The sequence below is a fragment of the Camarhynchus parvulus genome, chromosome 14 (assembly GCF_901933205.1).
Source record: "Camarhynchus parvulus chromosome 14, STF_HiC, whole genome shotgun sequence".
In the NCBI taxonomy this organism is placed as follows: domain Eukaryota; kingdom Metazoa; phylum Chordata; class Aves; order Passeriformes; family Thraupidae; genus Camarhynchus; species Camarhynchus parvulus.
The window spans coordinates 2,387,274-2,448,221 of NC_044584.1; the positions used below are offsets into that span (position 1 = coordinate 2,387,274).

A 60,948-nucleotide genomic window follows, 5' to 3' on the forward strand; every position below is an offset into this window, starting at 1 on the left:
ACCTGCTGTTCCCTAAGGCTGAAGAGATCAGGGATGAAGGCACCCAGCAGCTCTCATGTGACCTGTGAGCCAGGACCTGGACACCTGCGGGGACCTCATGTGGCACCAGAGTGCAGCACAGAATGTCCCCAAGTGCCCAAGCTCCCACTCCAGCTACTGCTCATAGCTGGTGACAGATCTGACTGGAAACACCCACCATGGTGGAGCCAGAGGATTCTTTTAAGCTCAAATTCTCCCTTTCCCCAGCGGATCCTGATTTTGCCCTACAATGGGCAAGGCAGCCCCTGGCCATGGCAGGATTCCTGCAGGGCCAGCAGTTGGACTTGATGATCCTGGTAGGTCCCTTCCAGCTTGGGATATCCCACGATCCTGTGATTTTGGGAATACTTGCTCTGTGCTTTCCTCAGACACTGCTGGAGCACCAAGCCCCCAATTTCCCCAGACCAGGAATCCCATCTGTGAGTGAGGACAGCATGGGGCTGCTCCTCCCCTGGCCCACCCCAAAGGACAGCAGCAGAACTGTCTGCACCCTCTAGAAAAGATGTCTGCAAATAAATGTGTTGATATGACTGGCAGTCACATTTTACAGAGGGATGAAGGGAAGCCCAAGCTCTTCATCAGCTTTTGGTCCCTGCATTGTGTTACAGAAGGTCTCATGAACATTTGCCATTTCAGAACCCCGTAGAGAAAGCCTGGGGCGCCCTTTGGGGACGGTCCAACAGCCTGAAGAGAACATTCTCCTCCCTCTTTAGCAACTGTTATGTTCCACTTAGCAGCCACTAATCGCCCTCCAAGACTGGTGGCTTAAATGATGCTGCTTTTGCTGGAACAACGACCACCGACTTGCCATCAGGGTGTGCCGGACCAGCTGGGCTGGGTCCCATCTGGGACCCCCTCCCGTTTTCCCTCGTGGCTCCGGGAGGGAGCAGCCCAGCACGGAGAGTCGAACTGCTTCCATCTCTCATCTCTGTGGGTGCGAGGGTGTGAAGGTGCTTCTTAACCCGGCGAGTCTGGCCTTGGTTTGGCTCGGGACGTGGGTCAGGACTCCGAGGCCGGGTGGGTGCAGGCCCCGGCCCGGCCCCGCTCCCCCGTCCCACGCCGAGCTGCGGCTGCACATCGCCCGCAGCGCCGAGCAGATCCCTGCCGGCCCCACCTTCGCTTCATGTGCCGCCAGGTCATTAAAGCTGTAATTACGAGCGGCTTCTGACCAGGTTGGCTCAGCCGCGGGCTCTGATCCGCACAGGGAACGCCCGGATCCTCCATCCCCTCACGGCAGCGCCTTCCAGGGGAGCGCCGGGGACGCTCAGGGGCGCACGGAGCCTCCGTGTGAGGGCTCAGGGCCACGCACCCGCCTTTCCCAAGCCGCAGCCCCGGACGAACGGAGCCACGGGATCCCCGGAGTACGGACCCTCCGAGACCCTCAGCCCGGGCAGATCCCACCGCCCCCGAGGCCAGCGCCGCCTGCGCTGCGACCCCCGGCCGGGGGTCGGCGCTCTCCCACGGGCCGCAAGGCACGCTGGGAGTCGTAGTCCTCGCCCACCGCACAGCGCCCGCCGCCCCGCACCGGCCGCTGCGGCCCGCGCCCTCCGCGCGCCCGGAGCTCGCCGGTCCCTCGGGCCCGAACCACCGCCGCTGCCCGGGGCTCCGCCGGGCCTGTCCCGGCCCCGAACCGCCGCTCCCGGTGCCCCGCTCGGCCGCCGCTTTCCGCTTCCTGCGCGCGGCGCCCCTCGGGGCTCGTAGTCCCGCCGCGCTATTCACGACGGTCCCTGCGCTGTCTCCGCGCCGCACGCCCGCGGCCGGGACGGGGCGCTGCGCCACGGCGGCGGCGTAGGGCGGGCGCGGGGCTCGGGCGGGCGGGAGGAAGGGCCGGCGGGGCGGCCGGAGCGGGTGCGAGCTGCTCCGCCCGGGGAACGCGCGGGGCCGGGGGGACGGAGCGGCAGCGCGGCGCCTCCACCCCCAGGTGAGCGGCGACGGGGGCGCGGGGGAAGGGAGCGGGGACGGGCCGGCCGCCCGGGGCCTCCCGCCGCAGCCCCGCGGGCCGCGGCTCCCGCCCGCGCCGGGGGTGGCCCGGGGCTCTCCCGGCCGGAGGCGCCGGCTGGGCCCCGCCGCCCCCGGGCCGCCCCGCACCACCTGTTGCCGGTGGACCCGCGCGGGGGCTGGAGGCCGGGGCGGCCCGGGGGGCGGGCGGTGCCGGGGTCCCGGCTCGGGGCTGTGCGGCGGCCGGGGCGCCTTGCCCGCGGCTTTGGAGACACCCGGGGGCTGCGGGGGCCCCGCTCGCGCCCCGGCCCCGCCGCACGGCCGGAGGGGTTTTAACGGGCTTGAGGGTCGGGCAGCAGCCGTGGGGGACGGAGCGGCTCCGTGACTGCCCGCCTTAGGCGGCGGTGCCTGCCCTGCCTTCGCCCCGCGCCCGGCGCGGCGGGATCGCAGCTCCAGGTCCTGCCCCGGGCAGGGCAGCCCCGCCTGGGGCACCGCCGAGCGCCGGCCCCGGGCTGGAGCACGGCAGAGCCCCCAGCGCCCCGGGCTGCCTGTCCTGCAGTTCTTCACTCTCACCTCCAGCTCAGACGCCCGTGCTGGGGATGAGCAGGGTTTTATGCAGAGTTTCTCAAGCCTCTACGAGTTTGCCCTTTAGAATCAGTTGACTGGCTATTATCCTTGGGTCTTGAACATCCTAAGGCTGTTGGGTCCCAGTGTCTCATCAAGACCCCTGGTTTTTGCTGCATGTCAGCTCAGCTTCAGTTGAAGCATCTCAGCCTCCAGGTCCTGGATGCAGGAGCCTTAGAGGATGGAAAATGCTTTGTACTTGCTAGCCACTCCATTTACTGAGCTCTCTCCTCTCCCTGCTCCTGGGGTGCATCCCCCCAAGCACCAGGAAACAACTGTTCAGGGTGATCATCCGTGGGCCTGTTAGAGGAGATGGATAATGTGAACGTTGTGTTTGAAATGTCATACTGTTTCCTCCAAGCTGGGAATCTCAATGGAGCTTTGCTGTCCGCAGGCCCGGGATGCGGCTGGGTGGGTTCCATGGTCGGACAGAAGGTTGTGTGGGAATTGCTCGCTGCCCGTGGCCTGGGGCACTGGTGCAGGACAGTGCTGCACTGCTGTGGGTGGGTCAAGAGCTGATGGAGACTGGGAGACGTGTTTGGAGGGAGCCAAGGTGGAGGTGAGGGGTGCATATCCCAGACTGTGGCTCTGAATGCAGAGATCTTGCCACGCTTTGCACGTTGTCACCTGGGACTTGTGCTCCGGGCTCTGCTCTTCCCTAAACTGGAGCACACCTGCAGTGACAGACTGGCTGCCTGTGACTCTGAGAGTCTGCTGATGGCTTTTGTCTGGCCATTTTTTGAGATCCTGCTGAACAGTCTGGCTCGTGCCCCTGAGTGCCCCAGAGCAGGGCTGAGCTGTCTGAGCATAACCTGTCCAAGGCATGATTGAAATTACCCTGATTTTATGTGTGTGGGGATATTAACTCATTTCGAGTTGCATCAGCTTCTGTTTGTATCCAAGGCTTTAAGAGTTGAAGGCAGAAGGCAAGACCAAGCATTGCTCCCTTCCCGGGAGGGGTGGGATGGCTGGAGAGCCCTTTGAAGGTCTGATGAGAGTGGCTGGCTTTGCTAAGCCCGGTTGCTTTGGCAGGAGGGAGAGCAGCCTCCTCCAGCCTGATGACTTGGTGCATAAGGGAACTGGAGGCGTGGGCCAGGCACGGTGTCTCCTGAATCGGAATAAATCTTGGAAAACAACCCAAAAGTGCTAAAGTTGCACGTAAAAAAGGTCAGGCGTCGTGCCCAGACTCGGAGCTGTCTCGTGGTGGCGGAAGGGCTGGGGGACCCCACACAGGAGCCTGGATGTCCTCAGCAGATGCACTGATTACCCCTCACTCTCCTGCTTGCTCCCCCCTTATCTTTGCTCTGGGCACCCTTTATCTTTGCTCGGAATTCTGCTGGCTTTGCAGAGGGAAGTGGCCACGGCCCTGGTGTTCCCTCAGCCAGCTGACAGCAGTTGGCTTTAACTGCTGGAAAACACGCTGCTCTCTTCTGTCCCAGAGGTTTTGTGGGAGCTTTCCAGGTTTGTGCTGGTTGCACGTGAGATCCAGAGAGAGACTCAGCCTGTGTCATGTGCCCATGGTCGTGTTGATCCCTGCTGCTGGAAACATCATCTGCTCCCAGGTGGAGAAATGCTGTTTTCCTCCCATCTTCCCACTTCTTCTGAATCCAGGCTTGGTTTTTTCTGGCTTTGTTCAGACTCTTCCTGTGAACAGAGGGGTCTGGGAAGGACCAGGCCCTGTGGCATTTCTCCAAGTGAGGATTTTTATGAAGCAGAGGGAAGCCGGAGTGAGGGACTGTGGCTGCCTGCGGTCAGAGGAGGCAGATTTGGACAGCGTGTGTCAGCCCAGTGTCCTGCCACCATGGCTCTCTCCAGTGCCCAGAGCTGGGGAGAACCTTGTGAGCCCCCTGTTTGCTGGAACTTGGGGCTCTGATCAAGGTCACACTCAGTGCAGCCTTGGGTGGGAAAGCTGCTTATGCGGGTGGGACAGGTGAGTCAGTGGCTTCCTCCTCATTTTCCGTCATAATCCCACTCTGGAGCGAAGCGAGCTGCCTCCCTGCTCCTCTGCATCTGCCTGTGTTCACCTCAGCCTTGCTGCTTGCTGTTGGAGCCTTCCTGAGAGGCTCCCTGCTCTCCAGGCCACAGTCACCAGGCTGGGCAGGGAGGCTGCTCCGAATTTCTGTCACATTTGCTGTTTGGAGTGTTGACACTTGCCTTGCGTTTAGCAATGGCAGCTGAGGAAGCCAAGAGAGGCAGAAGAGCTGCTGCCGGCTCACAAGAAACATGTAACTCTTGCCCTCACAGCTCCCTTCCCCGTGTGCTGGCAGCTCTCAGGTTGGCTGAGAGGAAATGCTGGTGGTGTTCCCAAAATTTGCTAGTGTTCAGTTGCTCAAAGGATGAGGAGGGTTTTTGTGTGCCATTTCCTCTTGCTCTGGAAGAAAAGAACGCTGGTGCCCTGGTGCCTGGGCAGAAGGGAGAAGGGGGAGCCCTGGCAAGGAAATAGGATCCAGAGAAATGTGTCACCCGCAGAAAGAGCAATTGTTTTCCTGCATTTCCATGGCAGAGCCTTGTCCTGTTCAGGCAGCCCGTGTTTGACAGCCAAGATAATACATTTATATTGATGTAATTAGCGGGACGTGGAGTTTGCTGAATGGCTCGGGGGCAGCCTGCTTTTCAGACTAACTCCAGCAAATAGATCAGGGAGGATTGGAAAGCTGCCGTGGGTTGCTGGAATTGGCCCGTTGGGTTTCTGGAGGTTGAATACATAACTGCTGATATTTCCTATTGTGCTGTACCATGCCTATTTGAAAAGAAAATAACTCAAGGGAACATGGGGCTATTTTTGCCAGCTTGAGATGATCAAGTTTGATTTCTAAAAACTGAAGCCGAGTCTTTAGGCTTGCACATTAAAACCAGTGTTGGAACCATATCTCTGTTCCTCCACAAATGCGTGCCTCCACACTTTGCCAACGGTGTAAACTCTAATGAGCGTTCATAAAAAAAGAAAGAGCTTTTCTGTTCCTGCAGTGCAGCCCCTTTTGTAGGAAATGCTGTGGGCCTGAGCAGGCTCAGCACCAGGGGGGGTGGCAGTGACACAGTGTCAGGGGACTGAGCTGGTGTCCTGCCCCAGCCCTGGCGTGAGCAGCCCTGATAACCTCAGGGTTATCAGTGCATTCTCAATTTGGTGAAATAGAGACCAAGACTTTACAAAAAGCTGTTGTCCTCCTCCAGTGATGGTGCCCCAACTCCATTTCTAATGTGATGCTTCCAGTGGCACCAAAATTTCCCCTTCACCATCTTGTTCCCAGTCCCAGCCCAGGTGATTTCAGTTTACTGAAGATATCACAGGCAGCTTCCCAACTTGTGTCCTTCTGCTCCTGTAACAAAAAGAGAAAGTTACTCATGGACAGCTTTGCTGGCAGGAAATCCTCTGTGTTTGTGCTGGTCTGTGGAAGTGGGAGCCCAGCACCAGGGTCTTTGTGTGCTGAGCTCTGTGCTCTGCTGTGGCCATGGACAATCCACAGAGGCTGCAGCACTGATGTGGTCAAGGTCTTGCTCTCCAGCTTGCCCCTTGTCAGTCTGCTTCCTGCAGACTCCAGCCAGCAGGCAGAGCTCGGGATGTCCTTGGAATTCCAGCCCTGGAATTCCAGCAGGTCTGTGCTGAGCTGCTGGGCGCTGAGTGCTTTCCCTTCCTATACCCTGCAATGGGCAAGGATACTGATGTGATGTGGCACTTGGGGGGTGCTCATTAGCTCTCTTGAATCTCCTGCCTTTCAGTGCAGTGAAGTGCCTTGGAGGGGCTGTGGGCCGGGAATTCCCTGTGTAGCTGCACAGACCCTTGGGCTAAAAGGATCAGGGTGGTCCTTTTGAGCCTGAAGGGTTCCTGAATCAGTCCCTTATTTACTCATTACTGATCCTGAGTGGTGTTCCTGGCCACACCCTCCCTCTGCTGCCCTGGTTCTGTTAGCAGCACCTGTCCAGGTGTTCACCACAGGGCACCTTCTCCCCACTGCCTGGAATTGTCAGTGCTGGGGAGTGCTGGAAGAGAAAAGCTCTTTGTGAGTTCACCATCACCTTCCCCAGGGGTATCACACTGCATCTGATGGTGTGGCTGTGGAGATGGTGAGCAAGGTGAGGGGGCAGAATGGGGTCCCTTGCTCTGCCATGCTGCTAAAGAGGCTCACTGATCACATGGTGCCAGCTGAATCCTTATTTCTGTCCTCCCTCCCCAACCTAAAATAGAGGAAGTGAGAGTGTGCTGGAGAGCCAGACACTTATGGACAAGGGTTCTTGTTGCCACCATCTGCTAAAAGCCCGTCCCAAAGGAGACAGCACTTTCCCAAAGCAGGAATTTCACTAAACAGGTTGTTTTGAGACACAGAGTATGAAGGAGGAAGGGGAGATATCTCAGAGGAGGGAGGTTTGCCGAGGCAACTACTCAAACGTCATGGCTGCTGGGGGTGGGATGGGCATGTTTGCCATAATCAGAGGAATTTGTACTTCAGAATCTCCAGGAGATGTAGCTGGTAATGATGTCCTGGCTATGCAGAGTAATTAACATCTGTTTCTGTATTTGAACATTCAGGCAGCGTGCCCGGCCAGACATCGCTGCGTTCCCATCCGGCCCCTCGGGAGATCCTGCCCTGTTGCTAATTGTCGAGAGCTGTCCAGAGTCCTCCTCCATGTGATCCTGCTGTGCCCCATCCTGCTGTGCTCCTGAGGTGTGCCATTCCCTGCTCTGATGACAGCTCCCACCAGGATGCTGAGCAGCAGCCACCGGCAGGGAGGGAGGCCAGTGGTGGGCACGGAACTGTAAAGTCACAGCCAAAAGTTCTGAGAGCACGAGTGAAGAGTCTGAGCTGACCCAAAAGCTGTCTCCAAGCTCCAGCTGGATGTCGTGGGAAGCTCTGCAAGCTGGAGTTCAAGGGGATGCTGATTGAGGGACCAAAAATGTGAGGTTGGTTGTCTCTGCTGGTGCCATGCTGATGGGCCTGGTGTCTCAGCAGTCATCTATTCTTATGTGCCTTCTTTCACTCTGTCCAGCAGCTTGGGACAGCAGCTGCTCCTTCCAGGCTTGGAGTGCTCCCAGTGCTCGGTGCAGGGACCTTCTAGCATGCTCCTTCAGCCAGGCCACTCAGTGGGTGCCAGCAGCAAGACACCAGGCTGACCCTACAGCGACTGGCACTGCCCCTGCCAAGCAGGAATCGTGTTGGGTGAGAGGCTTTTCTGACTCAGCTGGCACTGGGCTGGGCTGGGAGGGGCTGGAAGGAAGGAAGGAGACCTTCTCTCCTCTGGTTTGTGAGCACAGTTACCCTGCTTCGTGTCTCTCATGCCTCTTGTTCTTGTCTTTCTTCCTTGTTTGAATTCCTCCTTTGAGTGTTTCTGTGCTGGCTGTGTGAAGGCTATGTGCTTAAATGGGTGAGGATACCAATGTCCTCTGGTTTCCTCATGGTGAAGAAGGAACTGTGAAAGTGGAAGAGAAATTGTGGGGTCTTCCAGCACCTCGCAATCTTAATCTCACATGTCTGTCCCAGGCTGTGTTTGAGGCAGTGCAAGGACAGGGCAATAAATGAAGAAACTCTGCATGGGTTTGCCTGCAGTAACCACAGAGCGGTGGCAGTTCCCAGCCCACTGGGACAGAGAGGTGACTGTTGAGCCTTGTGTGGCTGGAAATTCAGAGCCTGGAGGCAGGACAAGGTGCTGGGAAGCCAGTCTGAGCTTGGACCATCAGGATACATTTGCAGCGTGTGATGGTGTTTCCTTGGATTCAGATGACATGGCCTCATCCACGTTGGGGCTTTGGATTAATCAGATGGACGCTGGTGCTTGTTGTGTGGTGGCCCATCTGGCCTGGCTGGTTGTTATGGACTAGCTGGAATCTTTTTGTGTAGTTGGTGCCCAGCCACAGCAGAAGGTCTGCAGGAACCTCTCATGGCTTTGGTCAGTGAAGCTGGGCCATGAGCACTCTGGTGTTTGGGTGGTGACTGTCACCAGGCAAGTGTTGGTCAGATCTCCACCATGGCTCCTTGTCTTGGCTGAGAGGGATGAGGTGGCATTCCTGCTCTTGGATCTGTTTTGATGCAGCCTTGGAATGTCTTCCCAAAGCTCCTGCCCTTGTTCCTGTTGCCTGACCTTGCCATGTCTTAGCAAGCAGAGCCTGCTGGAGGGAGCCTGGGGGTCTGCAGCACCACACAAGGCTCAGGCCTGTGGATGTGTCTTGCAAGGCATGTGGGAGTGGCTCCAGTAACATGATCTCCTCTCCATCTGCCCTTTTGGTTCAGGATGCAGCCAGCAGCCCTTGGTTAAAGCCCTTGGTTAAAGCTCAGCTCCCTCCTCATGCTGGAGGTACCTCTCGTGGCTGGCTGGCTTTGCTCCACCATTACTCAAACCATCTGCATTGTGTTTCAGCCCTCTCTGAGTACAGCCTTTTCCTCATGTGACCATTGTGTTTGTTCAAATGACTGTTCCCAGAAAATATTGTTTAAGGTGTGTGTAACTGAACACATCCTACAGTTCCAGCTGTACCGGTGTAGCTGAAGAGGAGCTACTTGTGATGGAGACAGTGAGCCAGTAAAACTACTCTGGTGAGGAGAGGGGAGGGTTGTGGTGGTCTCAGGCACTGTTTTGTTTGTATCACTTCCTTGTGCCAGGTGTTATTCCACACCTGCAATTTCAATACAACGTGATCTCCTAACAGAAGCAATGGCATGGCAGCCACGTCAATGTGCAGAAGGATTGATGTGTTTTTCAGGTGTCATCTGGAGGTGAAGAGGTGGTGAGCAGTAATGTGGTGCTTTCTTATTAAATGGTTGTGCTGAGCTGTGCTTCCCTGGTGCTCAGAGAAGCTGTGGCTGCTCCATTCCTGGAAGTGTTCAAGGCCAGGTTGGATGGAACTTGAAGCAGCCAGGGATAATGGAAGGTGGCAGGGGGTGGTAGGAGGTGGGATTTAAGGTTCCCTCCAACCCAAACCATTGTTTGATTCTGATTGTAGATGAGGAACTTCCTCTCTGCCCCCGAGTCTGTTCCACCTCCCTGTTCTCTCCCAGTTCCCTGTGCTCCTGGGGAGGGCAGGGGCCTCTTGTGCAGCTCTCAGCAATTATTGTGCTTTTATCTCTTGGTTGTTTGTGATGGAAATGCCAAATGGCACCATTGTCTGACAGGCTTCTTCCACCTCTGCGCTTGCCTGAGGCACAGCTAGAGATGTGTTGGCTTAAATCTAGGCCAGTTGGTTGGAAATTGGGACGTGGTGCCTGATGAAAGCCAGGGAAGGCCAAATTGCACTAAAATGGCAGAAGGAGACAGGCAGGTGCTGCTGCCTGTGTGGCTTGGGCAGGGCACTGCAGTGTGGACTGGAGCTATCTCTAGGGAGGGATGCAACTGGATGGGTCTTGGGCAAATGATGTATTTACTGTCTGTCTAATCTGTGTCAGAATTAAAGCTGTGACTGGACTGTCTGGGGACAGTGTGCTCAGGGGACATCTCCACCTCTCAAGCTTTGCTTTCCAAGTCTGTGTCCTGAGTTTTCACTGGCTCTGAGACTGTTTCTTGCTGCAGTTCTCTTCCCCTCCCTTCTGCACTGGCCAGCCCTTCATCTGCTTATCTGTCAACTTAGCATGATCTGAAGATACAATCCCTGCTGTCCTTTGGGAATGACCTTGTGTCTGTGCTATGTCTGGGCCTCTATGAATTTGGGTTGCTCAGTGATGGGGGGAAGGAACTTCATGGGTCATCAAGTCCAGTTCCATGCTGCTGAAGATGGGCAGTCATCTCATGCAGGTCATGAACTTGTCCAGGAACTAATTATTGGAACTCATGCTGTGCTTTTTTCCCCAGTGCTTCTGGAGCAGCTGGTCCAGAGGTCTGCTCTTGGAAAGGTTAGAAGCCCTCCTCAACTTCCAGTGTCCACTTTTCCGGGGTTGGTTTGCTGTGCCTGTGTCATTGCCGAGTGTTAGCTTGCAGATGAGATGATGACTTGCACATTTTTTTCCTTCTCTGGTTCTCTGTAACCTTTATGTCCTGCAGCAGTTGTGACTCTGGTTGGAGATCTGTCCTGAGAAATGTGCTGAAGGCTGTTTTGTTTTCCCATTTGGGCAGCTTGGGTTGGCTGGGCCCATTTGTTTCCTTGTTGTGCTTTTGAGTGTTTCAAGTGCAGGTGGAGCTGTGAGCTGCACAGTTTGTGAATGTTAGCGAGTACAGAAGAGCACTTTATGTGCTGCTGTCATTTCTGTCTTCTTTTTTAATGTTTGTCCTTGCTACTTGTGCCACCTTGCCCCTTCAGGAGGGAGAGATGTCAGAAACATTTGAATCAAGGTGAAGCTGATAAAGCAGTGTATTGAAGAACCAGTGCCTGGCTCTTACTCGTGGCTCTTATTCATGTTTATCTCTAGCTGTGAATGTGCAATAACAACAGTTCTGTTCAGCACAGGCTGGCACAGCCTCAGACAGGAAGATCTGCTGTTTACCAAGCAACACTCTGCTATAAGTGAGAAAGAGGGGAAAAAAGTGGTTTATTGCTGCTGGGTAGCTCAGAGTGTAGTTAAACCTTTCAGAAAAAAGAGGAAACTAAGAGCACATGTGTTACTCGAGATGCATTTTTCCTGGCAAGAGTCCCATGTGTGTGCTCTTCTTGCAGAGCATCCCTGCTTATGCTCCTTCCCATTCAATCCACAGCATATTGGGAGCAGGCAGGCAAGAGCTTCCTGTTTTTATAATGCAACTGGTCTCAGCAGGCAGTCGGTCGAGGTGATTTTTCAGCCTGACATCTTTTGTAGCTGGGGCAGCCTGTGAGCTGAGTAGGATGGCAGAACTCTGCTGCAAGGATTATAAACACGGGGAGGAAAAGATCTGGAAATGAGATCTGCTGGTAAAGCTTCCCGGGATTGGATGCTGTGGCTTGTGCTGTTTTGTTCCTTCCCCTGTGAGTGTCCCTGTGGCTTTTCCTCGCTGCTGGTGCTGGGAGGGCCCTGCCAGGCCACCCACGCTGTGCTGAGCTCCGGAGTCCCCACAATTGGCCGCGAATTGCGGGACACACGCGGCTCGCTGCACTTCAATGGAGCAGTGTTAATTGACTTAATAGAGCCCTGGGCTTGGAGGGATTTCGTTGTGTGGGTTTTCTTAAACGTGTGTGCACTCAGACCCTTCTGCAGCAGTGCCCTTGTTGCTATTTTCACGCTCTTCAGAAACTGCTTTGCAGTTGTCAGTGGTGATGAGGTTTGAAGTTAACCCTTATTTTGAAAAACCCTTCCTGCTTCTCCTCTTTTTCTCCCTCCAGCTTGTGATTAAGATGCTGATTGCCCTTTCAGATCTGTGTAATCCCCTCTCTCAAAGTGACTGGGATAGATTTCCAGGAGCTCCCTGGATTATCTGTCACTGGTTTACAGTGTCCAGTGCAAGGGAGGAGAGGAAACTTTGTTCAGACTTGGATGGTAGTTGCTGTGTGGCCAAGCCGGCTCTGCAATACATCTCCTTTTCCTATCAGTCTTTCACTTCACACTTCAGACACCTCTTCCTCTGCCTGCACACTTACAAAGAGTCAGTGCTGTGCATTAAATGCAGCTTAGCCCAATTCAGCTGCTATGTATGAGTTTCTTCTAGGCTAAAGTTGGGCCAGAACCAGTTTCAAAGCAGTTGAAAGAAGGTAAAGACCCTCAAGCTTACCTTTGCACGTTGGTGTCTGTGGCCAGAGACCTGTGCTGCTGTTCTGCACTTTGTAGCATGGAGTGTGAGATCCTGTTCTGTGCTAGTCTGGGACTCCAGGTTCAATTATCTTGTTACTTCATTAATAGCCCATCTGGAAATCTGCTTCCAGACAGTTCACTTTAGTTAGGTATATCTCTGCAAGTGGTGTACTGGTCTTATTTCTCACCAAGACCTGGAAAACAGCTCACTTAAAGCTTCCTGTTCCCTCAGTTTCCTGCAAGGCCAGAATATCTGACTCTCTTCCCTCAGCCCTCTGCCCCAGAACAAACATTTGGGTGGGTGAGTTTCAACCTTCTCTCCCTTTTCTATGTCCTCCCATTTGCAGTGCTTGCACACTGCTGTCATCCTCGTGCCTTGCACACCTCAAGACTCCTTGGCCCTGGCAGGTAAGGCAGAGCTTTCTGAGTCACAGAGCCCTGGGGAGCTCTGTGTGGAGCACAAGGGCTGGAAAAGCCTCCCCATCCCAGCTGAATGTGCCAACCACTGTCCCGTCCATCCAGTTGTACCCCTGCCTCAGTCTGTCCTTGGAGGTGCCTTCCCAGCCCTCCCTGTTAGAAGCTTTGCAAGGAATTGGAACTTGCTGACACCTTCATTTCCTGCCAAGACTGCAGCACTTGGGCTGGCTTGGCAGCTGAGGGCAGGGAGAAAGAACAGCAAAACTTTGTCTTGTCCCCAGCTGTGTGCAGGACACCTGCTCAGCACAGAGTGTTCCAGCTCGCCTGCTCCTGCTGCACTTGAGCCGTGGAGCTCTCGTTGGGTTGGTGTTTGCAGCTTGGGTTTCAGTGCTGTGTCTGCCTGAGGTGGGTGTCTTGTTGCTTGTTCTGCTCTTCCCCTGCTGCCTTGTGGAAAAAGAGAGGATTTTTCACTTCCTCTCCCGGGGTTGCTTCTTTTCTCAGGGTCATCTCAGCCTGGTGAATTCCAGCCATGCTCTTTTTGCTGCTGGTGCCTGGTTTTGCACATCCTCAGATCCTGCCACCCTGCCTGGAGCTGGGGGCTGGCTAGATTACACAAATGCTTGAGCTCCGTTCCCTTCCTTGGCTAGCATAACACCATCAGACACTCCCCTCTGCATTCTTAGCTATCCCAACCTGCTCTGGCACTTTATAACCTCCTTAGGCTGCCACATCTTTGCTATGCACCTTCCAGCCCTGCACACCATTCCCTGCTTGCCCTGGCCTCCCTGGGCATGTGCCTCCTTCAGGGGAGATCTGTGCATGGAGGCAGCATTGGTGGGAGGCCAAGGCTTGGCCATTCCTCCAGGATGTCTGAAGTGCTCTCCTCCAGCTCAGTGCCCCCATGCAGCCCCAGCTCCTCCAGCTGTCCTTGGTGTTGAAGGGTGTGAGTCACATCCTGCAGTCCCCAGGGAGGAGGCTGCTCCTCCAGGGCTGTGTGTGGGCACTGGACAGTGAGAGCTCTTGAGGAGCCCTGGCTTCTCCCTGCCAGCAGCAGCTGACATGGGGCTGAAGGCAGAGAGCTCCTCCTTTGCTGGTGATGGTGGTACCAGGTCCCAGCACATCTGAATCCCCTGGGAATGGTCATGGCCCCGAGGCTGCCAGAGCTCCAGGAGTGTTTGGACAATGCTCTCAGGCACGGGCTGGGATTGTTGAGAAGTCCTGGTGCAGGGCCAGGAGTTGGGCTTATGATCCTTATGGGTCCCTTCCAACTCAGGACATTCTGTGGATCTTAGTCAGCCCCCAGGCAGAGGAGCTCACACAGCAGAGGGAGGAGAAGGGCTGGTACTTCAGCTTCAGTCTTAGAAGAAAGTCTCCTGCAGCTTCCTCTGGGCACAGCTTTGAGGGATGTGTTTCCCTCAGGTACATGGTGAGCCTTCTCCTGGGCCAGCTGCTGGCCCTCACCTCAGACCAGAGCTGTCTGGAGCTCAGTACGTCTGATGGTATTTTCATTCCTGGATCTTCCCTGGAGCAAGGGAGTAGCTCAGAATTGACTTGATTTATAGACTGGGGGAGTGGAGGAATTAATGAAGTGGCAAAGTCTTATCCCTGAGTTTCCAAGGCTGAGAAGCAAGGGCGGCTGGAAAATTCAAGCAGGAGCAAAGCTCGCTCGTGCCTCGTGGATAAATAAATTACTAGGAAAAGGAGTGTGGGGGTATCCCATCACAAAGAGGGGCTGCTGCACGTGGGACCAGCTGGGGGGAGTCTGCCTCCCTGGTTTCCTCAGTGGCGGCAGCAGCTCCAGGGACCTCTGTCTGTTCTTCCTGCTGCGTGCCAAGGGGAAGAGCTTGGGGCTGATGCTAGGAAAAGTTGATCCTGCAACTTCCTAGATGCATTGAAACACATGGGCTAGTTCCCCCTTTTTTTTTTTTCCTCTCTTCAGAGCCAAAACTTACTTTGAAACTGGAGGGAAGGAAAGGGAGTTGGGTAGATCCCCACCCTTCCTGCCTGCTCCGCTGTGACACGAGAGCTGGGGGCCCAAGGGTCAGCAGTGCTCTCTGGTGAGGAGGAATAAGGTTATGTGGAAGCATCCAGGCAGCTGCTTTGCTGTCCTGGCAGCAGGAGGAGCTCCATGGGACAGCTTTGCTGTCCTGCACACTCTGTGCATGCCTGCTGCCCAGGGTCTGGTGGAGAATTTGAGGGAGGGTCTGCATCATGTAGCACAGATCAGGGTAAGCAGCTGGGAGTGGCTTGGGGCTGGCGAGATCAAACCTGGTTTCATTTTGGTAGCGATACTTTGGGAGCCGTTACCCAGCATCAGTTCAAACCGGGTAATTATTGCAGCTGTGAGGGGCAGAAAACCAAAATCCAGACTCAGCATCTTGCTAAGGTGCTTAACTGTTAATTTCCATGAATGAGATCCACCCTTCTCAAGACACTTCAATCTGTTCACATTGTTGCTTCCTCTCCAGATTAGATAGGTGGAAGCAGTGCTTTGTTAATTAGGGGAAAAATCCTGCTCCCTCCTGCCAGGACAGAGGAACTCTTGGCAGTTTGCTCCCTTTTAGTGACTGAAGTCTCCCCTGTTCAGCCACGTGCCTGCAGGTCATCTCCTGGGGCAGCTCCGTGCCCAGTGGCAGAAATTCCTCAAAAATAAGGCTGAGTGCTTCCAGAGTGGTTTTCTTCTTCTTTAATGACTCCTTCCCTTTCTGGGGTGCAGTTTCCATTCTCACCTTGACTTCTTGGAGGCTCCTCATTTGCTTAGTGTTGGCCAAAGGCGTTTCAGGGCTCGGCATGGTGAGCACGTACGTGCTTTGCATTGGGCTGGAACCTGCTGCCACTCCTGTTCTCAGACTGGTTCGCCCTCTCCCCACCTTTGGGCAACGCTCCCCCTTCAATATCACTCATTGGCTGCTCTCACCTGGCATGAGGATGACCCTGAGGAGAAGGATTTACTGCTTTGCCTGGAGAAATCCGATTTCACGCAGCACTCACAGCCAAGCAGCCCAGTTAGACCAGACAGTCTCGGAGATCACTCCGACTTAGCCAGGTTATCCTCCACCTATTTATAGCTCCCTTCCTCTCCCAGCTCCACCCAGCGTGGGGCTTTACTGCAGGTTCTAAAGCAGGGCTCCCAGCCTTTCCCCTCCCTGCAGAGCACAGCTGCCTCTTCTGGCTCCTGGAGATGGGCTGGGACAGCGGCACCACGGTGGGAGCCGGCAGCGATGCAGGCAGCAGGCGTGTCTGCCTCCTCTTGGGATGAGCTAAAACTGGCATTTCCATGGGCAGCAGGAGGAAGCCAAGGGCTCTGCTTTACCAGCTTGAGGAAGTGATCTTGAACCAGGCTGTGGAATTGCTTTATGTGGCAGTTTAACCCAACTCAAGGGGGAAGAGGCTACTGACGTCTGGGCATCCTTCCTCTGTTTGGCTCAGCCTGCATTGAGGGGCTGTTCTACCATCTTGCCTTTACTTACCTATTTTATCATGATAGAACCTGAGGTTTTGAGGTAAGAGACAGTTTGTTCTTCTAGTAGGTGTCAGAGTTGCATCCCCTGTGCCTTTGCTCCTGGGATGGGGTGGAAGAGCCAGAGACACCACAGGTGTGGGATGACTGATGTCTCCAGATAGACTGAGCTGATGGTATTTGCAAGTGCTCTTCCCCTCACATAGTCTGGCTTTCATTTAGCCAGAAAATCAGATTTGTTACAAATTAACTGCTTGAATAGCAGGAAATGAGAGGGGATGTGCCAGGGATCCTCTTAGGGTGGATGTGCAGAAATCAGTGAAACCTTGCTGTTGGGTAGTGGGGATGGAGGGGCTGATACACAGCAGGGAGGCAGCCCAATTAAAACAAGGAGGAGGTAGGGAAAACTGTGTTCTTGGACTTTTTTGAGATTTGTTTGGTTCATCCAGGCTTTGCAGGCTACAGAGACCATGACAGAGCAGTTAACATTCTCCAGTTAATGACCTTACGCAGGCACATTCTGGTATTGAGCTTGTAACAAAATTGCACCTGTTCCTTGAGCTGCTCCTTTTGGGAGTCTATTATCTATCAAGGCCTTTCTTGATCCCTTAGATCAATCCTGGGATTGAAAAGCTGTATTTTAGGACTCCTCATCTCAGCCTTTATATGGCAAAAGTAGTTTCTTTGCAAAGGTCTTTCTGTGGTTCATTCATCTCCTTAAATCCTGGTGGGTAATTGAATAAGCTCAGCTGTGCTAATTTTTCCATCTTCCTTGTTTCTTCTTTTTTGCTCTGTTAAATGTTACCTTGATCCATTGCTCCTGACATGCATCCAGATTGTCCTGCCTTTTCACTTGAAGGAGAGACGTGTGTGTGTTTAAACTTCTTTTAATACAGAGGACATGAAATGTTTCTGGAGTTTAATTGTGAGGGTGCTTGAAGAATAAATTCTGAAAAGTAGGAAATAGAGAGGGAGAAAAGGAGGAGCAAAGCCCCAGACCCGCTTCTGTGGGTAGGGGTGTGCTCAGGATCAGCTAAAACTTGCCTTGGGCTGAAAGTAAATAGTCGCAGAAAATACTTGTGCAGACCCCCAGTCTGTCCAGTTCCAGTCCTACTGGGGTGTTAGTGGGAAACAGGAAAACAGGAATATTTTATTTTACACATAAGCACACAAACCATCCACTTGTAGCTGAGTAACTAGAACTGGTGTGCCAGTCAGAGCCCAGACTAACCTGGTGTGTGTGGTCCCCAAGAGCTGCTGGTTTGGCTCCAGGTGGGCCTGGCTTGTCCCATTTTCTGCTTCTTTCCTATGTGTGAAGGGCTTTGTGCTGGGTTCTGCTGTGCTTCCCTCCATCAGTCGGTGCTTCCCTGTGCCTGGGAGCTCCTGGTGCTTAGCTTGGGGGGAGCCTTTTCTAGAGCCCCCACACTCCCCATCTCCAGCAGCAAAAGCTGGATTCAGTGACACAGCCCTTCCCTTCCCAGTGAGCTCTGGGACGGGGACCCTGATCAGAGCATGCATTGATAGGCTTTAAAACTGGAGGGTTATTTCTGAAATCGTACCTTATCTTTCTCTCTTTTTCTTTCCTTTTTTTCCCCTTTCTCTGTGTTTGTTTGTTGTTTTTTTTTTTTCCAACTCTGATCAGAACCGACCTTCCTTTGTCCAGCGTGCTGGGATCTGTGCAGCAGCCCATGCCGCAGCGCCTCGCCCGTTCCACCCGAGCTGCCCATGCCACTGGCTCCGACCTAACCTAGGCTCAATCTCAGCGTGGCCTGGGCAGGGGGGAGCCATGGGGAGCTCTGCCTCATCGCTGGCCGCAGAGACGGAGTCGGACCATGGCTTCAGTAGCTCGCCCTACCCGGGGCACCCGGCCGTGGGCTGGTATAGGAGCAGCCCCGGCGGCCCCGTGTGGGAAAGTGCCCTTATAACGCGGCAGCAGCAGCACTTCCAGCACCGGCTGCGCAGGTAAGGACGAGGGGAGGAGCCTGCTCACCTCTCACTGCTCACTGCTCACCTCTCAGCTTCAGCCCCGCCGCTGCCTTTGCCACACCGGTTGCTTTGCATCCTACTGGGTGTTGGGTCCCTGCATTCAGAGGCTCAGTTCAGTTCCTCGGGAAGCCAGAGCCAAATTCCTACTGATTTGAGTGATGCCAGACCCTGGCTTTACACGGTGGGCTGATGTCTCCTGCAGAATGGACTGCAGGACTCATCCCAGCTCTTCCTCCCTCACCTAAATTGTCAAGGTGGCTGCCTGGGAATGGCATCTCAGTTCCTTGTTTGCCATGTTCTCGTGGCTCCTTTTCTTTCTGCCTTCCCAACCACACTGTAGTGTCACAGGTGGAGGATTGTGTCTCCAGGTTGGGTGGCACTAAGTTGCAAGCGTTTCTGAACTTAGAAGAGCCAGAAGAGCTGTGCAAAGGCAGTGAAATGCTTTTGAGTAACAGATCCAGAGGAATGAAACACACCAAAAAAGAGTTACTCTTAAAAACAGATTCGTGTTTCCAGCCCTCAATTCCTATCCCACCTCGATGAAATCAGCATCTCAGATGTGTCTCTGAGCTGTTGCCTCTGCCCCTTCTGCATAAGCCCCTTGCAGTGAGGAGTTTCTCTTGTTTTGGGAGGCTGGTGTCCTGCATTCAGTCTCTGACAGGTTGAGAGATTTATCAAAAAGCATCCACCACCCCTCTGCCCAGGGGCTTGGCTACAGAGGCTGCCGTGTTTTGTGCTGGTAACGTTTGAGCCTTTGCCTAATGCCTGCTTTGTGTGGACTCCAGCCTGGATGGGTGTCCACACCTGCCTGAGCCTGTTTGGAGCTGCTGGTCATTGAGGAATAGCTGCTTGCTGAGTGTCCCTGAGCTGTCCTGGCTTTCCCCTGGAGGTGTTTGCTGTGATGTTGGTGCAGTATCTGTGGTCCAGTCCTTGTTTTCCTGCCTTCTGCTGCTTCAAGGCTCAGGATGTGCTTCCTGGGCTCTGGTGCATGACTCTAGAGCCTCCCAGCAATGTCAGGCTTTGCTCCTTTCTGGTCCTCTCTTGGGTCTTCTTGTTGAGCTGGGAACAGTGTGAAACCAATAAGTTGTTGTCTTTACTCTCTAGCATAGACCTGAATACCTTCAAAAAAGATATTTGTGCAGTTCTCAAATTCTGTTGCTGTGTATGCCAACCTGCGTGGCTGGTCCACAGCTCTGCTCAGTGCTCTGTGCTGTGTGGGTTTGTCCCATCTGGTTTAGAGGGATTCTGCAAACTGAGCTGGGTCCTTCCTGCAGGATTTTCCCTTCTGGACTGCTGGTTATCCCTCTGTTGCCTTGAGGAGCTGGGAAGGTGTCTCAGCTCACAGATAACTCCCTGGTTTGGCTGTGCACAGCCACAGCTGGAATTTAGGAGCTTCCAGTGTACACCTAGCCCTGGGCACTAAAAAAGGCAGTGTCTCTGCAGCCTCGTGTGTGGTAGCTGAGGCTGCTCATGACTCCACGTCTGTAGTTTGAGGAACTAAGTGATATCTTGACATGTGGAAATAAATTTCCTGAAGAACCAGCCGTGGTGGTGGAGCGGATGTTGGGGCAAGAACAGGAACTGCCGGTCTTGGCGCAGATAATGCCGGTGTCCTGTGGGGACAGGAGTGGCTTTTGTGATAATTCCTTATTCCCCTGCTAAAGGGAGAACAGAGCTCATCCCCACTCAGTGTGGCGTGGTTCCTGGAGACAGGAAGAGCAGGGGCTGTGATTCACTGAGCAGTGAGTTGCGTGGGAAGAACTCGCTGCAGGCACTGGTGATGGAAGTGGGTTCAAAAGCCCTGCTGAGATCAGCCAGGCTGCCAGGCATCAAAGGGCCGCCCTCCCCGGGAGCCCCAGGGCCCAGCAGCAACGGGGGATTGGTTTCCAGAGAGGAACAGATAAATATATTCCTTTAAAAAATTAAGTAAATCAATAGAACAAGTCAGGGTAGGTATCCTGCCTGTGCATGTCCTCGTCCCCGAGTCATGTCGTGTCGGAAGGAAGTGGAGTACTGGGGAGTCAATTTGACGCTGGGCAGGAGTTCTGGGATAGACTTTGCTTTTCCTGCTGATTTTCTGTCCCTGCCTGCAGCCACCTTCAGAGCTGATAATGCTTTGGCTGCTGTGGAGCAGCACAGAGCCAAGCTGCTCTGAGCTGTCTCAGGGATGAACACAAACCTTCCTTGGCAGAAAAACAGGGACACAAATAGTGAGTGACTTTGGTCTGTACTTGATGGGGGAGTTGGGGGAGTCATCCCTTATGGTGGGATGGGAATAAGGGGAGAAATCAGTGCTGTTTGGCTTTCAAGATTTTAGAAGCTGGGAGGAGGCTTCACTGTCTCCTGTTGCCTGGGTGAGGCTGATGGCATGGAATTCCAGCTGAAGAGAGGGAGACAAGAGGGAGTAGAAAAAGGGCCTTAGTGGTAGAAGCAGCAGACTTGTGACAACCAGATTGGAGTCCCTGGTCTTTTCTGGACAGGGCTGCACAGTCTCTTTCTGTGTGTCAGCATTTAAACAGAAGGCTGTCCCTTTCCCAGCATGCCAGGAGGACAAGTTATTGAAAGACTGGAGGTACCAGGTATTGGGTGCATGTTGGAGGGATCTGATTGCAGAAATCTCTGCTTAGGGCAAAGATGTTGGGTTTAAATTCACCCCTGGTAGCTGTGTGCAGCCAGACAAATTCTGGCTCAGCTGCAAGTCCCCTTGGGCTCTGTCTTGCTCATGTGCTTGAGGGTGCTTGGCCTGGGCTGTTGTTGGGTGGGAAGGTTCAGCTGAGCCCGGGGATCCATCCTGGCCAAGCTCCCAACGTGCCAGACCCTTCCTGGAGCTGGGAGCAGGAAGGAGCAGTGCCACAGGCTTGGTGCTGGCAGCAGGACATGGCTCCATTGCTGTGGCTGCCCCTGTGGGATGGTTTGGGAGCTGTGGGATCATAGGGTTCCAGGGGTGGTGGCACCTCTCCAAGGTGCATCCTTCCACATTGTAAGGGGTTAGGAGGGAATTTGGCCTCTGAGCTGTTTCCTGATGAGATTTAAGGGAATGTTCCTGTTCACCTCTTCCTCACTCCCAGGATTCATGAAGAGGGCCCTGTTGAGTACTGAGAACTTCTGGATTTTGCTCTTAGGAGAGGCTTTTTGGGAAAGGGTTGCAAGGTCTGTGCAGCTGACCTGAGTGTCTCTGCCCAGTACTCGCTTTGGCTGAAGCTCTCTGAACTCCTTCCTCTTCCAGAGGATATTCATTTCCTGGGCTTTCCTGCAGCGTTCTGCAGAGGATTTTTATTTTTCTATAAAAGCCTTTGCAGAATGAAATACCTCTGGGTCTCAATGACTGTGGAGGGAGGAACACACTCTTTTATTATTCTTTTATTTTATTATTATGATATGCTAAAAATATGTAAATCTCCCTGCTTTAGAGGGAAGTGAGGGGACCTGCTTTCATTGTTGGCAGCTGGTGGGAGGGCACTTGCTGTGCCACCCCCTGCTCCCCAGAAGCCCCTCTCACTTCTGGGGAGAATCTCTGGGCAAGCCTGAGTGTCCTGTTTGGGAGCCCTTGGCTTAAATACATGAACAGCAGCAAGTCAGAACTGCTGGGCAGCATCACAGAGACCTTTTCTGCGGGCTCTGAGTTGTTTTGAGGCTGGTGGAGATTTTAATAACTGAACTCTGGCTTATGGAAGTGTGGCAGGGAGCTGTGTGGAGGAATGTGGCTCTGTGCTGCTCCTTCAGCCTCCTCCTGTGGCGCTTCAGCTCTGAGTGCAGCACAAGCAGAAGTGTCTGGAGGACACCAGGACAGTGCTTAGTCTGGAGAAAAGGAGGCTCAGGGAGGATCTTCTGGCTCTCCACAGCTCCCTGACAGCACGAGGGTGTAGCTAGGTGAGGCTCTGCTCCCAGGAAACAGGGACAGGACAAGAGGAAACAGCCTCAAGTTGTGCCAGGGGAGGGTCAGGTTGCATGCTGGGGGAAAAATTCTTCACAGAAAAGGTGGTCAGGCATTGGAACAGGCTGCCCAGGGCAGTGGTGGAGTCACCATCACTGGAAGTGTTCAGAAAGCATGTGGCACTTGGGGACATCTTGGGGAAAGCATGTGGCACTTGGGGATCACTGGTGGTCTTGGCAGTGCTGGGGCAGTGGTTGGGCTCGATGTACTCAGAGGGCTTTTCCCAACTAGGTGAATCTATGTGTTTCTTGTTGGGGAACCAGAGCACAGAGAAATGAGATTCTTGGAAAAAGAGCTGCTGGTAAAGCTTCAGGTGACTGCAGGGAATCACCTGGTGACCACCTGCTTCTGTTTTCTGTCATCAGATCTCAGGCCGGACATCAGCCCTGGCAGGTCCGGCAGCCTCAGCAGGACAGGAACCCCAACAGAGCTGGGGTGGGGCAGGCACAGATCCCTGGGCTTGATCAGCAACTTGTGTGGATTTGGGTGTGCTCAGAGAGTTTATTTTGCACTTTTCAAGAATCACTGACTGCTTGAGGTTGGAAGGGATCTCTGGGGTCCAGCTGGTCCATCTCCCTTCCTAAGCCCCCTTGCAAAGAGCAGATGTGGCTGTGGAGCAGATGGGGATCACCAACACGTGCTCTGAGTGTGTGTCCACAGAAAAAGGAGCCACTCATCCAAACCAGAGGGCACTGCCAGCAGCTCTCCTATTCAGGACATGCCTGCTCAGCACAGGAGGGAAGCCTGTGCTCCCCAGGTGCTGCAGGGAGGTGGATCCATCCCTGTGTGGGCTGTGCTCCCTCTGGAAGTTGCTGTGGAGTTCAGCTGGGATTTGGTGGAGTAAAGATGCTGCAGGTTGTTGTGGATACCTCTTTGATGGGAATGTTTGGCTTGTAACTGTTTGCTGACCAGTTCTCACCAGAGCCTGTGGTATCTGGAGCAGTGTCTTGCTCCAGGAGGTGTTGCAGTGCCAAGGAGTTGGCAGCATGGAGTCTGTTTCATCTGCCTGAGGCTCCCAGCCCTGCCCATCCACTGCCTGCTCCAGGGTCACAAAGCCTATTAGTTGTTTAAATTAGGGCTATTTATAGCTCTGGAGCCACAAATATCTCAGAGGGCGGTGCAGAGCAGTGGAGACCAGAGTTCTCAATAGATCCCCAAGCCCTCCCTTTGCTCCCTGTGTGCCCTCCAACCTTCCTCATTTCCATGTCCCACAAGAGCCATCCTGCCTCAGAGGAGGTCAGATCCAGGGCAGAGGCAGCTGGAGCATGTCCTCATCTTACATGGCAGGCTTGGCCAAAGCTGAGCAGAAATGCCTGCCCCTCCTGCCTGGGTGTTGCTGTCACAGCATGGAGGGCACAGCAGAGCTGTCCCTTTGACAGAGCCAGCCTGGAGAAGGGAAAAGCCAGCACCTTTACCTGGTTTGGGGATGCTCCTGTCTGCAGGAGCTGAGCACTTTTGCTCCAGGACCAGGGGTTCAGGTCCTTCTCCAAGTGCAGGTGTTGGGGAGTTTTGCTTTGGGTGTTGAGGGTGGGGAGGGGGAGGAATTGGTAGCTTGTGATTTTTTTGGGTTTTAAAAAAAATTTTAAGAGTAAGAGGAGCCAGAGCAAGGATTTTTTTTTTCCAGAGTAACCCTCCTGCATTGCTTCTTTGACTGCATAGAGAGGAACGTGGTCTCATGTCTCATGGCAAATCCCTGAGAGGTGTCACACGCATGGCCTGGAGTTGTGGAATGGCCTCAGTCCTCTGGCAGGAGCTGGTGGATGGATTTGATGACAGTGGGAAGCTCAGGAGCCTGGCTGAGCTGCTGCAGGGAAGGAGGAACTGTAGGAAGGTGTGTGTTTGGAGGGTTATTTCTTCTGGTGGGATCAGGATGGAAACTGAAACACCTCCTGCTGACAGTGTGCAGCATCTGTCCTGGAGGGACATGGGCCTGCAGTGACCTCGTGGTGTGGGCCTGTGAGAGGAGGGGTGAAGGCAGCAATATCCTCCTGCCCTCTGGGTGGGCAGGGAGATCCCTTCCCTCTCTGCACCCAGCACTCCCTGGGATCACTCCAAGCCCATTGCTCCCCTCTCAGATTACCAGGTGCACGTGCTGGATTTCTCCAACCAGTAACTTAACCCAGTTTGACACTGGTGGCTCTGGGCTGGTATCTGACTAACATGAATCACAAACAGCTGGGGGGGTGCTCAGAGCTGCACCCACCTCCCTGCAGCCTCTTCCCCTGTGATCCCCACCCGTGAAAGGCCCCTTGATGCCAGTGCAGCCAGAGCCTGGTGCTGAGCGTGGAGGGGAGGCTGTGCTGAGGGAACCCTCTGCAGGCCTTTGTTCTCTGGGATGGAACAACCCTCAGCACGGGGCTGCTGCCAACAGAAGGGCACACAGAGGAGAGGGAGCCCTGCTTGGGTGCTGTTTGCATTTGCCAAGCTGTGCTGCATCTCTCTGTTCCTGCCTGGGGACCCACAACCCACCCACAGGTGTCTGTGCCTTTTCAGCCCCTCTCTTCAAACAAACTGCCCTGGGCTTTTCCTTGACTTGGGCACCTTCCCGTGCTTCTCACGCTGCCAGCATTGCCACTCTGCCTGCCAGGGCACCAGGATGGCAGGCAGCAGCCCTTGGCAGCTCACAGCACCCCGGGCATCGCTGACCCTGCGAGGGGCAGGTGCTCCAGGTCACCCTCAGGAGCTGTGGGGAGCTGATCCCAAGGGAAGGGAGCTGCTCCTGCGTTACAGATGGCATTTCTCAGGCGGCAGCAGGACATCCACACCAGAAGGAAGCTGGAAGTGGAGTGTGAAGGCAGCCTGGAGCCCTTCTGGATGGCAGCAGGAGAGCTGGGGCTGCCGTGTGGGGGTGAGCGGAGTTTGGGCTGCAGGTGCTCGCAGGCTGCCAAGGCAGCAGCTTGCAGGGGGCTGGGGGGGCCGTGCCTGCCCTTGCCCAGAGCTGTGCAGAGCTCAGCTGGGGCTGCAGACGCTCAGGTTCCAGCCCTGCTGCTCCCAGTGCTCCGTGTGCATCACACACTGGGGCTTGTGCTGACATAGAGCTGGGCTCTGGCATTTGGAGCGTGGCAGGTTGGCTACAGCAAAAGGGGATTTTGGGAGGCTGGATCTTGCCTGCTTTTGGTTGGAGAGGACAGTGCACTCCTTGGTCTTCAGCAGCATTCCCCAGCTGTGGGGTGGGGAGAAGGCAGACACAGGCAGGATCTTTTCTCTTCCTTAAAATCTGATTTTAATCTCCCTGCCTTGGAAAAGTGAAGCTATAGATAGGTAGATGGATGGATAGATACGTGTGTATATACCTGTATTTTTTCCCCTGCTTCCTTGGGACACCAAGGAGAGGACACCTTTCATTCAGAGCCCTGGTGTTGGCTGCCACATGCCCCGTGCAGCACTGGGACATTCCATCAGAGCCATGCCACCAGCTGGACCTTCCCTGCCCAGGAACTGAGGCTTCTCCTGCTGCCTTGCCCACAGCTGCTGTGTCTGACTGTGGGGAGGGACAAACAGGGAAACATTTGCTGCATCTGGAATATGGAAAGACTGTAGTTCTGCAGGAGCTTCAGGCTGCAGCCCGTGGCAAGAATGGAGTGACCAGTGGCATTGCTGCTGTCTTGCCCAGCAGCCCCTGTGGCGCATGCAGGGACTGGCATTGAGCACTTCACACACAGCCCAGTGAAACTCCAGCAAGGCATCCCCCCAGGACCTGTTGTCCCTGGGTTGTGTTCTCCTGCAGGACCTGTTGTCCCTGGGTTGTGTTCTCCTGCAGTAAATGTGTCTTGTGGGCACTGCAGTGGCTGCTCAGGGCCTGCTGCTGGTGGCAGTGCTGGGGAGGGCACAGCAGCTGACAGGGAGGGCCCTGTGTCTGGTGCAGCATTTCAGTCTCCAGGGCACGTGTGCTCCTTGCTCCTCTGTGCCATGCAGGTCAGCAGTGATGTCCTTCAGGGTGTCCTTGAGGAGTCTGTGTGCTGAGCTTACCTGGGGCTGCCTGTGAGCATGTGTGTGACTTGGTGAGGTTCAGGAGCTTTAAACAACAGCAGGAGCTGCTCTCCTTGGTAGAAAACTCAGTGTTGTGCTGCAGGGAAGGGACACTGAGCTGTTGGAGCAGCCCCAGCCTGGCCTCCCTGGGGTTGCTGTGCTGGCAGGATGCCTCCCTCTGGCACATGGACTCGGGAGGGTTAATGGCACGTGCTCCAGCCAGGAGCATCCTCCTGATTCCAGCTTCACAATACTGAGTTAAGTGTTGTCATCTTTACAAGGCAGTAAACAGTGCTGCAGTCTGAATGACCCAGCCTGGAGGCCTCCAGGGTACAGTATAACTTGGAGGGGTTTCCCTGGTAATTCCAGCCTGTGCCTGCTCCTGGAGCCAGCCAGGCTCAGCTGCTGCCTCAGTTAAGGTGGCAATAGCTCCAGAGCTTGGGGTGTGAGCAGAAGGAGCAGCTTGGGGTGCTGGGTGGTCATGTGGCTCTGTCTGACCCAGCACAGTGCTGTTCTGCTCCATTCCTTGCCCTTCCATAAAACCCATCAAATCCTTCTCTGTCTCCAAGAGGCTGGAGAAACCAAACAGTCCCCGTTTTGAAAGGGCACACTGATGCCAAACTGAATCTGAAGCCCAGTGTGGATTCCTGTGTGTTTTTGATGGGGCATTGGGACTGTGCTGGGATTCTGTTGTGGCCCTGTGTCCTCCTGGAGCCTGGAGTGTTTGCTGATGGATCCTGGAGGGTGATCTGTGACTGGCAGCTGCCTGGGATAGGCTTGAGGCACTGCTGGCTTGGTGCTGATGGGGCAGGAGGTGCATGGAAGGGTTTTGTGCCCCTGTCACTGCCCACACAGGATGCTGTGCCAGAGGATACAGGCCAGGCTCCACTCTGCACACCCAGAGCTATTTCACCTGCACACTGGTGCTGAATGTTGCCCAGGACTGTCCTAGAAGCTGCCAGTGCCAGGAAATGGAAATGCCAAGTGGGCTGTGCATGATGAAGCATTCCCAGCCAAACCACAGGAAGGGCAGTGTGTTTAATCCCATTGAGCTCTAGGGAACTGTGGCTAATTGTCCCCTCTAAAGCTCAGCACATGAGAAAGAGGAGTGCCCTTTATAGGTGAGGAGCACACACACAAACAGATCCTTGCTGTGGGTGGGACTCAGCCTGTGCCCAGCATCCCATCCTCTCCCATCTCCCTTGCAAGAGGGAGCTGAGCTCAGTTGCTGGCTGGGGCACCTCAAGAAGGTATTTCAGGCAGGGCTTGAGAGGTCCCCAATGCCTTGGGGGTCAGTTTGGATCCATAGTTTGACCTCTCAGTAAACTGAAACCCCCAGCCCTAGGATGGTTTCTGGAATGAGCAATGAGCCTGGCCTGGCTCTTTCTGCAGGGATGCCCAGGGGCTGAAAAGCCAAATTCTCTTTGGGTGTAATTCTGAAATTCCTCCATGGTTTTGGCAGTACAGGACAGAGGGCTGGCTCAGGGCATGGGGATGAAGGGGGGATGTCAAAGGAAAGCTGTTCTGGTGAAGTTCACTAAAGAGGTTTTGCTTTTGATTTTTGAAGACTGAGTGTCACCCAGTTGTGCAGAGCAGAGTCAGGATTCCCTGGGAGCTGCAGGGACTCTGACCTTTCCTTGGCTTCTCAGGGGAGGGGGCAATGGGGGCCTGGGTGGGGGAAGCCCATGGCTCTTTGCACATGCAGGGATATCAGTCCATGCCCTGACAGCCCTTTCCTCCAGATCTAGTGTGCAGAGCTGGCAAATTCCTGCAGGTGCAGGGGATGATTTAGCTCACCTCTGACCTCAGCAGGTAGGAATAGTGTTTAACCAGTGCCAGAATGAGAAGGCAGTGGGTGACATTTGGGATGGGGGTGTCCCTTCTCCTGTCCTTGGTGGCTGCAGTGTGGAAGTCATGTGAGCAACCAGCAGCCTGCAGATGCCCTGTCCCTTTTGTGCCATTCTTTGCCAGGTGTATTTATTGAGCCTGACAGTTCAGGTGCTGTGGAGATGGATGGATTTCTATTAACTGAACCTGTGTGTGCCCTGCTGCAAAGCCAGCCCAGGCATTGGCATTGCAGGGTCTGAAGGCTGCAGCACAGCAGCTGGAAATGCAGAGTGATTGCTTCAATGGAGATGTGAGAGATGGAGCAAACAGCTTTGGAGCCCTGGTGTTCCTCCTGACCAATTTCCCCTCCCCTCTCTTTCATTCTCTCTTTCTCTTCCCCCACCACTCTTCCAATTCTATTTTAATAGCACTACAAATTGCAGCATAAATCTTTAGCTGAGCAGCAATTTGCCTTGGCAGCCACCAGTAAATCTCCTCTTGCAGCCTCCCCATGTGAGGGAAGTTGCAGTGGGAAAAGGGGATGTAGGTGTGTCCTGACTTTACAGTCCCATCAGGTTTTCCTGGCTCTTTCCAGCTATGGGCCCAGAGCCTTAGTCCCACATCTCTCTAGTCCAGGGAAACAGGAAAATTCTTCTCCCACCCCAGCCTTCAGTTCAAGGATCAGGTGTGTTGGGAAGTGGTGTGAAACAGCCTCAAACATGGAATAGGAGGGGTGCCAGCATAACTTCCAAATGCTCTTGTTCAGGTGTGTGATCCTAAAGTTGTTCCCTGTTCTTGAAGACAGTACAAGGTGGTCTGTGTATGTGTGTGTGTGTGTGTGTGTGTGTGAGATTCTCTTCATGTGAGAACGTGCACCTGTCCCTCCAAAGTACCCTGCACACACAGGTGCCTTTGTTACCCAGTGCAGAATGTGTGTATCCTCTGTGGGCTGTGGTAGGAGGAGTGATGGAAAATAGCTCTGAGGGGTGTGTGGAAGGCAAAACTTTTGCAATTTAGTTCATGCAAGGGCTGTGTCTGACAGTCCCACACCAGGAGCTGTTTGTCCCAGCAAACATTTTCCAGCTCAGTTCTGTGTCCTTGGGTATGTTCTGCCTGTGTTTGTAGCCCCCTTCCAGCACGTTTGAGCTTGACCACTCTGATGTCAGGAAGGAATTGTTCCCTGTGAGGGTGGGCAGGCCCTGGCACAGGGTGCCCAGAGCAGCTGTGGCTGCCCCTGCATCCCTGGCAGTGCCCAAGGCCAGGCTGGATGGGGCTTGGAGCAGTCTGGAATGGTGAAAGGTGTCCCGTGGAATGAGATGGGCTTGGAGGTCTATTCCAACCCATTCTGTGGTTCTGTGAATATGAGACCAGGATAAAGTACAGCCCATGCCTTTGTCTTGGCCTCTTCTTGGCTGGGTGTGAAGCTTTAAAGGCATTTTCCATGCTGGATTCTTCAAACGCTGGGCAGGTGTTGAAAGACACAAGGAGAACTCTGCCTGAAGTCAACGCCGCTTGCTTTTTGTGTGATGTACCAGTGAGAAAACCAAGGTGCAAAGGGGAGAGGCACCTGCTGCAGAAGTGTATTAGAAAACAGAGAGCTGCTGGGCCTTTGGAGCAGAGTTTCTTTTTTTGTAGAGAAGCACAAGTCCCTGCAGTGCTGGCTCCAGATGGCCACCTCACCCTGCTCTGGGTGAGTGCAGGCTCTTTGAGGCAGACCACAGACCCTCACTTAAAAAGTAATTCCTTAATTGGCTTAAAGACAGAGAAATGAAAACAACAAGTAGAGATTCCTCTTCATCCAGCCTGCTTTCCTCAGGGGTTGCTTTTGAAGTGGCTATTCAAACATAGCTCAGGTGTGGGGAGCTAAGTGGATGGAAACAAGTGTCCTTTGGTCCCACGAGTCCACCCTCCTTGCTGAAGCTGTCCCAGCTCCTCAGATGAGAGGGAAGCCTAATGAGTTCAGCTTCTTGCTCCTTTCCTTGCCTCCTCCCCTCCCTGCTGAGAGCAGGTAAGGCTGTATTGTGAAACAGCCGTGGCTATCAGCCCCAGCAGTACCTCCCTTCCTTCCCACTTCCCAGCTGAAAGGGCTGCCTGCCTGCATCCTGCATCCCACATCCCTGTGCCTCCTTCAGAGAGCAGCCTGTGCTACCCTTGAGCCCATTTCAAATGGAACCTGGAGAGAGTGGATCCAAACTTATTCCAAGGATCTCCATGCCCAGATCTGGGAGCTCCTCCTGTGGTACCCTGGCAGCTGGGGTGAGGGACACATCAGCAAATTTCCTTTGGGATCCTTTTCTCTCCCAAGAGAAGCTGGGCTCCTGTGTTGTGGGATCTTTATCCAGCTGTGCTCACCCAACTCAAGCACAGAGCTTTTGTTGGTGGTACTGGGGTGATGGAAGTCCTCTGTAAGATCCTGGCACTGGTCTTGTCCTGAAGATTTGGCCTTCATCCTGTTCAGAGGGTGGCAGCTGTCCTAGAAAGGGCACAGCAGTCCTGATGTCTCCTGGGCTGGTATAAACCTCCCCACTGAAGGACCTGGGTGATGTAGGTGAGCTGGCAACTTGTTCACTGGGGTGATGTTTGCAGGCAGAGCTGGCTCTGCTCCTCTGGGGCCAGGCCCTGGTGCCTGGGTGCTCAGAGGTCCTGGGGTCCTTCTGGATCTCAGGATCAAATTCCCCTCACACACATACACACACCCTTTACTAGCTGTAATAAACCATATGCCCTGTTATTTAAATAGAAGAAATTTAAAAATGGAAAAGCCTCCAGGAGCATCTGGAAGTTCGGCACCTGTGGAAAATCAGCAGCTGAAGGAGCTGTATGTGAAGTGAGAGTGGGGAGAGGAGCTTATGAAGGGCTCAGTGGAAAAAGAGGAGTGTCTGGAAGTCTTTCATCTTCCCATTGCAGTGTTCAGATGCGACTCCAGCTGCTTGCTATTCTGGGATGCAGGGAAGTGTGTGCTCCTACACGTGGCTATTGCAGCTCAGGAAGCAGCTCTGGATTGACCCAAAGGCTGGGAAATCATTCTGCTGTACAGGGAGAGGAATTCAGAGGATGGTGCTTTGCCAGGGCTTGAGAGATTCACATTTCATTTCTGAATTTGTCTTAGACTTAGTGGTCTGTCAGTGCTTTGGCTGCTGTCTAGTCCCCATGGAAGAAGAATCCAAGGCTCTCCAAGCACCACTGTTTGCTGGAGGCACAGAGCTGCACAGGGAAGTCTGTACAGGTGTGAAGCCATGTTCTTTTTGGATGCTGATGGTGTTTCTTAAGTTGCAGTGGGAAAATCAGTCCCAGTTATATCTGGAACCTCACCAGATACTTTGTGGGAAAAGGGAATGTGGCAGCCAGGCAGGTGTTGCAAGCTGAGGAGGACACAGCCATCTGTCTGTATTCACTAGAGACCAAATGGACACTGGAATTCCTTTGCTTCAGGAGGGGCTTCTCCCTCTTCTCTCCTGGCTAATTCACACAACTGGCATCCCAGATTCTCCTTACTTCAGGTTCCTTAAAAATTAAGAATTTTATTTCCTGTCCTTCTGTACAGTGAACTCTCCACACTCAACAAGAATTCACTTATGAGCTCGAGTTGCAGATATGAACATCCCACTTGTGCTGCATTGCCCTAACCCCGTGTCCCATCCCAGACACTTCTGCCCCAACCTTCAACCCCTTCTGGAGGCTGAAGGGCCAAGGCATGACCCCTCTGGAGCAGGGGACACTGAGAGGTGGCAGTTAACAGCCCTAAGAGGGAGGATGAGCAGTGCTGGCTGGCTGGCTGGCTCACACGGGGCTCACCAGCATCCCAGGTGGGCGGGCAGGGATCTCCTGCAGCCTGCTTCTCCTGAGCTGCTGATGGTCTTCCCCCCAGGAGTGATGCATATCCCACTTGACTGCCAGGCCCTCCCCTCTCCTGGTGTGGTTCACCAGCTCTGACAGCAAGGGCCAACCCTGCTGCAGGCTCTCAGCATTTGTCACAATAAATTGCTTCTTCTCCTGCTGCATGGGGGAGATGCTGCTCCGTGTGCCCCGGGTCTGAGCAGCACCTGAGGCTGCTTTCCCCCTCCTTGCTCCTCCTCCCCCCAAACCTGCATGGAGAGCAGAGCCTGCTGCAGCTGGCAACAGGCTCCCCAAAGCTTGCCCGATGCAGCAACCAATTTTGTGTGCTCTTGCATTCAGCTGCTTGACCTGACATGACATGGGAAGGGGAGCAGAGCTGGAGAAGGTGCCAATGCTCCAGGAGCAGGAAAGGCAGGAGCCAGGAGCCATCTGGGAGGCTGGGGGGGTTTGCTGCTGTCTGTGGTGGCCCCTCTCCAGCACAGGTCAGTACAGTGGGAGGGCCTGGCTCCAGCACAGCAGCTGCACCAGGCCTTGGTGTGTCTGTTCCAGCAGCTGGCAGGGAGTGGGAGTGCACTGGAAGTTGTGTGTGGAGCCAGGAACTCAGTGGAGAGCGTGTGTGTGTGTGTGTGTGTGTGTGTGTACAAACTGCAGTGCCCAGCTCAGCTGTGCATCTTTGGACAGGGTTCCTGATGTATGAGAAGGGGCATTCAGGTTTGCCCTCTGCCTTCTGGCCTTCTGTCACTGCAGGAGCTGGTGCCATGCCCAGGCGAGTCGAGCAGGGTGTGCTGGTGGTGGCAGTGCCTGTGGGGGACGCTCCATCCTTGCCCATCCCTCACTGCCAGGAGCTGCAGTGGCCTCATTGCTGTGCCCTGATCAGCCACACTCCGAACTCCAGGGCTGCTGGGAGCTGCCAGAGTTCCTCTCTCCTCCTCTGGCCCCTGGCAGTCTGTGTTTCTCTCTGCAGATCAGTGCAAAGCTTGTTGGCTGGGATGTTAATTGTGAGCTGCTTTCCCGAGGTCCAGGACTGGCTTAGCTCTTCATTAAGTAAGGCCTGTTAATCATGCTGAGGAGCTGACAGCTGCTGGCCATGGAGCTCAGTGCCATGCTGCCTTCCAGCTCTCTGGGATGGAGCTGCCCAGGGTGCCCCAGTGGCACTGGCAGCCCTGGGAAGGGCACTGCCTGCTCTGGCATGGGACAGTGCAGCTGCAGAGCTTGGCTTGACAACTTTCCTCGTTTGCAGGAAGAGTTCCCAGCAGCAGCTCTGCCAGGAGCTGGGATGGTGGCCAAGTTAAAGCCCTAGGAGAGGAGGAAGAGGAGGCTGGGGGCTCTGCTACCACCTGCCAGGCTGCAGCCCTGCTCTCCTTAGTCTCAGACCTCACGGCTACATGAGTCTTTCTCTCTCCCTCCATCCCAAATGGTACCAAGCTCTTATTACTGTTGGTTTTTGTCTTAATTGGACCCTGGAAGCTATGCTTTGATTTATTTTATCAGGGAGAACTTACAGAAAAGGATGGTTGTTTGTGAAGCAAATAGCAGCCTGCCCAAGGTAGGGCTGGGAACTGGGGGCACAAAAGGAGGGGGGGGCTTGGCAGTGCCCTCCCAGCCCTTCCTGTGGCTGTGCCACGGTGGCTGCAGCACCCCAGGAGCCCCAGGGGGCTGTGAGAGGGGCAGGCAGCCCCCTCCACGCTCGTGGGGCATCCCCCAGCAGCACAGGCCTCAAAGGCAGCAAAGGGCTTTGAATTCCCTTCTCCCGCTGGGAAGAAGGGATTTAATTTACTCTCTGAAGGTACAGGGGGGTGTTTTGGAGCTGAGCTGGTGGTGCTGGCTGTGAGAGGGGTGGGGGAGTGGAGCTGCTCACAGAGCATCACCTGCAGCTCCTCAAACCTGTGCCATGCCTTGCTCTCCAGACATGAGATACCCAAGGAGATGTCCTCTCCTCCATTCCCTCACACCTTTCATCTGAAACCCTTCCATTCTGAGCTCTTCTGGCCATCCCTCCTGCTTTTCCTACTCAAGATTCTGTTGGGTTTTTTAATTAAAACCTGCCATGATTTGAAATGAATTAGTGTAGCAGCAGTATTAAAGAACATCATCTTGCCAGCTGTTCCTCCCCAGCATCGTGCTAGTCCTAGAGCAGATGTCCTGCTCATAAATCCTCTCCCTGCAGTTCTGTACATCTCACACTGTCCTAACACCAGAGGAGCTTGGGGACCTGTGTTCCCATCCCTGTGTGATGTGACCTGCTCACATGTTCAGGGCTTCCTCTGTTTTAGGTGGTCACAAAGTTTGCTGGACAAGTTTATTTTACATGGGAAACTTTCTGCTCAGACCACAGATAGAGTTGAGTTATAAAAACCATACAGGGTGGCTGATCCAATTTTTACCAGGCTTTTTAAAAAACAAAAATACATTTCTCAAAGTGTTTTCTTGCTCCAAGTGTGCAAGAAGCTGAAGCTCCAAATATCCAGCAGAACTTGGGGCCGTCAGTCTTCAAGGATTCAGGCCTTTTATTGACAAAAAAAGATAAAATTCTTGAATGCTTGTGTTGCATTTCCTGGAGGACTATGGGCTTTTTTCCCCTGAAAAAGCAGCTTTTCTTGGGAGCTGCAGGCATGCTGAAGCACTCACTGATGTTTTGACAGAACCAGATGTCCTTTGTGCTTTCTACACCCAAGTTACACCAATTTCATGCCACTGTGACAAACTGCCATAAAACTGCTGTACCTTCTTTCTGTATTTGCTCTTGAGAGGGTTTAAATATCCATTCTATGTAGATTTTGGTCAAAGTCGGTGTTGTGTAGTCAAAGCAATGCTTTTCAGTTCATCACCTCCTCAAGCCAAATCAATGTGTTAATGGCCATGGCACAGTGCTGGCCCAAGTTAAGGACACAATTTTCCTCCCCCTGCTATAATATTTGGGTGCAAATGGAGCTTGGTATTTTTTGCTTTTAATTTCCCCAGGCACACGAAGGACTGGGGAAATTAGGTACAGAAAAGGTAAATAAAGGCATTGAGTAAGAGGAATGATGGCAGCAGTAGCGCTGTGCTAAATTGGTTTCTTTGAAGTAAAGTCTGATTGCAGCTGCAGAAATTTCCCCTGCTTGCATGCAGGGAGGCAAGATGAGGTTATTAATTATAACAACAGGCTGGAATTGATCTTAATGAGAAATAGTGCAGCTTGGGAGGAGCTGAGGCTGTGCTGGTGGCTGTCTCCAGGGCTGGGGCTCCAGAAGAACCTTCCTGGACCATTCCCCTGCCAGCCTTGTTGCTCCAGAGCCTGTCCCATGATGATCCTGTGCTACTGAGTCCCTCCATCCTGGGTTTGAACAGGTCACATTGCTGTTGGCCATCTCATCTGGGCCCTGCATCTCAAGAACCTTGGACAGGTGCAGGAGGTGCTGCTGTAGGGTGAGACCTCATCAAAAGCTCGTGAATCCAGAGCCTGCGAAGCTTTCGAGCAAAGCTGGAACGTGGACTTTGCTGACCTTGGAATACTCAGTCTGCCTCCTCCTTTTGTATCCTCAGGGATTGTAATTGTTGCCCTGGCAGACATGTGGGAAGCCTGCTCATTAGCTGAGGAGCCTTTGGGAATGGTCCTGTCCCAGCGTGCCTGTGCTTTGCCAGCCAAACTGGTTTTCTTCTGAGAGCTCATTTCTTACAACACTGCAGCAATTAAGGTGTATTAAAGGCTAATCATGCCCAGCCTGTTTTTCTCACAAGACAAGCCTTCCAGATTCTGATTCTGCTTTGATGAAGAATGATGAAAGTCTCTTGTCTCCTGTCCATCAGTTTAGGGTAGCTCTCCCTGTGTGTCCCCAGGCTCAGAGAGAAGGCACACTCCTTCCAGGTGTGTGTCACTTGGCACTCCTGCAGCAGCTCCAGTAACTGCAGATGGGCAGATCCAAAAACTCTGCCCCTTCCCTCCCTTTTCCTGAGCAAAACCCAGGGATTTCAGCCATGAAGAGGACTCTGCAAGCCATGACAGTCTCCTCAACTTCCCTTCCCCACCAAAGCCACACTTTGGTGTGTGTCACAGGAGCTTTCAGGGTGCCCCTGTCTTGCTGTGCTTCTGCCCTCCTCCTGTTACCCCCACCCTCTGAACACATTCCTTGGTGTCTCTTTATGGCTGGGGGAGGATAGAGGAGTGTTCTCTGTCCCACTTGTACCCCTTGCAAGCACTGCTACTCACAGAGCATTGCCCAATGCTCTCAGTAGTGCACAGGGAGGGATTGTTGGGGTGTCCTCTGCAGGGCCAGGAGCTGAACCCATGATCCTTGTGGGTCCCTTCCAGCTCAGGACATTCTGTGATTCTATGAAATGATTCTATGAAGTCCTTTCTTGCCTGTCCCACAGCAAGATGTCCCCTCTCAGCCTCACATCTGACAGACAATCCCAGTTTTTGGGGAGGTGACAAGAGAGTAAATTGCAGGGACAGTTGCAGTTTGAGAGTGTGTTCTGTAGCTTTGTTGGCTGCCAGGAAACTCCTGTGCTGAGTGCACCCTGTACAGCTGGGCCAGTGTTTTTTCTCTCAGACCTGTCATTAGCAGAGATCAGCATTCCCCTGGGAACTTCTCATTAAAACTCCCAGTCTCTTCTCTCTCTGGCTGTTGGAGCACATCTGAGCTGCTGGAGCTGTGTCCATTGTGGGAAAAGAAGAAACTCTATAGAAACTGTGCTAGAACCATCTGGAGGTTTTGTGCCATGGGACCAAGAAATTCCCAGGAACTGGAGTGCATCATCAGCTTGGAAAACTCTTTGTGTCTGTCTGAGCCTCTTGGCACCTCTAGGGAAGGTTGTGTGGTGTTGCTGAGTCTTTTATGGCCCCATTCACCTTCAAGTGCTCACCCTTGCATGGTTTCCTGCTGCAGAATTAGACCTTTTTTTTCCCTCCCTTCTGCTTTGATGAGGGATTTTTGCCTGCCACCATTGCTTTATTAAACAGGACAAATCCAGTTGTCCTGTTTCAATTGACTGCAGGTTATCACCAGTAGAAAATGTCATTTTCTGCATAAATGTGATTGTCCTGCTCCAGTGAATGGTCAGGAGCACTGATACCTCCAGAAAGAAGGGATGTCCTGGCCACAGGAGAGTTTGCCATGGAAGGGGACCAGGTTGGTCCCTTGGCTGGTTTTCCATCCCTGACCTAAGCTGTGTTTCTGGGAACTCACTGACAGTTTGTCCTGGATTGACATTAAAGAGCGAGAGCAGATATAAATATATGATAAAGCTCTGGAGTGCTCAAAAATTAATATTTCAGGATCAAGAAGTCTTTATTTCCTCAAGTGCTCCAACAAAAGGAGGAATTTGTGTAGTTGTAGTTGTGGTTCTCTTCCACCAACTGAAGGGACAAAGGGAGCTCAGAGCAAAGCCCCAGCTCTGGCCCTGGCTGAAGGGGATGCCTGGTGTCAGAGGCTGCATGAAGAACATGGTGACCTTTTTGGAGCTGTTTTTGGTGTTGGGGTTTTTTGGTGGTCAGGGTGCTGGAGTGTGAGTCCTGCAAGGAAAGGGGGAGGGAGCTGGGCTCAGTCAAGAGTTCAACCCAAGTTGTCCTGCTGGAGTGAGTCCAGAGGAGGCCCCTGAGTTGGTCACTGAGAACTGGAGCCCCTCTGCTCTGGAGCCAGGCTGGGAGAGCTGGGGGGGCTCACCTGGAGAGGAGAAGGCTCCAGGGACACCTCAGAGCCCCTTGCAGGGCCTGAAGGGGCTCCAGGAGAGCTGGAGAGGGACTGGGGACAAGGGATGGAGGGACAGGACCCAGGGAATGGCTCCCACTGCCAGAGGGCAGGGATGGATGGGATATTGGGAATTAGGAATTGTTCCCTGGCAGGGTGGGCAGGCCCTGGCACAGGGTGCCCAGAGCAGCTGTGGCTGCCCCTGCATCCCTGGCAGTGCCCAAGGCCAGGCTGGACAGGGCTTGGAGCACCTGGGACAGTGGGAGGTGTCCCTGCCATGGCAGGGATGGAACAAGATGATCTTTAAGGTCCCTTCCAGCTCAAACTATTCCATGATTCCATGATTAGTTCCAGGTGGAGAGAAAGCATTGGAGGGGCTGTAGCAGGACCTGCAGACATCATCCAGAGGTCAGAGCCAGGCTCTTCACAGCAGCACATGGTGGGAGGGCAGGAAACAACAAACACAAGATGAAACAGGAGAGTTTCAGGCTGGATATAAGCACAAGCATTTCTGCCCAAGGAGAGTCAGTTAGTTGAGGTTGCTGCCCAGAGAGGTTGTGAAGTCTCCATACTTAGAGGTTTTCAAGACCAGACAGTCTAAACCTGCTGCAATCCCTTTAGGAGATTCAGCTTGAAGCAGGAGTTTGAGCTGGAGACCACCTTGAGGTCTCTTGTGCCCTGTTTACTCTGGGATCCTCCATGCCTGCTCTTGTGGAAGTGGGGTGCTGCATCTGCACACACGTGGAGAGCCTCTGGTTTTTGGCAATGTTTGTGCCGTTGCAGTGGGACCACCTGGCACTGCCTGACATGGATACTTGGATACAGTGCTCCAGAAAGTGTGGCTCAGTTTGGGGGGGGTCTCTTTGCTGTCCCTGCCCTTGCTCAGCAGATCTGGGAGAAAAGGGCAAAGAGACAGGTCCCTTCTGGTGCTTTATTTTTGTCCATGTCTCTCCTAGACAGAATATCCTGAGTTGGAAGGGTCCTGGAAGGCTGGGGTGAAGGTCACTGGTGTTAAAGCCTGGTTTATTTTCTTGTTTCACTCTGGAGGCAGGATTTGGAAGTACTTATGCAACCTGCCTTGTTTGGATGATGCCAGCACAGAGCTGGCGACACTTTCCCTTATAACCTCAGGGGTTCAGAAGTGTGAATCAGAGGCTGTTTGTCTCCACTGATGCTCCTACAGAAACTTGTACCAAGTGGAAAGTCCCAGCTCCCTGTTTTTCTGTGTTGGTCTGCCAGTATATCTGCTGCAACCTTCCAGGTCCAGCCTCCCAGCCCCTGCCTGGCTCTGCAAGAGTGAGTCAGCTCAGCCAACAGCATCTCCTCGTCTGGGCTTCATGATCCCAAGCCACGTGTGCTCCTAGCAGTGCACTGCCAGAGGGATTCTGAGTGCTTCCTGACCTCCTGCACCCCTTCCTGGTGGGCACAGGTGCCTTCTGCTCCTGCTGGCTCTGGAGATGTGGTAGGTCTGTGTGGGAGAAGGCTCAGCAGTCCTCTCTTAGGTCAGGCTCCGCAGTGCTACTGAAAGAAAATTAAATGGGAAATATTAAATAGAAAGCATGGGGTAGAGGGGGAGGGATTCACAGCTCACAGACATTGAGGCAGGATTTGTTTAGGGTTTTTGGTAATTTTTCTTTTTTTTTCTTCCACAAAATTTGAGTGCTTTTTCTTGTATTTGTCAGTGAGGATTTTGCTGGGATGCATTGTGTGTCAGAGAGCTCGGGGTTTGTGCTGCTGACGAGAACAATTGATTTTTATTTATTTGTTTATTTACTGCGGGAGAGAAACGAAGCCATAAGTTTTAAGACTTTAGCTGCTCTGGAGGAATTTTATTTAGAGAAACAGCCTGATTGTGTTGCTGTGTGTGATTGACACGAGCTCCTCTAATCCTGTTGCCAGTGTGGGCTCTGCAGCAGAGCTCTGGGATCTCTCACTCCAGTGCCCAGGTCACCTCAAGGTGTTCTTTGGCAGTCCAGGGTGCTTCTGTCCAGGGCTGGGTGCCATCTCCTGCCCTGGAGCTCAGCTGCACATCCCACAGTCCTGGCACACCACCAGCTCCCTACCAGCAGGAAGGATGCAAACTGCAGTTTTTGGGTTCTTCCCGATTTCCCACCCTGCCTTGTTCCTTCCTGTTTTGCCCTCCTTCAGAGATGGCTTGGGTCCCAGATGGTGCCCAAAGGTGGTGGCCATCCCTGGGCAGTTTGGTGGCTGTGTAGGAGCCAGGGCTCTGCAGCAGCTGGACACACAGGGCTCAGCAAACTCATCACTCAGCAGAGCCCGGGGCGGGGATATCACTGTCCTGAAGTGGTTTTGGAAGGTGACCAGCTGGAACCTTCTAATCCCTGGAGCAGAGAGGTTCCCTGGGACCTGATCAGTGTGCTGAAAGCTGCCTGCTTGCTAGAGTACTTTCTATATTATTTTTTAAGCATGATAATTACAGTGCTGTGATTGCCAAGGTAGGGGCACGCCTGCCAATACAGTGGTGCCTCCTGCCAGCTGATGTCTCCTGCCTTGCTTGGGGAGAGCTGCTGTGGTGAGAAGCACAGCCATGTGGATCCATCCCCATCCATGCTGCTGGAGGTGTGGGGTTGTAGCCTGTTACCCTGTCCTTGCACCCCAAGGTGCCCCTTTTTGTGTGCACCTCAAAAGAGCCTCCTGCAGCTCCGTGCTGCCCGGCTGTGGAGCCCTGTGTCACCTGTGAAGTGTCCCCCAGGAAAGCCCTCCTGTGGGTGGGTGCTGCCAGGTCCCTGGTTTCAAAGGAGCTCCTCTCCCCCAGGAAGGTGGCAGGCAATGTTTATCTCAGTTGTGTTTGCTGGGGCTGGAGAGTGGCTGTGTTAACACGCAGCAGATGGGCCTGGTGAATAGGTGCTGGAGATAACCCTGTTTCCTCATGCTGCCTTGTTGCCTGCTGGGAAAGGAGCCAGCCAGGCTGTTTAAGGAGAAGTGTGGAGCTTGGACAGGCTGAGGATGGATTTCTCCTTCAGCTGGTTCAGTTTTGGGAGGAGGTTGTTGCTGTGGGACAGAGGCTGCTGCCACAATCCACCATGCCCTGGTACGGGTTGGACCATGTAAAGGCAGGTTCCAGCCTGGTGCCCACTGGGATCTTTGGACCTTAAATTTAATTCTACTTCAGGCAGGGACTGGAATTGTCCATCAGTCCTAGGCAGGGGTGTGGGGAAAGCAGGCTGCAGGCTGGTGTCCTGCCAGTTGCCAAGGCTGGGGGATTGGTGTCTGGGAACCCTGAACTGTGGGGCACAACTGAAGGTGTCCCGTGTCCTCTGCCATGCTGTGTGCCTCCCACTCACTTTCAGGGAAAACTGTGTGGCTGCTGGGCACCACGATGTGCAACAGAAGGCAGGGGAGTCTCCTGCCAAAGCTTGTCACACTGGTTGCCCTGCCACTGCCGGACCTTTGGGGGAAGAGCTGATGGCCCTTCTGGAAGGCTTTTTGGTTTTCCCAAGAAAGTCAAGTAAGTGCAAAACCCAGCAGCAGCTGGACAGTGTTAGGGGCTGACTCCTGTTGCAAGGGGCGAGAAGATGGGACCAGGAGGGGGACAGTGTGACCAGAGAATGTCGCAGCTCCCCAGGGCCATTCCAGGACACTTCAGTGCCCTGGCTTCCACCTCCCTTCCAGCTGCCTGGAGCCTGGATATCCTGCCCAGCCAAGTGAAATGGTGCTGCCTTCCCTGAGCCTGCAGCTTGTTACTGATGCCACATCGAGCAGGTCTGGGGATGTGGCTCATCCCAATGTCCCCTTCTGTGGTACTTCTGTCTTTTAGGTTATCCTAGGTTTTCTCCTCTCTATGGGAAGGAACAGAGTGTTTCCTTCCACAATCCCATGGTGGCACTGCTAGAAGCTTTTGCCTGCTGGGTAGGACCATGGGTGTGTGAGGGACGGGCAGGAGGAAGATTGGTGGCTGTTTGTCCCCATGCACAGAAAGCACTGCAGCATCTGCATTTCAGGGCAGATTTTTCAGAGCCAGTGCTCTCCTGCACTGTGTACACAGCATGGAGGAGGCTGGAGGTGGATGGCACAGGTTGCTGACAGCCTTCCCTTGCCTTTTGCTGATGCCTGTGGTTTGATGAACCTCAGCAGTAAGACAAATGGATGTAACAGGATCACGGTGCCCTTCATGGCCCCGTTGGCTGCCGGAGCCGGGCAGCAGCTCCTTCCCCTCCTCTGCTTGAGGAATGATCTCCCTTTCAGATGTTGTGGACATGGTGCTGCCACAGGGGAGAGGGATGTACAGTGGCTCCCAGCTGTAGGACTTGAGGCAGAAAAATCAATGTTTATATTTCTCTTAGCTGGGAATAACTCCAGTAAATAAACACCTTGCAGAGTTCAAACGATGCAGGCGCCGTATATGAACCAGAATGAATTTTCAAGCTCTCTCTTGCAATAAAATGGATTTCTTGATTTCAGGCTTTATTTAGAGAAGCGTTTGATTTAAGAAGGGAGTTGAAGGTTATATCTGATCTCTGTGAGGTGGAGCTGCTTTTCCAGTGGCTGTGGAGCGTGGTGTGGAGATGGGGTTGGATTGCTGCTGCTGCTGGAGTGTTCCCAGGAGAGTTTCTCACGTACCAACCAAAGGGAGGGTCACTTCCCTCCTCCCCAGGGGGTTCTGGCTGCATCCTCTGCCCCTCCAGACCTTGCTGCTGCATTGCAGTCTGCTCAGAGCCTTGGGAAGCTGTGTGTGCAGGTGCTGCTGCTTGGGATTCTGGAGGCCAGCCAGGACCCAGATCCTTCCACAGGCTGCACCGGCGTCTGGAGCTGTCTGTGCCTGCCCTTTATGGGATTAAACACCCTCCTCCCCTTTGTTCCAGCCACTGTGGTGCTTGAACTTGGTTGTTGTAGGGATGCTGGAGAGGGAGCCAGTGGAGAGCCCACTGAGGTGCAGCTTCCATGACTTAGGCTGCTCTTGGTCTCTGGAGGTCTGACTTTGCTCTTCCTGGGAAGAGCTGAGGGCATGGGTTGGGCTTGGAGGCTTCTTCTGCACAATTGGCCCTGTCTGTGGCGTCAGGCAAGCAGGGTGGAAGGGGCCTGCTCTGCTGGAGAGAGGCACAGCTGACCTGGAGCTGGGGTTCAAGATTGGATTTATGACTTGGCCACCTTATCTGGGAGCAGGAGTGCGTGGAGGGAGGGCTCCAGGCTCCCGGTGCATGCTCAAATGAGGGAGAGCTGGTTTGTCCTTGTGTGAAGGAGGAGGAAGCAGAAAACTCTGCTTTAGCCCCACCTTTGCTCCAAGCTGCAGGAAATGATCCCGAGCAGGGGACAAAGGGCACCATGCAGGGCTGTTCTCCGTGTGAGTGCACACATGGCAGCCTGAAAGCACCGGGAGGGCTGCACTGGGGGAACGCTGCTCCCTGCAACCCAGGGATCGCCGTGGTCCATGGAGCTGCTGCTGCTGCGCTTTTGGAATATTGAACCTGCCTAGAAAACGGAATTGTGACTTCCTGCCCCAGGACGAGGTGGTTCTGTTGTGTGTCGGACCCATTCTCCCATCAGGGTTTCAGGCATTCCCAGGCAACGTTGGAGGTTGAAACCAAGGGCTGGTGCAGCCAGAAGGGCGTTATGGCCTCTCTGCTTCTCAGATAAGTGGGGAAGCCGCTGGAGCAGGGACATAGTGCTCCTCTTTGCTGAGCTTGGAAGCTGCTGGTGAGCTGTCCTGGCACTGGTGCACCATGGAGCTGCTGCTCCCAGGCTGACTGGGCCAGGCTTCCAGCCCCAAAACCTACAGCCGGGTAGAAGCACCTCTGTACACCAAAGTCTGCCTTCCTTGTCTTGGTGGTGTCTGGTGAGGGATAACAAAGTTATCCCAGTGTGGATAAGTGGTGTGGAGCTGAAAGGAGAGGAGGGAGACAGGAACAGAAAGTGAGACGGAGGTGGGGTGGAGCAGAGAAGGAGAAAAGAGTTGATGCTGGAACAGCAAGAAGGCAGAGCGGGGTGTCACCTCCTCCAAAGAGTTCCAAACGCCCTGCAGACACACAAAGTGCCAGGGTTGGGCACAGAGATGGTGTTTGCTTACCAGGGCACAACCCCACTGTGAGAATGAGGTCACTGGGTGCTGAGCTGCTTCTTTTGCCCCTCCTGGAGCATTTTGGATGGAAGCCAATGCCTTGCCATACAGCTGGAGAATTTGTCAGTGCCAGAGGAGCAAGCGCCAATAGAGCAGTGACTGGATCGATGGTTGTTTCCTTCCTGGAAGCAAGGTCCTGACCATGCCAGCCCAGGAAACACGTGGTACTTCTGCCTATTGGGTGGCCTTGGCCTCATCCTCACACTGTGTCTTCTTTCTTGCAGCCACTCCCACTCTCCTGGCTCCATGGCTGCCGTCCGCGAGTGGTCCTGCACGCGCTGCACCTTCCTGAACCCCGTGGGCCAGCGGCAGTGCTCCATCTGCGAGGCTCCCCGCCAGAAGCCCGACCTCAACCACATCCTGCGGCTCAGCGTGGAGGAGCAGAAGTGGGCCTGTGCCCGCTGCACCTTCAGGAACTTTCTGGGCAAGGAAACCTGTGAGGTGTGTGGCTTCACCCCGGAGCCGGGACCCGGTGGCTCCCCCTTGCCCGTCATCAATGGCATCTTGCCCAAGCCTGCCGTGCTGATGGAGCCCAAGGGCACGTCCAAGGAGGAGGCTGCCAAGGCAGAAAGCAGCAGCGAGGACTCAGAGGGGAAGAGCCCTGATGAAGCCGAGCTGGAGAGCGGCTGGGCCTGCCAGCGCTGCACCCTGCACAACACGCCCGTGGCCAACTCCTGCTCCGCCTGTGGTGGCCCACGCAAGCTCTCCCTGCCCAAAATCCCACCAGAGGCGCTGGTCGTCCCTGAAGTCATCACCCCGGCCGGGTTCCACATGGCCCCCTCCACCCCGCAGCCTTCAGTCTCTGCAGAGATCTCTGATGGTGATGCCGTGGCCACCCCAGGCCCAGTGGCTATGGAACAAGAGGTGCAGAAAATCCCAGGCTTCAGCCCCTTCTCCCCAGGGCTCCAGAACAACCCCGTGCCCCGAAGCCGGCGGGAGGTGCCCCCACAGCTGCAGATGCCGGGCTCTGAAGGCTCCCAGCCCGCGGCCGCCACGGGCGCCGTGGGGCAGAAGGGCTCTCCCCAAGGTCAGGCCAGGGCCGCCCCTGCCGCACGCTTCCCGGACCTGCTGTCCAACAAACGGCTGAGCGTGCTGGAGGAGGAGATGGAGGTCAGTCCGTCCCACTGGAAGTGCAGCTCCTGCTCCCTGCTCAACTCCGCCGGGGCCAGCAAGTGCGAGGTTTGCAGCACCCAAAAAGGCAGCGACACCATCAACCTGGTGGGGGACTCGGTGAGGTTCACCCCGTGCAGCCCCTCCAGCCCCGACTTCACCACCTGGTCGTGTTCCAAGTGCACCCTCAAGAACCCCACGCAGGCCCAGAAGTGCAAGGTGTGCGGCTCCTCCAAGCTGCACGGCTTCCAGGAGCACGGGGGGGAGCCGGGGCCGCGCTGCCCCGACTGCGGCGCCTGCGACAGGGACAGGGCTGGCTGTTCCTGCAGCGCCAAGGCCCCGTCGGCGCGCAAGGTGGCCCGGCTGTTCCCGGCGCCGCCGGCCGGAGCGCAGGACAGGCCGGGCCAGTGGGCCTGCCCCGCCTGCACCCTGCTCAACGAGGGGAAGGCCAAGCACTGCGGCGCCTGCCACACCCCCCAGCAGTACGTGGCCCAGCACAAGGGCCTCAAGCCCCTCAAGAGGAGGGAGAGCATGCACGTGGAGAAGAGGAGGCAAACGGATGAGGGCGAGGCCAAAGCCCTGTGGGAAAACATCGTGACCTTCTGCCGGGAGGTGAGTGCAGTGCTTGCTTGTTCCTGCCTCCCCCACAGGTCTGGGGCAGCATCTTCCATGCCTTGGGCTCTAGGGATCTTCCCTTGCAGCAGCTGGATGCTGGTTGTTGGCACTGAAATGTCGTATTTTGGTGCAGAATGATCTCCAGGGTGAAGACAGCCCATAGAGCCCACTCCTGGTGCAAGGGTGAGGAAGTCTAAAACCTAGTGCTAAACCTGTTAATTCTGAAACTCAGTGGTATTTTAAATCAGTGAGAGAGAACATCTGGGATGAAGGGGACATCCTTAGGTGGTCAGTCCATCTCCTTCCAGTGTCTCCTTCCAGTGTCTAGCAGTGGGGAAGGTGGAGTGTGTGCCCAGGTTTGCTGGTGGCACTGCTGTCCATGGATGCAGGAAATCTGGGATGCAGCAAGCAGAGGCTCAGGATGAGAGGGCAGGCAGAGGAACTGCTGCCACTGCCAGCAGCTGCAGGTGTTTCAGAACCATGGGCTGGGCCTTGGCGTTCCTGGTTTGGGTGTTGCAAATGCAGAAGTGCAGCACAAATGGCTCCCCCTGTTCTGGGCAGACAGCTGAGCTGCAGCTGTAGGCTGGCTCTAGTTGAAGGTCTCAGGAGTACGTGCCAGCACACACCTTCCCACTATGAGGTATCTGGTCCAGTCAGTTGGGTTTCAGCCTCAAACACCACTCTGTTGGCCTCATTTTTTTCCCTGTGTGGCATTAAAAGCTCCTGTGGATGCTGCTGTCTCTGGCCTCCTTCTGGGGGAAGCCTCCAGCTCTTCTGGACCAGATGGAGAGGGAGTTGCAGTCCCATTTTGACGTACAAACAAGGCTTTTCCTGCCTGGTCTGAGGATCTTGTCCATTCCTGCGCCTCCACTGCACAGTCCAGGGAACAGAGATATTGGGCTCAGAGGGGAAGCTCTGAGAATGATCTTGTTTGGGCTTGTGGTTTTTTTAAATTGCTGTGTGTCCTTCCTAACAGGCGTGGGTGTCTTTATAGCAGAGACCCAGATTCTGCTTATCCCCATCTTTTAAGCAAGTGAATAGCCTCTTTTGTAGGCAGGGAACATCTGTTCCATCAGGATCAGGCCTGAAGGATGAATCATGATGATGGCCAGGCTGAATTAGCAGCGTGGTGCTGCCAGGAAGGGGAGCCTGCCCTGCCCTGTCCCGCAGCGCTCGGCCGGAGCCTTGGCTGAGCCTGTGTGCTCCTTAACCCACAGTAATGGGCTGTGAGATCCATCTCCCAAAAATCCCCCTCCAGCCCAGCCCAGCCCCAGCTGTGCTCTGACACTGTTTAGGTGTGAGTTTAAGCCTGGCAGCAGTGGAGGGACGGTGCTGCTCCTGTCCCTGTGCTCCTGGTCAGGCTGGCAGGGGAGGTCCCTGTGAGCTCCCTGCTGCCCAGGCTGCTCAGCCTTGCCTGGAGGAGCCAGGCTGGCCAAGTTCTGCTCCGTCTGTTTGTCCCCCTGCCCCATGTCATGTGGAGCAGCTCCTCTTGCTGCTCCCTGCCAGCATTTCTGCTCGAGCTCCTGCTGTGGGTTTTCCTTCCTCTGCTATTCCAGGGATGCCTTTTCCAACTCTTCTCAGTGTGTGGTCCCTATTTTAGCGTTACCCTTTCTCTTCTGTTGGGGAGCAGTGCAGAGCTGACCTCTTCCACTGGAATCATGGAATCAGAATGGTTTGGGATAGAAGGGACCTTAAAGCTCATCTTGTTCCAACCCTGCCAGCCCACCTCACCTTCCACCAGACCAGGTTACTCCAAGTCCTGTCCAGCCTGGCCTTGAACACTTGCACAGATGGGGCAGGCACAGCTTCCTTGGGCAGCCTGTGCCAGGGCCTCCTCACCCTCACAGGGAAGAATTTTTCCCCAGTACTCAATTTAAATTTTCTCCCCTTTCAGTTTAAAACTCTCCCCTTATCCCATCACTGCTTGTCCATGTGAAAAATTGCTTTCCCTCTTACTAATAAGGCTCCTTTAGGCACTGGAAGGGGTCTGAGGTCTCCATGGAACCTTCTCCAGGTGAGCACCCCCAGCTCTCTCAGCCTGGTCCCAGAGGAAAGGGGATCCTGCCCACAGAGCATCTCCATGGGGTCCCCTGGACCTGTTCTAACAGATCCACATATTTGTTATGCTGAGTCCTCCAGAGATGGACAAAACTGGGGTCTCACAAGGGCAGAGCAGAGGGGGAGAATCCTCTCCCTCATGTCCTCATAGCCCTGCACAGCGAGTTCCTGCAGAGCCCAGAGATCCATGTGCAGGGATGGGTCACAGCCAGGTCCCCAGGCAGGCTGTGACTGAGGCTGCTGGAATGGTGGCTGCTCCTCAGCTGCACGGGGCAGATGCTCCCCTGAGAGAGCAGGACAGCTATTAGCTGAAAAACACCCTCCTGCAAAAGAGGAGCAGGGGCTGCTGATTGGGGGCACCACAAAGGAAGCATTCAGGTAGGATTGCCACAAAAGAGGAGGTCAACTACTAATTGGGTGTGCGTAAAGCTAATTTAAATCAGAGCCGGCTTTTGCTGAAAGAATTTAATTTAATTTAATTTAATTAACAATAACAAAGAAACACCTGTTCTCATTTCACCCTGTGTTAGACTGAAAAAGCCACCCTTCTTGGTGAAGTTCCGTGCTTCCATCCCTGTGGTTAATGCCTGTGGGATGACCTGCCCTTCCACCCATGCTGTTTATTTATGATGCAGCAACTATTGCAGGAGGCCTGGGACGTGGGATACCCTCACTCTGAAGTTGCTTGCCTGGTTGTGGTCTGGCTGAATGCAATTGCAAAAGCTGCCTCTCCCATCCCCCATGGATGTGCCTGGGGGATGGCACAGGGCTGCCAAGCCCAGCGTGTCCCCTCTGGGGCACGGACAAGGCTGGGTTGAGGTGTGCTTGTGTGCCAGGTGGCTCCTCGGAGCCTTGCTGTTTGCAGGCTTTGCTGCTTGTGGAGGCAGCCAAGGCTCCCCACAGCCCAGCTTTTAGCACCAGCACAAAGTGTGAGACGATCCCTGCCCAGGGAGGCTCCTGTGAAACAGAAAAAGGCAGATTGGAGTCACAGCCCGGAGCTTGAAACCAGGGAGGTGAGCCCGAGGCAAGGCTGAATGCTGGACCTGAAGCACAAAAAGCATCTCTGCTGCTGCCAGCTGACACCAGCATAGTCCTGCCCCCCTGCAGGGCTGGGAAGGGACTGCCTGGGCCCGGCAGGAGGGCTGGGGGCTCTGCTGTCTCTCAGGGGGGCAGTGGGAGGCTTTCCAGGCCCCCCAGTCCCAAGTGGCTCCACTGATGCTCTCTTTGCCTTTTGCCCTCACAGAACAAAGTCAATTTTGTGGACGACAGTTTCCCCCCCGGGCCCAAGTCAGTGGGTTTCCCGGAGGGGGACAGCGTGCAGCAGCGGGTGAAGCAGTGGCTGCGGCCCCACGAGATCAACTGCAGCATCTTCAAGGAGCGCTCGGTGAAGTGGTCGGTGTTCCGCACGCCGCGGCCCTCGGACATCCTGCAGGGACTGCTGGGCAACTGCTGGTAGGGGCGACTGAGCCGGGCTGACACCCTCCTGCCCATTCCCTCCTTCCCCCCTCTTCCTCCAGCTCCTGCTCGGCCCCCTCAGCCCTACTCAAACCCCTTTATGTCCCCAGGCTGTAGCCCATGCTCTGCCTCACCCCCTCCCAGCGCTGTGTGGCCGGGTAGCTCGTGCTGCCCATTCCCATGCTGCCCGTGCCCCGTGCCCCGTGCTGCCCATGCCTGTGCTGCCCATGCCCTGTGCTGCCCATGCCCCATGCCCCGTGCTGCCCATTCCCATGCTGCCCGTGCCCCGTGCCCCGTGCTGCCCATGCCTCGTGCCCCGTGCTGCCCATGCCCCTTTCCCCGTGCTGCCCATGCCCTGTGCTGCCCATGCCCCGTGCTGCCCATGCCCTGTGCTGCCCATGCCCATGCTGCCCGTGCCCGTGCTGCCCATGCCCATGCCCCGTGCTGCCCATGCCCTGTGCCCCGTGCTGCCCATGCCCGTGCTGCCCGTTCCCATGCTGCCCATGCCCCTTGCCCTGTGCTGCCCATGCCCGTGCTGCCCATGCCCGCCCCTTGCCCCATGCCCTGTGCTGCCCATGCCCCGTGCTGCCCATGCCCCGTGCTGCCCGTTCCCGTGCTGCCCATGCCCTGTGCTGCCCATGCCCCATGCTGCCCATGCCCCGTGCCCATGCCCTGTGCCATGCTGAGGCCGCCCCACCTGCCCGGCAGGTTCCTGAGCGCCCTGGCCGTGCTGGCTGAGAGGCCCGAGCTGGTGGAGAGGGTGATGATCACCAGGACGCTGTGCCCCGAGGGCGCCTACCAGGTGCGGCTGTGCAAGGACGGCACGTGGACCACGGTGCTGGTGGATGACATGCTGCCCTGCGACGAGTGCGGCTACCTGCTCTTCTCCCAGGTCAGTGCCACCAGGGACGGGGGTGGGCAGTGCTCCAGGGCTCAGGGAGGCTCATCCCAGGCCCTCCCAGGACAGGCAGTGGGAAGAGGCACTGCTGGGGTTCATGTGAGGCCTCTCCTTCGTGCTGCATTTAAAGTCATAGAGACACTAAGGTTGGAAAAGGCCCCAAAGATCACCAAGTCCAACCACTGATCAAATAACCCCTTGCTCACTAAACCGTGCCACAAAGTACCACATTGACTTCTTTTTTGAATGTTCCCCGGGATGATGATTCCACCAGTGCCCTGAACAGCCCATTCCAATGCCTGACCACCTTTTATTAAGGAATTTTCCCAATATCCAAGCTAAACCTCCTATGGTGCAACTTGAGGCTGTTTCCTCTCCTCCTGTCCCCGTTCCCTGGGAGCAGAGCCCGACCCCCCGGCTGTCCCCTCCTGTCAGGAGCTGTGCAGAGCCACAAGGTCCCCCCCTGAGCCTCCTTTTCTCCAGGCTGAGCCCCCACTCCACCTCCTTCAGCCCCTCCTGGTGCTCCAGCCCCTTCCCAGCTCTGTTCCCTTCTCTGGACACATTCCAGCCCCTCAATGTCATGCCAGGTGCCATTGACCTTCTGGCCCACCTGGGCACATCTGACTCACGTTCAGCTGCTGCCAAGCAGCGCTCCCAGGTCCTTTCCCAGCAGGTACTTCCCAGCTGCCCCAGGCTTGGAGCTGCCAGGGCATGCTGTGACACAAATGGAAGATCCAGCACTGGTTGCACCCTGTTTGCAGCTCAGGACACTGCTCTTCACTGTGTCTTCAAGACAACTGAACTCTTTGAAGCCATAATATCCATCTATTTAGACGTCTTTTGGCATTTCCCAGGCTGCAGTGAAGAAATTTCATTTACAGTTGCTTTTCCCTCTCTCCTTGCACCACAGCCACTTTGCTTGCAGAGAAAGCCACTCTTACCCTTCATATAAAAGGAAAACACTTTAACCTGTGTTTTGCACTGTGAGGGACTGAGGGAAAGCTGTTTCTTTCCTCTGAGGGGAGGTCTGGCAGCTTGGCTGTGACAGGGAGGGCCTGTGGAGAAAGAGGGGATGGCACATGGAGCAGCCTGTTCCGAGCCAGTGCCCAGTTGCTCTGAGCACGCTGGGGTGGCATCTGCTCGGGTCAGTGGAGCTCCCTCAGCCCCTCAGGACATCGCTCTGCCCTGCCCTGCCTGCCAGGCCCAGGGGCTCTTGCTGGGATCATGTCCATGAAGGAGACTGAGAATGTCTCTATTGAAACTCAGGGGGCAAAATCTGCCAAAGAAAACAAAGTACCACTGTCAGGAGGAGACAGGGACTGGGGCTGCTGGTTTGGATTTCCTTCTGCAAATCCAGTCCTCTGGGTTTTGACACACAGCCATGCCAGGACAGGAATCAAACTTCAGAGAAGGGAAGAAGAAGGAGTTTGTGTCTACATTCTGCCTCTCAGTAGACAGAGGATACAGATGCATTTCTTTATTTCAGCATAAGACTTACCTGTCTTGTTTTTTACCTTTTCCTCCCATCTTTCATGAATTTCAAGTCTGCTTTTGGAGCTTTTTTAAGATTGGAGGTTTTCACATGGGCTGGACTTGCCTTGCCTCTGTTTCCAGGAGCATCTGAATCGTGATGAGATTTTTCTGCTGAGTGTTCAGCTGTGGGAGCTGGATGTGGGGGATATAAAAGGAAAATCAGAGTTTTAAAAATAAAAGAAAATCAGGCTCTTATCTGAGCTCCCTGGCTGTGGTTCAGGCAGAAATAAACAACATGGATTTTGTTGAGTGAGGGACCCAAAAACCAGCAAAAAGCACTTTTAAGCTCTCTTTATCCATCAGAAAGAAATCTTCACTGCCCTCCTTTCCTCTGCCAGCTCTTGGCTGCCACCTGTGAGTCACACAGGCACAATGTACCAGTGATTTTCCCTGCTGCTCTCCAAGCACCGGATACCAAACCCCATTTGCTGGGAAAAAACTGACATCTTGTAATTAGGCCTTGTAGTTACTCCCTGTGCTGGAGTAGGGGACTTTGCCAGTCCGTGCTTTTGGAGCTTGTCCTTGAAGCAGTGTCTGTGTTGCCTGGGTGGAATCCAATCAATTGGGTGGGTGTGCTCTGGGGAACCTCCTCTGCCGAAGGGGTGTTGGTTTGGGTTTGCAGAGGTGTGTGAGTTAAAGGCAGCTGTTCCAGATGTGCTCCACATCACAGAATCCTAAATGTCCTGAGTGGGAAGGGACCCACAAGGATCATCAGTCCAATTCCTGGCCCTACACACACCCCAACAATCCCACCTTGTGCCTGAGAGTGTTGTTCAAATGCTCCTTGAGCTCTGGGAGCCTTGGTGTGCTCTTCCAATATTAAATGGTTCTAAGTTCAGGTTGAAGTGGACAGAAGGGGCTCAGGGTGGGCACCCACCCTGCCAGCCTGATTGCTGGGCACCCCAGGGCGCAGCTCTGTCAGCACCCAGGCCTCTTGGGTGTTCATTCCAGGACTTCTTCCCAAGGGGAATTGAACTCTGCAAAGAAAACACTGAGCAAAGAGCGCACGGGTCACCCGTGGCCAAGGGGACCAGCTCCTGGCATGGCCTTGTGCTGCTGCCTCTCCAGCCAGGATGGCTGCTCGGGATGGCTGGGAGGGGCTGTCCCACCCCCTGCCCAGGGGCTGAGTGTCCCTCCCTGTCTCTGCAGGCCCAGAGGAAGCAGCTGTGGGTGGCCCTCATTGAGAAGGCGCTGGCCAAGCTGCACGGTTCGTACTTCGCGCTGCAGGCCGGGCGCGCCATCGAGGGGCTGGCCACGCTCACCGGGGCGCCCTGCGAGAGCCTCATGCTGCAGGTCAGCTCCACCAACCCCCGCGAGGAGCCCATCGACACCGACCTCATCTGGGCCAAGATGCTCAGCTCTAAGGAGGCTGGGTAAGACAAGGGAGGAGCAGGGATGCTGCAGAGGGGGGTGAGGGGGAACATTCTTGTCCTTAGGGGCTCAGGAGAGGGATCACTGCATTAGCTGGGGTGGAGTCCACGACCTGTGCCACTCATCTGGAGCATGGGTGGAGCTCCCACTCCAAGTTCTAAGAAATTATTTCTCCTGTGATTCTCATATGAAATTAAGAGCCTGGTGAATTTCCACTGCACGTCACTGCTGTCTTGCAGGAGTTAGGAAGTGGCACTGAGCCCACTTGCTTTGCTTTGAGCTTTTCTGTTTTGTGAATGCTTGACCCTGCCCATGTCTCCCACCCATATGTGACATCTTTGCTAATGACACCTGGCTAGCACTGCTCTAGAGGGGGCACAGCCAAAGCAGAGACCTCCTGCTCATCACTTGGGCAGGAGGGCAGCTGGGTTGGCTGGAGGCTGGGGTATGGGGCCACATGGATGGGTAGCTCCCATCACATGGTGTCCCCCTAAACGTGACTGCTGCAGACCTCCTGCCCCAAATAGTGTCCTCACTCCTGCCAGCTTGTCCAGCTGATGGACTACCTGCTTTTCTCCATGGCTTTCTGCCAGCCAGCAGAAGTGAGCAGGACCCTGGGGCCGGGTAGAAATCATGGGAGGTTTGGGGTAAAGCTCCCCAGTGCAAAGCAGCTCTCCTTGGAGCCTGGGCTCAGCGTGCACTTGGGCAAGGGGAGGGAGCTCTGGCCAGCAGGGCTGGGCACTGCCTGGGGAGTGTTGTTGATCCCAGCAGTGTTGTTGCAGAGTGGGAGCATCCAGGAGCCTCCTGGGAGGAAGCTGTCCCATGCCTTGAGTGGCAGGGATGAGGTTCCCCCAGGCCAGGCCTGGCAGGACCCCGAGGGTTTGGTGTCCCCGTGCAGGTTCCTCATGGGCGCGTCCTGCGGCGGGGGCAACATGAAGGTGGATGATGTGGCCTACGAGAGCATGGGGCTCCGGCCCCGGCACGCCTATTCCATCCTGGACGTGCGGGACGTCCAGGGCTTCAGGTGAGCTCGGCCTGGAGCCTGCCATGCCTCTGCAGCTGCTCCTGCCTGCAGACCCAGTAGAAAACCTGGGGATGGATAACGGAGGGCATGGTGAACAGGACCCTGGGGACTCTTTGGTATCCCATCCTCATGGCCAGCAAGGATGACACCATCCTAGGGTGTCACATAAATGCTGTTATCGTATGAGCTGTCCTTGCCTGGTGCTGGTTCCATGTCCAGGGCTGGAATGTTTGACCTGGTCTCACAAGACACAGAGGACTGAGTTGAGCTCTCACTTCAGTGAGATGCTCAGAGCATATTGCTCATCTTTGAATGGAGGGGGGATGGAAATGGGTGCCACCCTGACAGCTGGGCTGCTATAGGAAGCTGTATTTTCAGCCATGTCACTCTCAGCAGCCTCTGCCCTGCTGAGCCCCTTTGGGCAGGGAGGGGCAGAGGGAGCAGCAGCAGGAACAGAGCTGCAGGACAGGGGGCCACGATGTGGGTGACACATTAGTTCTGGGATGCTGTGAGAAGGCAGGAGTCACAGGGTGTCCTTTGTGGGGGGCAGGCTGGGTCTCCCCTCCCTCCTGGGTCTCTGACACTTTTCCCCTTCCCAGGTTGCTGCGCCTCCGGAACCCCTGGGGCCGCTTCTCCTGGAACGGCAGCTGGTCGGACGAGTGGCCGCACTGGCCGCTCCCCCTGCGCCACGACCTGATGCCCCATGGCAGCAGTGAGGGTGTCTTCTGGATGGAGTACAGCGACTTCATCAAGTATGGCACGGCCAGAGCAGAGCTGTGGGGCGGGGAATGGGGCAGGGATGGAAACGGCACATGGGGTCATGATGGGGCAGGTGGGACTGGTCATCCCTAGGGAATGTGGGTGTCCTGCTGCGTGCAGTGTGCCCCATCAGGACTGAGCCTGGCTTCCCCACAGGTATTTTGACTCTGTGGATATCTGCAAGCTCCATTCGGACTGGCACGAGGTGCGTGTGCAGGGCATGTTCCCCAACAAGGCCAACGGGCCGGTGACGGTGACATCGCTGACAGTGTTGGAGCGCGCAGCTCTGGAGTTTGCCCTCTTCCAGGAGGGCAGCAGGTGAGCTGGGCAGGGCAGTGAAACTGGGGGGCTCAGCTTGGAGAAAAGGAGGCTCAGGAGGGACCCTGTGGCTCTGCACAACTCCCTAACAGGAGGGTGCAGCCACGTGGGGGTCAGGCTCTGCTTTCAGACAGGACAAGGGGAAACGGCCTCAAGTTGCACCAGGGGAGGTTTAGGTTGGATATTGGGGGAAATTTCTTCACTGAAAGGATGGTCAGTCCCTGGCATAGCTGCCCAGGGCAGTGATGGAGTCCCCATCCCTGCAAGGATTTAAAAATCTTTCGGATGTCGCACTTGGGGACGTGGGTTAGTGGTGGTCTTGGCAGTGCTGGGTTAATGGTTGGTTAATGGTCTTGATGATCTTAGAGGCTTTACTAACATTAATGATTCCACAGTACTGTGGTTCTATGGGCCCAGAAGAAATCCAAACACATTGGCATCTCTCGGGGTCACAGAGCTCAGGGATGGGCCCCCATCACCATCTCTCCAGATCTTGGGAACTGCTCATGTTTAGCTGGAACCCAACTCCTGAATGCAGGGCTGGTTCCTGGGGCTGGATATTTGTGGCAGTGGGATAGCTGTTCCCTGGAACAGCTGCCTGTGTCCTGGGTGACGTGTGACCCTTCCTTCCTGGCACAGGAGGTCAGACACGGTGGACAGCCACTTGCTGGACTTGTGCATCATGGTTTTCCGGGCCACCTTCACCAGTGGGAACAAGCTGAGCCTGGGCCGGCTGATGGCCCACAGCAAACGAGCCGTCAAGAAGTTCGTCAACTGCGACGTGATGCTGGAGCCGGGCGAGTACGCCGTCGTGTGCTGTGCCTTCAACCACTGGAGCGCTGCCCTGGCCGGCCCTGCTGCCCAGGGTGAGGGCATGGAGGGGCCCTGGGGGAGGGAGAGGTGCCAAAGCCCTCAGTCCTCCTCATGGAGACCTTCTTGAGGGTGGAGGTTGCCTGTTGCACATTGCACCATGCTCCTGGGGACTGTGGGCTTGGTGACAGTTCCCTGATCCCTGTTCCTCTGGGTGTCTCCGCAGCTTCCAGTCCCACCAGCAGCCGACCAGCCACTGATTATTCCAGCTACATCCTGGCTATCTACAGCTCCCGCCTGGTGATGGTGGAGCAGGTGGACGCACAGCCCACCACGCTGGCAGATGCCATCATCCTGCTGACCGAGAACAAGGGCGAGCGCCACGAGGTGGGTGGGGGCTGCAGTGGGGAGGGGAGTGATGCTGCCAGAGGGAGCCTGGACCTGTGGGGTCCTCAGGCAGGGGTTGGGCAGAGCTGTGCCAGCTCTGGCTGCTACCCCTGGATGCCCCCTCCCCTTTGCTCCCTGGGGCAGCATGGGGCACCCCAGCAGATGGGCTGCCCTTGGCTAGAGTAGAGGATGCCAGTGCAGGAGTTCTGATTTGGGGATGGGGGTGCCCAGAGGCTTCATCCCCTTGCCTGCTGTCTGCCCCAGGGCCGTGAGGGGATGACCTGCTACTACCTGACCCACGGCTGGGCGGGGCTCATCGTGGTGGTGGAGAACCGACACCCCAAGTCCTACCTGCACGTGCAGTGCGACTGCACCGACAGCTTCAACGTGGTGTCCACGCGCGGCAGCCTCAAGACACAGGACAGCGTCCCCCCCCTGCACAGGTCTGGGGTAGGCAGGGGTGGGTCATGGGGGCTGCCATGGGGCTGCCAGGAGGTTGGGAGAAAGAGCTGGGGCTGGCAGGAGGCATGGACAGGATGGAATTGCCAGGACAGAGGTGAGATTGTCAGGACAGGGTGGGATTGCCAGGAAAGAGGTGGGATTGCTGGGACAGAGGTGGGATAGGTGGGATTGCCAGGAAAGAGGTGGGATTGCTGGGACAGAGGTGGGATTGCAGGGCTGGAGGCTGCTGCCCTAAGCCCGTGGCTCTCTCCACAGGCAGGTGTTGGTGATCCTGTCCCAGCTGGAGGGTAACGCCGGTTTCTCCATCACGCACCGCCTGGCACACCGCAAAGCCACCCAGGCCTTCCTCAATGACTGGATGCTGACGAAGGGCACCCACAACCCGCTGCTCACGCCCGAGGTCGCTGGGCTGCACGGCCCCCGGCCCCTATGACGAAGAGCCTCCCCCTCCCTGCCCTGCTGCCCCGTTCCTGTCACCGAGCCTCTGCCCGGGGTGCCCCCCGAGCCACCAGCGCTGAGCTGTGGGGCAGAGCTGGAGTGGCATCCCCAGCGCTGTGGGGCAGAGCTGGAGTGGCACCCCCAGCGCTTTGCCCCACGCCGCGGGGCCGGGGCGAGCTCTCAGGGCCAGCACCTGCCCTGCCCACCGCCCTGGCACCGCCGCCCTGGCACCGCCACCCCCAGGCACTTTACGAGGAGCAGCTGGGGGCACGGGGCCATCTCAGGATCCCACCTGCCCCGTTCCTGCGCTGGGCCCGGTGCCCTCTGCCTGCCCCGGGGACTGTGGGACAGGGAGGGGCTGGAGGTTGCTGTCAAGACCCTTCCCAGGCACCACGCTCAGGACTCTGCCCCTTCCCGTGGCACCAGGGCACTGGCGCTGCACAAAGAAGAATATACCTCTGATGTCTGTCCGTCTGTGTGACCCTCCGTCTGTCCCTGGGCCCTTCCCTCTGTCTTGTTGCCCCCTTTGTCTGCTGCCGGGACCAGTGTGGTGCTGAAGCTGGGCTGGGGGGTGCCAGGGTCACGCTGCCATGGTGCCACCCATGCCAGGGACCCCCCACCCATCCTGGGTGCTGGGGCTGGTGGGGAGAGGGCACAGGGTTGTTGCAGAAAGCTGCTGCTGAGGGGATTGTGCTGTAATTGGGGTGAAACTCAGAGGTTTCACCACCTCCTGCTTGGCTCCGGGTGGGGAGCAGGGCCCTGGGGTGCTGCAGGCAGGGGCTGTGGCCCGGGGCCCCTCTCCCTGTCACACAAGTGTTACTATGCAAAGGCGGCCGTGGGAGCAATGCCTGGAGAGAAGCCATGGCCCGAGCTGGGCTCAGCCCCTGGCGCTGCCCCCTGGGTCCCCCCCGTGCCCCATGGAGGGAGGCTGGGCAGCCGGTACCGACCCGGGGCCAGGGAGCAGCTCCCTGGAGTTACCCCGAGTCCGTGTGCCGGGGAGGGGCTGGCTTTGGGGGGGAAGCAGAGAGCCCCCTCCTCCAGAGCCCGAGTGCTGTGGGAGGCAGTGAGCACAAGGCAGAGGCTGCACCTCGGGGTGCTGCTGGCCCTGTGGGTGCTCCAAGGTGGGGGCTGATCCTGGGGGAGCTGCACCCCACGTTTTCAGGGCTTTGTGGCTCTCTGACTTGTCTGACTTGACGTGTGTGTGTGTGTGTGTGTGTGTGTGTGTGTGTGTGTGTGTGTGTGTGTGTGTGTTGGGGGTTCCCCTGTGTACTGTCTCCTTCCTGAGCTGTGTGGACTTACAGCTGAGGGGGGCTGATGGGCAATGCTGGGCCCTGTTTTGGCAGGGGCCGTGCTGGGGATCCTGCACCCCAAATCCTGCACCCCAAACCCTGCACCAGCAGCTGGACTGGGCAGGGGGTGCAGGGTGTGCCCCTCTGTGTCCCTCGGGGATTGGGGTGGCAGGGGGGGTGGGCTGCCCTGGCACCCTCCAGCCCCCCCAGCTGGGGCTGCTGAGCCAAGCTCTGTCTGTATTTCTGTTTGTTGATCTGTTTTCTCTCTTCCCAGCTCTTTCCTCCTTGGGATGATTTGTCCTTCACTTTTTTTCTTCCTCTCTCTGTCTTTCTGAGCTGTGAATATTTTTAACCCTGTAAATACTGTCCAGCTCTTCAAAATCATAGGATATTTTATCAATTGTAAATCAGATCAGTAATCCCTGTATGATATGAATTATCCATGGGTGGTTTTCAAACTCAGGTTCTAATGGACCAAATAAAGTTTTGTTTTTTACTGAAGCTGTTTGGTTTTCCTGTGGAAGAGACAAAAGGGATGAGTGGGCTGGTTTGGGGGTCAAAGCAATGGGTCTTAAGGCATTTCCGTGGAGCAGTGACAGTCGGTGCTGGAGGGAGAGTTGAGCACCAATAAAAGAGGAATTGGAAGTTTTCCTGCACTTGGGGGTGTGGGAGCACAGAGAGGGGCGGAAATAAAGCAAAACAAAAGCAAAATCCAGAAATTCCCATAAAATGAGCGGCGTTCTCTCGCAGGGCCGAGCAGGGCTGTGCCGCGGCCGGGAGAGGGCACCCACCATCCGCCTGCATGCTCTCCCGCTCGTGCCTCAGTTTCCCCACCCGTTCCGTGCCGGGCGGCGCCGTGGCCGTGCCCGCTGCATGCCCGGCACCGTGCCCGGGCTGGGGATGCCGGAGCTGCTCGCTCCTCGCAGCTCGCAGGGCAGCGCCCCTGCTCCTGCTCCGGCCGTGCCCGTGTCCGGCGGCGGGGCCGCCTGGCGCGGGGAGAACGTTCCGGCTGAGCGGAGGCGGCCCCGGCTGCCAGCCCGCTCTCGCCCGGGGTGGGCACCCTGAGACCAGTAGGGAGAGACAGAAGGAGAGGATTCCGCTCTTTCTTACAGCAACTTGTAATAGATTTTTCCGGGCGAAACATCTTTGCATTCAGGAGGCCCTGTCACAAGCCATCAGCCTCAGCCAGGGAGAAACAGATGGAGAGTTAATTTTGGCGGGGAGGGCACTGCCACGCTCCCTCCTCTCCCTCAGTCTGTTCAGGGAGAGGAGCCGGGTTGAGGCCTCGCGGCCGTGCCGCCCCTCGCTGCCGCCTCCTGGCGATCCCGGGGGGCTCCGGGGCCACCGCGGGTCCCCCGCCCCGCTCGGTGCTGCTCAGCGCCAAGGACACGCCGGGACATCTCAGCGCGTGACCTGGTGGTGGCTCTTGTCGTGGTGACCAGCGCAGGTGGGTGATCGTGTCCTGCCTTCCCACGGCCGCGGCTCCACGTCCCGGTGATGCCCTGGGAGCAAACCCGGCCGCGGCAGGAGGGTGGCACGGCAGTGCCCGGTGCAGCCGGGGACACCCGGGTGGGCTGGGGGTGGAGGGGACACCATCTCCCAGGAGAAGGCACGTGTGTGGCAGTGAGGGCAGAGATTCTGTCTGGACACTTTGGGAGCCCCCAGAACATCCCCAACATCACAGACCGGACTGGGAACTGAGGTGTAGCCATGGAAGGGCTGGAGGAGAAATCAAACCCTAATTGTGCCCGATTCCCAAGGGCTGAGGCAGCACTAACTGCTTTATAATTATAAATAATTGTGTGGCAAAGGATAAAATTGTGTTTGACACATCAGCTCTGGAGGAGGGTGTTGCTTCATCAGGAAATTTGTCATCCCTTGGCTCTGTCAGTCTTGAGCCTGAGGTGTGAAGGGGGAGATGGGGATGGGCAGAGGGAGCAGCAGGTCAAGGGAAGGACGGATGGAAGAGAAGGATGGACAGCAGGACACTGTGGAGGGGAGGTGGAGTGCTGTGGTACCAAGCCGTGTGAAGAGCAGAGGCACAGGTGTGCCAGCTGAGGCAGGGAGCAGGCAGGGCTGTCCCTCTGCCCTGGCACGGCTGTGGCTCCTCACCCAAGGGGCTGTGGCTGCAAAAATGGCAGCACAAGGCACCCCAGGGGTGTCCCGGCACCCGCTCATCTGGTGGGACAGCGTGAGCAGGGCAGGGCTGGGGCCATGTGAGAGCCCACCCCACTGCAGCTGCCATCCCACGGGTCCCCTCCACCCACAGCCCTGGTGCCGCTCCTCCCTGGGCACACACGAGGATGCTCGTGTGAAGGTGATGAAGGTGAAGGGTGGGCAGGCCCTGGCACAGGGTGCCCAGAGCAGCTGTGGCTGCCCCTGCATCCCTGGCAGTGCCCAAAGCCAGGCTGGACAGGGCTTGGAGCAGCCTGGGACAGTGGGAGGTGTCCCTGCCATGGCAGGGGTGGAACGGGATGGGCTTTAAGGTCCCTTTCATGCCAAACCAATCTGGGATTCTCCAAGGCTGTCTCATAATTGCTGTCTCATCAGCGCGGTCACCACCCCTGGACCTGCTGAGCCCGGGGAACATCCCCGAGGCAGAGCCGGGACCGGCTCCTCGCTGTGGGGCCGCCGGGCTCCAGCCCCGTCCGGCGCTGCTCGGGAGGGGGCACGTCAGGGAGCGAGGGCTCCAGCGCTCTCTGTGATTCACTCTGACTATAATGGGAGCTGCTGGTGAATATTTTATGGCTCCCACAGGGCAGATAGAACATATTGTGCATTTTACGCCACAAATCTCCTCCTGGAGACAGAGGGAAGCTTAAAAAAGAGCAGCACCAGCGCTGGGTTGAGGGGGGCAGAGCTGCAGCGCCGGTGCCAGCGTGAGTATCGCAAGGGCGCTGTCGCCCACCTCCATCACCTTCCCGGGGGTGCCCATGAGTGCCCTGTACCCAGCACCGGCCCGGGCTCGGGATGCTGCCGGCCGCAGCACCGGGCTGTGGTGAGCGGCTGCGGCCGCTGCCCCGGGCCA

The 60,948-nt window shown here is 55.6% G+C and overlaps 1 protein-coding gene across 8 annotated transcripts; it reads left to right on the top strand.

The window, feature by feature from the left end:
- Positions 1-1,860: 1,860 nt before the first annotated feature.
- Positions 1,861-57,930, top strand: CAPN15 (calpain 15). Of its 8 annotated transcripts, XM_030958374.1 has the most exons (16): positions 1,861-1,960; positions 7,127-7,498; positions 7,588-7,754; positions 10,375-10,415; positions 17,738-18,057; positions 43,618-45,115; positions 48,420-48,628; positions 49,340-49,523; positions 52,212-52,435; positions 53,332-53,457; positions 54,057-54,209; positions 54,373-54,534; positions 55,174-55,400; positions 55,571-55,731; positions 55,996-56,174; positions 56,449-57,930. In XM_030958374.1, the coding sequence occupies exons 5-16, from the start codon at positions 17,882-17,884 to the stop codon at positions 56,624-56,626; spliced, it is 3,477 nt and encodes a 1,158-aa protein (XP_030814234.1). In that variant the 5' UTR covers positions 1,861-1,960; positions 7,127-7,498; positions 7,588-7,754; positions 10,375-10,415; positions 17,738-17,881; the 3' UTR covers positions 56,627-57,930. The 8 variants fall into 8 exon arrangements, with proteins under 8 accessions (XP_030814234.1, XP_030814235.1, XP_030814233.1 ...); XM_030958375.1 differs by lacking the exon at positions 10,375-10,415 and having other exon boundaries at positions 7,585-7,754; XM_030958373.1 differs by lacking the exon at positions 10,375-10,415.
- The last annotated feature ends 3,018 nt before the right edge of the window (positions 57,931-60,948 follow it).

Coding starts and splice junctions, on each gene's coding strand:
- CAPN15 (XM_030958371.1), top strand. CDS start 7,521: ATGCTGATGGGCCTGGTGTCTCAGCAGTCATCTATTCTTATGTGCCTT. Junction 7,755..17,737: donor CCAAGCAGGAATCGTGTTGG/GTGAGAGGCTTT, acceptor AACTCTGATCAG/AACCGACCTTCCTTTGTCCA. Junction 53,458..54,056: donor CGGGACGTCCAGGGCTTCAG/GTGAGCTCGGCC, acceptor TCCCCTTCCCAG/GTTGCTGCGCCTCCGGAACC.